We start from the raw sequence: 71779 nt of genomic DNA on the forward strand, positions 1-71779 counted from the left end.
AAGTAAATTCTCCCTCTTGATTTGTCCTAGACAGAGAAACATTAACAAATTCTTGGAACACACCATGTACAAGCATATTTAGAAATAAGTCCCAGTAAATTCAATGGGGCTGTCTCCAAAATAAGTGCATCGAGGACTTCTGCACCATGCAGCACAATTCTACACAGTTACTCAGAAGTAAAGCCCACTGAGTTCAGTGGAGGTAAATGCACACTGAACTGTAGCCCTTATATTCATCATTATACATATATAGCTGGTAGAGCTATACTTTGTATTGAAATAATATTTTTCTTCTTTTTCTCCACTGTATCCCCACACCTTAGACATTGAAGGCTTTGTCTGCACCAGTAACATAAAAATCCATTCTCTTTTCATTTGTCCTTATGTTTATATAGTTTTTGGACAGACACTTTCCCTCTCCTTAGAACACGATGCTCAGGTTTTTCTCCTCTCTAAGTTAACAGTGAATTTGCACTACTATACTCATATCAACAGAATAGGCATTATGTAGCATGATCAAAGTAAGAAAGAAATTCAGTAACTGATGATCTAAGACAAGGTGAAAAATGGTTAGCTTGGTCTCAATCTCGAACCTTCCTTGTTAAATAAATAATTAAGAATGTAACACCAGAACAAGTTCTGGTACACTGTTCTTTGATGTTTTTCAGAGTCCCAGCCTGGATAGGAGATGGACTTTGGCTTTGCTTGTCCTGGTGGATGATCCTTGCTGGAGTGATGGGGGATCTCATTAGGTCTTTCAGCTGTTTAACTATGGATCATACAATTATCTGAAGTCAAAGGCATTCAGGCAAGCAAGTCAATAGTTCCATTCCTTTTTGCCTCAAGGCATCCAGTGTGAGCAGAGGATGCTAGCTGAACCCCTTCAGAATTGTTGGGTGGAGGGTTGTTTTCCCTTCCATCAAATCATGCCCCCCTGGTTGGGTTAACACAGTAAGCTACCACTGGGTGGGCACATGCTGTGGCTTAAAACAAATCATCCCGGCTTGTTTAAGCCATGGTGATCATGTGAACCACATCAATGACTAGATTCTGACAAATGGACAGCCCACAACCAAGGGTTGAGTATAGACTGAGTGAGGGTTCTTGAAATGTGCATTATTGTGCAGTCTTGTTGTTGGGTTGTGATCTGGTAACCCACATTTCAGCAATCACCCACACTCAACCGTCTGTGTTATCTGAATCAATTCAATGATTCACTTGCACATGCTCTGGCTTCTTCAGTAACACAGGAATGTACTAACCCAACAGAGAATTTAAAATACACATGCATCAATCGTGGAAATTAGTTTGGCAGGGCATTTTGAAACTAAAAACGGGTGCAGCACCAAGTGTATGCAAAATGAATGAAACTGTGGGGAAATTCAAGGAGTGTCACAGGAAACGCTACCCTGCTGCTTTCAACCAAAGTTACCAAAAGTTAGTGCAGCACTGAAGAAGACCGATACTGCAATTACTCGGAAGTGAATCCCACGGTGTTCAGCGCAGCTCACGTCAAAGCTAAGAGCGCGTCGGACTGCAGTCTAAATTCTGTTGCATTTTGGTAGAGAGAATTCATGCGACCTCCACCACGTTTGGCGATCCTTTATTCGTGTAGAAAACTGCAGCTCCCAACGCGCCAACCCATCCTCCGGGTTAGGAAAAACTCTCTCCAGCCGTTGCCGAAGTGTCCCCGTATTAGCCAATCAGAACCCCGAAGGGCCGTGACCGCGAGCGCCCCCTGCGTTATACTCCGGCGCCTTCCTGCTCTCTGCGCTTGCGCGCCTTCTCCAGCTCTTGGCTCCGCCTACTCCTTTCGTGCCTCACTCGTGGCGGCTCGGCGGCTGGCTGGGCGGGCTGTTGCCATGGAGACCAGTCGCCGCCGCCGCCGCCGCCGGCGCAGAGCCCGTGCTCGGCAGAGTCCGGATCGCTGCCGGCCGTTCGGAGGTTGGGATGAGGCGGCCAGGAGAAGCAGAAAGACCCGGAGGGGGAGGGCCCGGACCCTCCAGAGTCGGCCGGCAGCGCAGCAGTGAGTATTTGGCAACGGAGGGCAGGAGGGCGCCTCAGTGCTGACGCGCGGAAGAGACGGCGGGGTGGAAGGAGAACCGCAACAGCCTGGCAGGCGCGCGAGAAGTGGCGGCGGCTCCTCCGGAGCCGGAGTCCACACTTTGCTCTGCACGGGGGCCGTTTACTCCGGAGTTAGCGGAGCGCCGTAGCTGACACTTTCATTGGGGTTGACTGTTCAGACGTCGGGCTGAATTTAGATTCAGTGGAATTCACTGCCAAGGGTGTTGTCCTGTTCACACGTAACTTTAACGTTAAACCTCAGTGAACCTCGTGGGCAGTTTCCAGGCATCATGCTGCTCGGGATCTGGCTGAAAGTGTTTCTGGCATGCTCTAGCCAGTCTCCTCAATTTCACTGCGAAGCATTAAAGCATATGCTTAGCATTCCGGATGTATTTAAGTATTTCACCTTTGTCCTGCCTTTCCTCCAAGTTGCTCTGGGTTGCCTTTATGCAAGATCCTTCTCCCATATATACTCTGCGAGGTAGGCAAGGCTGTGAGATAGGGACAGGTTCAGGGTCATCCAGTGGGTTTCATGACTAGAGTGGGTATTTGAATCTTGGTTTCCCAGGGTCAAGCCTGACATTTTAACCACTCTGCCACATTGGTTTATAAGTTCATATTGGGTGGATTGTGCCCTGTAATAAGTGGTTTAACATTCCCCAAAGTTAAGCTATATAGATAACCATCTCCATTCAAATGCTATGCTTAATTTTTACCTATATAAACAAGTATCTATGAGTGTATGCAAATGTATCAAAGAGCTGTGATGTAGATGTGTGAAGAAAGCCACATACTGCCCCCCCCCCGCCCCCAAAGTTATTCACTTCTGAACTGTGTGCATTATTGACATATCTCAGTTGCTAATTTAATCGTACAAAATTAGATATTTCTGTTGATCTGCTATGGTCAACTAACTAGAGATTTTAGATATTGACACTGGTGTGTATGTGGCATGGAACATTCTGAATGGACGTTCTGTGGTGGGAGGAATTTTCTTTCCTTCAGAAATTCATATAGTTTATCCAAAGACAACTTGTCAGATATAAATAAGTTTTTAAACAATCTAACACATGTTCTGAAATCTGAAATGCTGGCTTTTCCTAAGGCAATTGCACCTTATGGATGTGATCCTAAATATTATCTGAGCTCAATTTGATGTATCTAAATTCTGTGTCGATTTGCATAAGACAGGATTGTTACTATGAAGTAGTTTCCACTGAATGTTACTGAAATCAGTGGAGCATATTTTAAAGTAAATATTATTATGATCAGTGGAAAAATCTTGAACACACATTTTTTTCCCAGGAGTGCTGATCAACAATGTAGCAGTGTGAGAAAAGTGTATTTTCTTAACTTGCACAAATGTCAAAGAGAAAAAAAGCATAGCTGTATTATTTAGTCATGCAGGGAAAGCTGCAGTTTTCCCATGAATGAAAGGCTGTGAAATGTCTGTATTACTACCTTGGAAACCATTTATCACTCTTTAGCAACAGCAGCATTTTGTGCTCTAAAGTAAACAAGGAAAAAGCAGGTGTGATTTTCAAGATCCTGATTGTGCAGTCCATCTTTCCACACTCAAAAAACACATTCTGTTTCTGTTCCCATATGTTAATGGGTAGGGTTAATGGCATCATAATAGTGAATATTTTCAGTGTTTGTCATTGCAAATATTTAACTGGAAGAATACAGATTCTTTGGTATCCTGCATTTGAAAATGCACGTGTAGTTGTTAAGAACTTATGCTGATGACAAATCTCATCCAAGTTCTATCAATCTTAGCCTGCTGAGAAAGATGAGAAACATACAAAAACACTAAATGAATTGTGTAACCATTGTTTGGGCAAAGCCACTGGCAAAATTATTTGCAAAGTGAACATGTTTGGGCTTACAGTTGCTTAGTATTCATGATGTCTGTGTTTGATTTTTATCTATGAAAACTAAGATGTAACTGCTAAGTTAGAAAAGCATGTGATCAGTGTGACCTCTTTCTCAGTGAGAAAATATATAAATAGATAACTTATTTAAAAAGAAGTTGCATTAACCACCCACAAGATACAGCACAGGATCTCTCTCTCTCTCTCTCTCTCCCCCTCCCTTTGTGCATGTGTGCACACATACACACAGCTCCTATTAATAATGTTCATAGGAGAACTGATGGTTAGTACCTAGTTTTATGAGCAGATGTGCCCAGCAGTATATAAGATTAAGCATTAGCGTTCTGTCACCAGCAGTACCTTTTTGTGAATTGTTCCGAATCATGCCTCATTATACAAATATCAGTTTTCTCCTTGAGCTAGTTACTAGGACCCAACCCTAGCTTTGGTGCAGTTGTAACTCTGAGCATTTCTTCTCCCTCATTGACAGTGTTGTGCAATGGCCTGAACAAAAAGGAGATTGTGTGTCCTCACCCCCCACCCCCCCACCAGCACAGGAACTTAGAAGCTGTTGTCCTAGATTGGAATATAGAAGTATTATTGCAAGTGTGGTAAAGCTGGATGGCTTTACAGTACTTTTTCCTGCTGTTATTTAAACGGCCTCTCAGACAACCACCTGCAGGGTAAGACAGCTCTAGTGACATTCAGTGCATTAGTCTTCAAAAAATTCTGCAAAAGCTACCACAGGTTTGTTGGATTTATTTCTGTCTTGCACAATACCCTACAGGAAAAAGCTTTATAATAAACACCTCCTTTTCCTTGGTATATTGAGAACAGTCCTATAGTACATGATTTCTGCTTTTGTACAGAACATTGTCTTATGCTTAACTGTATATCAGAAGTCACATCTTGAAACACAGTGCCCATTGAGCAAACTGAATTGTCCATTTTACCTGCTCAATCACATCACACTGTATAAAGATAATGGAATCCCATTGTCTGGGTAAAATCTGCCTGCCTTCCTCCGAATTGTGCCATTTTGCCAATGTGTCTGGTATTTTCCTCTAAACTTACAATTAGTAACAGTCTTTACTTCTGATATCTTTTCATACTACTATTGCTAAATTAGATCATTAGGATCAAGCTGGCCTGCTATAATTGTAATATTGTACTTTCCAATTAGTGCAATTGAAAATAATGATATTAATTTGAATAAATATGTTTAGATTTACAAGCAGAAATGCTCTGTGCTTATCCTCTTGGTTCGGAATAATGTCATCAACAAGTAAATTCATTGCCATCTTGAAAGTCTGCATAGAAATCTTTCTATAGTTTTCTGGCTGTTAATGACTTTGCAGCCAAAATGAATACTCAGTTTTCACAGATTGCTTTTTAGAATGTGATTTCTTGAGTTCCAGCCTAACTCATGTTTAGTTTTTGCATGCCATTTTTGAAAATTTTCAGATAGATTCATTCATTTCGAATGGCTTTATGTTTAGTGGCTTGTGTTAGAAAATATAGATATCTATCTCTGGGAACATATATATATGTATATCAGAATTATTGCAAATTATTTTTCAAGAATGATGCTTTGTTATAGATATAAAATTACTGATCAAAAGATGATAAAGATGGTTTTAACAATAATTACCTTTTCACTGAAATTTCTCTTGAAAGAATGACAGTATATCAGTTAACTCTGTGTTGATTCACAGCTATTTATTCCTACAACTGACCAGATATTGTTAGGAACACTTTAATAATGGCAACCTGTCCTCTGTCTGTCCTCTCCTTTAATCCTTCCTTAATCCTGCTTGAGAAGATTATTGGCAGCATGTCCACAACAATAAGAAACAATCTGTTGTTTACAATACGATTTTTTCCCCTTCTCCTTCTTCAGAGGTGTACTCCCAAGAGAATGTGATGTCATTATTGCATCCCAGTACTACATATGTTTCAGGAAATGAGGCTGTATATACTCTGTGGACCCAAACCAGTTGCTGTTATGAATAAATAATACATTGTTGTTGATAAAATCTGAGGAGTGTATGTAATATACAGAAGAATTATTCCTTCTGCTCTTGACTACATTACCATGCCATTCTCAGATTATATTCCCTCTCCATACTTCTTCTGTAAGCTCTGTTACACCATTAAATAATACCAGTACAATGCAGCAAAACAGTCCACTTGCCCTTAAAGCCCTATGTATGCTACTAATAGTCTTTGTTCCATAGATTCTACTTTCTAATACTCTGTTACTCAGTTAATTCCATTTTGACACTCCTCTCCTCATTCTTTGTTGTTAGATGCCATCAAGTTGCTTCTGACTTATGGTGACCCTATGAATAGATGCCCTCCACAATGTAATGTCTTTAACAGCCCAGCTCAGCTCTTGTAAATGCAAAGCTATGAGTTCTTTATGGAATTGATCCATCTTATATTTGGTCTCCCCTTTCTTCTTCTGACTTTGATTTTCCCTAAAGCGATTGTTTTTTCAGTGAGTCTTGCCTTCACATGATTGACCAAAGTATGACCACTTTGGTTCTGTCTTTTTTTTTCTTACCAGGGAAAGTTCTGGTTGATTTGATCTAGGACCTACTTGTTCTTCTTTCAGCTGATCTGGAGTATTTGCAAAGCTCTAGCAGCATGTTTCAAACATGTCAGTTGTCTTCTTGTCAGTGTTCTCACTGTCCAGTTTTCACACCCATACATAAGGATTGGGAATGCAGTGTTTTGGATGATCTTGGCCTTGTTCTTCAGTTAAATGCCCTTACACTTGATGATCTTTTCTAATTTCTTCATTGCTGCCCTTCCAAATCAGTCTTCTAATTTCTTGGCTGCAGTCTCCCTTTGAATTGGTTATTGGGCAGGGTTTACAGTGGAATGGGCAAGAATGTGCTCTCCAGATGTTTTGGTCTACAGTTCCCATCATCCATCTCCATTGGCTAGGCTGGGAGTATTAGGACACAAGTTGCCCATCCGTGACTTGAGTTTAATTTCATTGGTCTCTACTGCATTAGCCGTTTACATGTATTATTTTTGTTATCTTTGAGAAATTGTTCATACTTTGCAAGAAAACTTTCTTGGTATTCCATTTAACCATCTGATATACAGCATGAATTTGCTTTGCTTTGTATACATATTGTTTATATAGAGAATGTATTTGTTTAATTTATTCCACTACCAAATTGCTGTTCTGTGGTAGTAATGTCCCTTTTCACAGCATATTTAAATAAGAATATTTGTTTTTCTTTTTCTTGTTGTTGTTAAGGTTGCTTGTAAGAATGGCAGCACTATTCCCTTTACTACTACACTATTTCTGGATAGCGTGGTTATAATACTCGAAAAGAAGACTGATGACTTGAGCAACTATTATGAGAGATTACTTACTTATATAACAACATTCCGGGAAAGAAACCATTTCCGCATTTCTAAGGATTTGGCTAACCCGCTTTTACAAAATGAATCGGTATACAACCATGAAGCAGCTTGGGGATGGAACATATGGCAGTGTGTTGATGGGAAAAAGCAATGAATCAGGGGAGCTTGTGGCCATCAAAAGGTATGTGCCTTTAAATTCTAATGCTTTTTAAATGCTTCACAGCCAGCACTTCTCATGATGACTGATGGATTTAATCCCAGGCAAACCTATATAGACATACAATTTTGGTTGACATTTGAAAAACTTTAAAATAAAACTAACCAAGTACCTATAGGATTGTAGGCTCAGTATGCTCTTTAATCAGTGGTAAGAATCTGGTGTAATTTAATTCCTGGCAACATGCTCTGTGGATTAGATCTGTCTCTTTCCCAGTTTGCCCTCCACTGCAACTCATAAAATATACAGTATATCACAGAAGTTAGTATGCCCCTCACATTTTGTAAATATTTTATTATATCTTTTCATGTGACAACCCTGAAGAAATGACACTTTGCTACAACTTGTATAACAGTGTAAATTTGCTGTCCCCTCAAAATAACTCAGCACACAGCCATTAATGTCTAAACCGCTGGCAACAAAAGTGAGTACACCCCTAAGTGAAACTGTCCAAATTGGCTCAAAGTGTCAATATTTTGTGTGGCCACCATTATTTTCCAGCACTGCCTTAACCCTCTTGGGCATGGAGTTCACCAGAGCTTCACAGGCTGCCACTGGCGTCCTCTTCCACTCCTCCATGATGACATCATGGAGCGGGTGGATGTTAGAGACCTTGCTCTCCTCCACCCTCCATTTCAGGGTGCCCCACAGATGCTCGATAGGGTTTAGGTCTGGAGACATGCTTGGCCAATCCATCACCTTTACCCTCAGCTTCTTTAGCAAGGCAGTGCTCGTCTTGGAGGTGAGTTTGGGGTCGTTATCATGTTGCAATACTGCCCTGCGGCCCAGTCTCCGAAGGGAGGGGATCATGCTCTGCTTCAGTATGTCACAGTACATGTTGGCATTCATGGTTCCCTCAATGAACTGTAGTTTCCCAGTGCCGGCAGCACTCATGCAGCCCCAGACCATGACACTCCCACCACCATGCTTGACTGTAGGCAAGACACACGCTTGACACCATCTGAACCAAATAAGTTTATCTTGGTCTCATCAGACCATAGGACATGGTTCCACTAATCCATGTCCTTAGTCTGCTTGTCTTCAGCAAACTGTTTGCAGGCTTTCTTGTGCAACATCTTTAGAAGAGGCTTCCTTTTGGGACGACAGCCCTGCAGACCAATTTGATGCAGTGTGCGGCGTATGGTCTGAGCACTGACAGGCTGACCCACCACCCCTTCAACTTCTGCAGCAATGCTGGCAGCACTCATACGTCTATTTCCCAAAGCCAACCTCTGGATATGACGCTGAACATGTGCACTCAACTTCTGTGGTCGACCATGGCGAGGCCTGTTCTGAGTGGAACCTGTCCTGTTAAACCGCTGTATGGTCTTGGCCACCGTGCTGCAGCTCAGTTTCAGGGTCTTGGCAATCTTCTTATAGCCTAGGCCATCTTTTTGTAGACCAACAATTCTTTTTTTCAGATCCTCAGAGAGTTCTTTGCCATGAGGTGCCATGTTGAACTTCCAGTGACCAGTATGAGAGAGTGAGAGCGATAATACCAAATTTAACACACCTGCTCCCCATTCACACCTGAAACCTTGTAACACTAACAAGTCACATGACACCGGGGAGGGGAAATGGCTAATAATGCCCAATTTGGACAGTTTCATTTAGGGGTGTACTCACTTTTGTTGCCAGCGGTTTAGACATTAATGGCTGTGTGTTGAGTTATTTTGAGGGGACAGCAAATTTACACTGTTATACAAGCTGTATACTCACTACTTTACATTGTAGCAAAGTGTCATTTCTTCAGGGTTGTCACATGAAAAGATAAAATATTTACAAAATGTGAGGCATGTACTCACTTCTGTGATATACTGTATGCTGCCTGAGGGAACAGGGCACCTTAACTTATGGTTGGGTTGATACATCTGGTTACTTTTTAATGTTTCAGCAAGTTAATTTAAGTATGGATTCCTTGTGCTTTTCATTTCAGAATGAAACGAAAATTCTATTCCTGGGATGAATGTATGAATCTGAGAGAAGTCAAGGTAATACTCATAGAATGTAAGTTTGGCAGGAGTGTTCAATCTGGTAGCTTCTGCTCAGTGTGAAGGCGCTATATCTGGCCCTCTTAAGGGGAACCACCTGTTGTTTTATCAGTATAGAAGCAAAAATAGGTCATGGAGAGAGTAAAGACTGTGGCTCCAAGACTTGCTAGCTGGTGACTCATGGGTTGGGGCTTCAGTGCCCTACATTATATTCCAAAAACAGTCCAAATGGTCCTTGAAGAAAATTAATTGCTGACCAGGGATTAAAGCTGTTTTTCAATAAGTTGGGGTGCAGTCCTTTGCATCTTTAAAAAGAAAGATGGCTGGGGAATGTTGGCAGCTCTAGCATGGTTTTCTTTCAAAACATGTACAGAAGTGTGTTCTTAGCTATCTTGTGCCAGATTAGATTCCCTACCCTGTTAATGGGTCTTTCTGTTGAACTCTGCAGATGGAAGTTAAGCTCTCCACTGTCTGCCACCTGTATTGATTGATCTTAATGTTTTCCTTTGTTATTTTAAAGAATCAGGGATTTCCATGATTTTGAAAACCTCAAGAATGAATTTCCGAAAAAAACATACCTGAACCAAAAGCGCTATAACAGCTATAGAAAAAAGAGTTGTTTGGAACTGATCACTTTAATATACAGAGCTATATAGACATCTTAAGTGGTTCTGCGAATGTTTTGGGTATAAACTCCCAACATTGTTTGCCCCTGACCATGCTGAAAGGGTCTTCTAGGAATTGGTCCCAAATTTTTGAAGATTTACTTTCTGCTCTCCCCAGCCTAGATTATGCAGGGCTGTTCATATGTTAAAGAAACAGGCAAGGGCCCATTTAGCTAGCACAGAGATTTTATGATTGTAACATTTGAGGTTAATTGGACTTTTGCATCATACAGTTTTAGCTGCCAGCATTTTACCTTTAATTTGTGTACTGAGTTATAAATATGAGATCTAAATGCTTCTAAGAGAGAATGCCCTGCCTTTACAATTATAAGAAAAAGAGAAATGTAGAAAGAAAGTGTCTGTACTTAGCATTGGTTTGCACAGGTGCACAGGTCTTGGGAGCTGGTTGCAGAATGCAAGTAGACACATGTTCAGTAAATACTTGTATTCCATCCTGTGTTTGGTAAAGTAATTCATGTTTATCTATTGCAGTCTCTGAAGAAACTTAATCATGCCAATGTGATAAAGCTGAAGGAAGTTATTCGAGAAAATGACCATCTTTATTTTGTGTTTGAATACATGAAGGAAAATCTTTATCAGCTAATGAAAGACAGGTATATCTACTTTTAAAGCTTAATGCAGCATTTTGTTTGCTATATTCTGAGATTTTTTGATACTTTGAGCTCTACTGTAACTCTCTAGAAGTCACAGGAAGGTGATTGATGTTTTAATGAAATAAATGTTAATTGGCATAGAGTTACAAAGAAACTGGCTTAATTTGTTCATCTGCTGGAGTGCTACTGAGAATTGGGTTATTCTTTGAAGTCAAGCTAACTTTTGTGGATAAGTTATTTATTTTGAGAAGCTTTTATATTATTCAGGTTTGATGTCTTTCTAAGTTGCCTTAGAAAGGTGACTTGCTGGTGTCAAAAATTGAAAACCTTGGCATGTATGGCTAGTGTGTCACCAAGATGGATGCCTAGATCTTCAGCTCTTCTACCCACCTTCCTTTCTAATCTTCTGAAGTACACTTTCACTCTCGGTACTCTTCATTAAAAACTTGGACTTCGTTGGCGAATGATTCACTTCCTGATTCACTTCTTATACTATATTTCCATCCTAAGCTGTATTCTTGCTTAGATTATCAGACCTTGGTGATTCATCTCATTTGATGCAGACATAGCACCCAGTTCCTTTAAACCAACAGAAGGCATTGCAAGCATGGATGACAGCTAAATAGATGAAAGGCTGAAATAATATTTCCAGCAAGTATGATCAGAGCTTCAAGAGAACTGGTTATTGCCCTGGAGCTCTAGACAATAACTGTCTGTGAAAGAGAATAGAATCCATAGCAAATGAAACAAAGGAGCTAAATTTGACTCAAAGTGAGAAAATGCTTAAATTCACTGCCCTCACTCAGGACTCCCACACCATGATGGAAGCTGTGGAGAACCATACTCATTGGTTAACTCTGCATGTTTGTGGTATAGAGGAACATGCAGAAAGGAGCTTCCAATTGGTAGTCTCTCATGGCAGCAGGACCCTGGGATCCTCAAACATCACAGAGGAAGCAGCTATTTACAGGGTGCTAGACATTAAAGCACTGGAGTCAGTCCAACTTTCTGATAAGGATGACAACTTCCATCCCCATGTTGCCACCTGAACAACCTTACTTGAAAAAGTATAAACAGAAAACCTGAAATGACTCTCAAGAAATGGAGTGACAGTTGTACATCACTTTCAAGATGGAGGCCAGACAGTATCCTCTCAGAAATTTTTTGTATTTAAATATTTGTATGTTGGTGCTCATCTTGATATATGATCTAGAGAAGCTTACTAAATCTGCTATTCAATACCACTGAAAAGTGGCGTTTCTGCTTACTTTCTGAATGTGCTATCATGAGGGTCCTGTGTGTGAAAGGGGACATTTCTTTTTAACTCTCAACTTAATCTCAGATTCTCATTCAGGATTAGTGGGAACAGTTAGTCCTGTTACAAGAATGTAATACAGATGTATGATTGTTCAGGTTCCACTATAGAAACAGATAGTAGCAAGCTGATGCAGGGGCAACCGGATGCTAACCTCCTTATTTTCAATAACTTAAAAGTCATATTTGTGAATGAATGTGAATGGATTGGGTTCTGTTATTAAATATCAAAAATTGAGAACTTTGATCACGTCATCTTAAATGTATAATTTATACATCAATTTGAAATGAAGTTTTCTACCTGTCTCTGGATGGACAAAGAAAACCTTCAAAAAAATTTACTTAGCCAGCAAGTGTCAGAAATCTTTAGGTTGGCAACACGCTTTGGTATCATTTATTTATTATTAACATTTATATGTGGTTTTATCTGTTAAAAAGCCACCAATAAGGCTTATGAATGTAAAATATAATAAGATTAAAAAGAAAAAAGGGATAAAACACTCTATTAAATGTCATGCTGCTTCTGCTATAAATCACAATTATGACAGCTGTAGTACAACTAATTAATTAGAATTAATTACTTCATTGGATCTCCTTTTTCCTTATTATGATATGGAATCTGTTATGCTACTGTTTCATTTTAAACTGTATTTCATATTATATGTTACCAAATTGGATGTAATTGTTAGTCCAGAAGCTGTCCAATGATTTAGCTGGTTATCAGAATCATAGGACCATCTCAGATGATGAGTATAGATGTGAGAATTCAGCTTCCTGTCCTACTCATCAGGCCTGCCTGCCTACCCATCCACCTTGAGGACTGCCTTGTGTGCCCTTGTATCTGGGTATATAAAATCCGGTACTGATGGGCCTAGACTGCACAATTTCTTCACTATATATTAATTGTTTTGTTCAGACTGATGCATATTGCATTTTAGGGATGTATGGCCTATTTAGGGAAGTCTGGTGTATCATTTTTTAAAAAATTTCATATTGTTGACAATTTTGGACATCCTCAGATTGAAAGGCGATGTATGCATTTACTAGGGAAAGAAATATTAAGACTTTTAAAAACTGGAAATTCCCTGCTTTATAGACACACAAAACTTAAATGTTATAAAAGATCTGCTAACATTGTTCTTTTGTTTCTTCACAGAAATAAGTTGTTCCCTGAATCTGTCATCAGAAACATTATGTATCAGATATTACAAGGGTTAGCTTTTATCCATAAGCATGGTAAGTTTCTTGCTACTCTACTTTCTATGAGTAAAGATGTAAATGTATAGCAATGAGATGAGAGGGAGAGTGGAAACTGAAGAAGTACTTTATGGGCTGTTAAAGTGTAGTTAGGATATATTACTTCTATTATATAGTGCCGAAAGACTAAACAGAGAATGAACCTTCTGATTGATGCTGCCACATACTACACTGATGCTACTTTCATACTACAATTGGAAAGAAAATGACATTCATATATTTGTAATTACATTGTAGCAGTTCTTGAGCTGGCAATCCTTTCTCTTCCCGAAAGTGTTTTGTTTAGAAAGATATTTATATTTTTTCAATGTAAGATTATTTTTTTTAAACCTGAGGCTGTTTCTCTGTTATGCATTTCACTCATTTTATAATAAATATATTCAGAGATCAATTATTCCTTTTTCTGGAGGTCTGATTGACCTATGCCGATCATAACAAAAGGTTAAGACCTTTTTATTTAATCAATATTTTAACAAGTTTTAATATTGAATTTTATTACCATATTTTAATTGCAGCCAGAATGGGTTGTTTATTTATTTATGTTATACTGTTATGTATTGAACTTTATTTGTGTAATCCGTCTTGAGGCTCTCGCAAAGGACGACATACAAATACCTTAAATAAATAAATACATAAATAACTCACACATTATGGGTAAATGAACCATGATTTGCTGCGCACGAGCAGGAGTGCATGCACTTCACTTCCACTCTGAATCAACTGGACCATAGGTTGAAAGCATGCACATGAACCTGGAATGCTGGTTTGGTTAGTCCACCAAACAGCAAGCCACAGGTTAACCACTCTGGGTTTGTTTGTTGTGCTTACAAATTGTGGGTTAATAATGTGTGTACTGAATCTCTCTCTTAAACATAAAGTGGCCATGTAATAATATTTTACATCATGTTTAGACAGGACTGTTTAAATAAGCTGCCTTCTAGCTACTTGAATTTCTAATTTGCTCCAAGACTGATTAAATTTTTAGCAAACCTGTCCCATTCCAAATTTTTAGACAAAATACATAATACACCTGGTATATTATTTTACTTTCTAGTTTATTCTATTTTTACATTTACATAGCATTTGATTCCCAAGAGCTCTGCAAGGTTTAGCATCATTTCAGAGTTGTCTGTTTCAGACTCAAAAAAGAGAACATGTGTAAACTTGTTAACAAAAGGTGCAGTATTCCTCAGCATGGGAAGCTTCCCTGCAGAGAATACCCTTGCTAGGTTGCACTTGCATGACCGAGTGCTGCTGTGGTAGGTCTTGTGGCTAAAGGCAGTTGGTCACTGCACTGTTCTCTGTGAACACAGTGCTGATCAAAGGGTTGTTGAGGTCAGCTTTGACACTGTCAAGTCTGGGCAGAATCCCTGCAAGTTATAGGCATACTTTTTAAAAATGCAGTTTTCGCTCTAGTATGTTAAATTACTGGGAAATGGAAAAAATAAATTAGGTCCATGCTTTGTCATGATTAGAATAGATCTATTGAAAAGAATGGGCAAGTTAGTCATGACTAAAATCCCATTGAGTTCAGTGGCGCTGCTCTAAGCATATTAAGTCCAGATACCACCTGTTATACAACCTTTCTTCCTAACAGTAATTTGGAAGATTCCTTTCATTCAACAGAACTGCAAGTTATCTCACACTTTATTTAGTATTTTGAAAAGGCAGCCAGACTGAGGATTTTTTTGTTAACTAACTAGTGGCACAACCATTTTTATGACAGCTGTTTTAATCTGATTCAGAAAGGACAATGCCCTTATTGCCCAATAATAAGGATTTTGAATATGTTTTTTACTGGTGGTAGCTGTTGATACAATGATCAGTTGATTTATTTCCTAGTCTGGTTTTGTATTCATAGGATTTTTCCATCGAGATATGAAACCAGAAAACCTTCTCTGTATGGGCCCAGACCTTGTTAAAATAGCTGATTTTGGTTTGGCCAGAGAACTAAGATCACAACCTCCATATACTGATTACGTTTCTACCAGATGGTAAGTATATTATTCAAAAGGAACTTTATCTCCATTTCATATCTCTGCAAAAATGTAGTTATTTATCTTCATATCATAGGTACCGTGCACCTGAGGTTTTATTGAGATCTTCTGTTTATAGTTCTCCTATTGACATATGGGCTGTTGGCAGTATAATGGCTGAACTCTATACACTAAGGCCACTTTTTCCAGGAACAAGTGAAGTTGATGAAATCTTCAAAATTTGCCAAGTATTAGGAACCCCAAAGAAGGTGAGCTATTTTGAAAACGTATACTATTGCCATTCTTAGGAATAAAATTAACAGCTATTGTTGGGTACTGTTTTGGTCCTGAATTGCCTGTAGATTTTGTTTAATTTCACTAAATGCTTTGGCAGCTACTTGATGGTTCCTGACTAGAATTTGTTCACATTTGAACAAATGAAAATTATTTGCCTTGAAAATTATTCATTTCCATGTGGTATGTCCTGTTTAAGTACTTATCCTCACCATTATTTTGAAAGCCATATAAATTAAATATGCTTTTAAAAAGGATTCTTGTGTGACTTTGCATAGACTGCTCTTACACAGTGAACTATGTTGATGTTTTTTGTATTGCTCTAAAGGGTATTTGTTCATGTCTTTTTAACAGAGTGATTGGCCAGAAGGATACCAACTTGCCAGCGCAATGAATTTTCGATTCCCTCAATGTGTCCCCCTAAACCTAAAGACTCTTATTCCAAATGCCAGCAATGAGGCAATTCAACTTATGACTGATATGCTGAACTGGGATCCAAAGAAACGACCTACAGCCAGTCAGGTATTTAAGCCTTGTAGGAATAACAATGTGGAAAGTTCACATCAAGCTCAGTGAGTTCAGAGTAATGCCAAAAAGCTGTTCAGCCATTACTTGAGACTCATTAAAGATTCAGCTGCAGATTCAGCTGTCATCCAGGTGGCAGTCTTCCAACACCAGATGGAAGGTTATTGTTTAGTCATACCTGCAAAATATATAAACTAATTTTGTAAGCCGCCCCGAGGCTTCGGCGAATGGGGCGGCATAAAAATGTTTTCATAAATACATAAATAAATAAATAATTTTGCAAAACTCTGCAGATAACCAAGTACATTGGCCAAAATATATGTAAAAGGAGAAGAAATCTCTGACACCCTGCCCCAAGGCTATGAAAGTTAGTTTTTAAAATGATTTGCAGCTGTTTCCAGATACAGCCAAGATGGAAATGGTGCTCTGTTGGGAGGCCTGAGGCTTTGGAGCAATGTGATCTATGTGTAGGTGGGTCTATGCATTGTCCTGCGCAGCCTGTTCTCTTTGGCCATGCTGCTTTTATTGATAATCTACTGGTGGTGGTGTTCAGGGCTGCTGTTAGCTAATTACACCTGATATATCCACTCCATTCTTTTACCAATAGTCTAAACTGTCCAACAGTTATCCTTGCCTTTATAATTTCAAAGGATGGATACAAAAAGGCGCCCTTAAAGACAGTTTGAAATTTGCTGTAAAATCACACGTTTCCAGTCCATAGATGTGGGCAAGCAAGAACATGTGAGCAGGTTTTCATCTGCTCTGGCAGCCAGTGGGCTTCAGGGGATTGTTCTTACTTTTAAAGCCATTCATGGCCCTGAATGATATAAAATAGTTGGCACAACTACTTTTATAAACCCACTTGGCTTCCAAATGTATCTTTGAGCGTCAGGCCCCAAATTCCTTCCTTTAGGGATATTGGATGGTCATCAACAATGAGCAGAACATTCTTGGTATATCCTCTAATTTTATAGACTAATATACCCCAAGATGCATGTTTATGTCCCACCTGAGTGACCAGAGAGAGGGGAAAAATTGGCTTCTGGATGATTTTTCACTGCTACAGTTTCTTTTAAAGTTTTATTTCTGTTTACTGTTTTTATACTATAATCTGCCTTTAGCCTTTATGGAAAAGCAGGAATAGAAAAATGTTTTAAATAAAGTATTGTTTGCATGTAATGCAGTTTTAAGTACACCAAAGCACTTCCTGTACATTACGTACCTGTGTAATCCTTTTATCACCCTGTAAGGTACACCATTATTACTGTCATTTTATTTTACAGAGGAGTCGAATACTGGGTTGCCAAGACTTAAGAGAGTTTGAATTATGTGGGATTTGAATTGGGAACTTCCTGGCTTCCATTCATTGTACTGCTTCAGCTCCACATTTTTACATGGATTTAAAGTTCTTTCTTGACTCAGGATTGCTGACCTGTTCAGTCCTGTGTGCACTACTTCCCATCCCACGAAACTTACTTTCCCCTTGCTGTGAGATTTTGCTAGATTCATTTCCAAATAGAGACCTTTTTGCCAGTTTTACACTAGAAGCAGTATAAACCTTTAGCTGCATTATTAACACCATTGGCTTTTTTCCAGGCATTGAAGTATCCTTACTTTCAAGTTGGTCAGGTTTTGGGACCACCTCCACAGTGTCTGGATCAGAAACAATTTCATTCCAAGTCAGCTCAGTCAACAGATCCAAAGCCATCTGTATCCAAACTAGAACCTGTATCAAAATTAGAACCTGTATCTAAGCCAGAATCTCAGTCTTCACCAGATACACCTGACAAGTTTCAGCTGCAGTGCCCATCCAAGAATAACCAGCACCCCCTCCAGCCAATTCATATGCCACAGAATGCAACTAACTGGCAACCACCAAAGCAGCAACAGCAGCCGCCACAATCCTTCCTTCCAGCCATCAATAAAAATTCAACACAAGTAAGTTGTCATCAAGAAACTGCTTACCTATGTTCATGTCAAAGTACAGGTGCTGCAAGTGTCTCAACTCAAGTCTGAAAGGTGGGGTGTGAATGTTGTAAATTAATAAATAAGCAACCCACTCTGGGATCCTGTTTTATATTTTCATTCATTCAAGAGGGCTTCCTCACTTGCAGATACAGAAGCATGTTCTTGTTAATTACAATTTTAATTTGGTATTTTATATTTTACAGATTCTTTTAAAATCCCATTATGTGCCCTTAACACTTCTTTTCTCTCTGAACCTGCATAGATCTCTCTCATATCTTTTTCTGTCCACCTCATTAGACTCTTTCTCTCTTGTTTTCTTTCTTCCCTCCTCCCCTCACTTCCACATTCTCTATAGCCTATATTCTATCTGCACACCACCCTCCCCTTGAAAGGGGGGCTGCTGCTTATAGGTATTTTTAAACCCTCAGTTCTCAGTCTCTCCTTTTTCTTCTTTGCTCCTGTTTCCTGTATACTACTTCCTTTTCTCCATTACTTGACAGCAGCTGTGTATGCAAAGCATTTCCCTGTCTAACAATTCATTCAGAATTTCTGATAAAAGTGTGCCATGAATTTCAGTTGGCTGACAAAGCTGCTGTCAACTCCCCCACCTGTTTTTTGAATCCAGGGAGAAGAGGAGCAGTGCAGACAGGCACCTATCCCTGCTTCCCACTGCTTTTGGGTTTATGTGGGCTGCAAAAATTCTCTCAAAGTTGAGGAGAAAGAATTCAGGAAAATGGCATTGAGAATTTTGTTAGGAATTGCAATTGGTTGATAGGCTGTAAGTTAGGTCTGACCTAAAGTAGTCAGGCTTGAAATGCTGGCAATACTAGTTGTTTGTATTGTTTGTATTCATTAGTTGTTTGTATTCATACATTTGTATTGTTGAAAATAAATGTGGGATGCCCATTGTTGTATGTCATTGATTAACTCATTTTTTATGATGTGAAAGTGAGTTTCATTTTTATATTTTTTGTCCTGTTTAAAAAATATTCCAGCCACTATCCACACAATTCTTTTGGGATAAGTTTAAATCTGTTGAATATCCATGACTTTCATTGTCGATCCTTGATTTGGTACCTGGGAATCCTAGCAAAAAGTAAAGAGTGAAAGCAAAGCTTAATTAATTTGAGCTTTTAAAAGAAGGGACATGAAAGAGTTGAGGTGTGTCACATAATTAACATAATTAGAGTGACCAAAGGGATGAGAAGATAAAGGCTATCCCTTATCATGGCCTTTATCATCTAGCTGTAACTCTTACTCTCCCTTTTCAATAGAATTGATGAAAGAAAGGTTGCAGTCCCTTTGACTTGAAATTGCTTCTTAACAAACTGCAGCAAGACCCTTTTGGGAAAACCAGTATGGGATTTGGCTTCAGTCACCTTTGTGCTTTATATTACCTTTCTAGATAACATAGGTTTGTCTTTTGTTAGAGGGCTTGATCTCTTTGTACAACTATTTTCTTTAATATTTTCTCAAAATTTTTATTGGACACAGGACTAGGGAAGAGAAAGCAAAGCAACTATATCCCGTCCTTCAACAGTAGAAGTGTTTTCAGCAATTCTACTGTCTTCTATTCTTTGAGGAAACTTTGGTCTTTTTTGATACTTTTCATGGGGTCAGGTCAGGGTATTTTATGCTATGCTTTTGCACTGAGAAACCCTGCAAGGCCCACAAATACTTCCAATCATAGTTTTCAATCTAGAGTGATAACGTATAAGTTGTTAAGTATGTCAGAAATAATATCAGTTTTTTTATATAATCAAAACAGAAGCAAATAATCGTAGGACCTTCAAATGGTGCTGTGGGACTGAAAAACTGTCGGCGTCGCTGGGGTCAAACTATATTAAAGACCATGGATAGTTGGGATGATTTAGATGATACAGAATTTGGAATTTCATATTCTAAGAAGCCCAGCATTACTGCATTAAGTGAAAAGAAAACAAATGACTCTCTTTTTAGGTAAGATACTATATATCTTTCCTCTTTCTTATCAATATATAACTTCCACATTTGGCAGGTATAAAGCTATGCCCATTGTTAGCTCTCAGCGTGTTTTATAGGTTTTCCCAGTTTACAGGGAAAATCTATTGTAGCTTTTAGTAATTTTAACATATGTGCAGTTAATATTGTAATCATATATTTAATGAGTATTTTCCTGTCTGAAAACACACTGTCTTCAGTGGATTGTCTCAGAGAAAAGTTTATATTCTTTGTTTTACTTAAAGCAGAGAAAACAATGTGGAATTCCTTTAAAGTACTTGTTCTTTTAATACAAAGTTCCCTGTTTGTATTTGGAAGGGGTTTTTTAAAAGCATCTTCCCCACACTCCTTCAATTTTCATGTTAATTGTTCATGCAAAAGTGAATTGCAATCTGAGTACATTAAATATTGATTATTTATTAATCTGACAAGAATTTAAATAATTAAATGTGTGTGTTATTCTGGTAGCTGAAAAGGCATAGCCCCGTCATTGAAACATTAAGTATGGTGACAAGTCACAGTGATGACCAGCACATGGCCAGGGTGGTCACCAGCTCTTCTGTGCTTAATCATTAGCATGTTGCTTTGTCATTAACTTCAGTGCTGGCAAGATAAGGAACATACGCTGTCCTGTACTGAGTTAAAATGTTGATCCACCTAGGCCAATATTTTTGACACTGACTGACAGTGACTCTCCAGGATTTCAGGCAGGAGGTTTTCCATCCCTGCCTGCAGATTGTACCTGGGACCTTCTGCATGACAAGAACAGTTAGAAGATTCTGCAATGCCTTTGGGAAGAAGCAGAAGAGTAGACTATTATTAAATTACATTATTATTACATTTGCTTGAGAACCACCCACCAGCATCATGCTCCCTCGGAAAGATTTTTCCCCAGCCTTCCCCAGCCTTGTGCCTTAGAGACACATGGGACTGCAACACCCAGGATTCCCAGTCAATGGCCCTGCTGGATGGGAATTCTGGGAGTTGTGGTCCAAATTCCTCTGAAGGCCACAAGGTCAGGGAAGGCTGTTCTACACTTTAAGCAGAAATTTGTGGCATTGGAGGTTCTGTCATCGATACAACACATACACAATGTGCCATGATTGTATCCATCTGCCCTGGATAGCGCAAAACAGATACTGCCTCTCATTTGGTACAAATGCCAAAGTAGTGTACAAAAGAATTAACTGCCCCCCACCCAATCCCCTCCTCCAACATACCCACATGCATGCTTACCAAGAATAATATTCTAAGTGTGGAACCAAAGATAATCCACAGCTGAAGGAACACCAAAATGTTCAATGCATGCCTAAAACATACCAGTGGAAACCCTGACACACTTTGGAGGGGAGATTATTCCACAGGGCAGGCACCACAGCAGTTTTCCATTGGCACCCAAATGGAAATCTGTAGGCCATGATATGAACAATAGAGTTTCTTCTGAAGATCATAATGGCCTGGGGGGCATGGAGGGATTCCTTTACGGAATGTGGACCTGGGCTTTGTATACTAAGAACACCTTACACCTGTCTTAGTACCAGACAGCAGCCAGTGTAGATTCTTTAGTGCACACATAAGATGCGCACAATAAGGTACCCTAGTCAGTATTTTATTTGCTACATTCTTTACTAGTTGTAGCTTCTGAACGAGCCTTAAGGATAACTCCACTTAGAGCACATTACAGTAATCCACTCTCAAGGTTACCAATGCGCAGATCAGCTGGGTAGGCTTTCCCTGTCCAGAAATAGAAACAATTGGTGCACTAGCCTAAGCTTCTGGTAGGTGCTCCTGGCCACAAAGGTCATTTGGGCCTCCAGTGACAATGATGAACCTGGAAGCACCTCCAAACTGAGAAGCTTTTCCTTCAGAGGGAATACAGCCCCACCCAGGGATGGTAATTTCCCTAATTCCCCAGCATGGGAACCTCTCTCTCACAGTGCTTCTGTCTTATCTGATTTACTTGAAGGTAAATGGGCATAGGGGTGAAATATCCTTTTTCTTACAACCCTTTAAAAAAAGTCACTTGAGTAATAAAGTGCACACTCACAGTTGTGAAGTATTATCTTATACTACAAATTAAGTGGTTACATTTATCCCCAAACAATAAAAGGTTTGCCTGTGTATACATTTCACATGTTATGCCAGGAAATAAAAGGCTCTTGAGACAATCAAGTGATCACATAGTGAGGCTTCTCCTGTGTTATATTCAAGAAATTCCTTGTATGGATGCTTCCTGGAGGGAAAAAACCCCTAAATGTAGAATGTGTGGGAGAAGGCTCAAGTGGAAACTCTACAATCTAGATTTCTGTGTATAGGTGGGGGTAGCAGGGAATAATTTGGTCATAAAATTTTCTACCTGCCATCTGAACTGGCATTGGCCAGGAACTATAGAGACCCTCCTAAATTAAAAAAAAAAAAAGCAGTACAGGCAACGGCAAGAAAACTCAAATACAGACTGGCCCTAATCATATACTTCATAAAGGTTACTTCCTGGATTAGTATGGAATTACTGACTGCTCAACCTTTTGAATAAGGGTGAGTTGGATGGAGAAATATGCCTATTTTTAAATTGGTACATAATGAATTGCTCCCACCCCCGTTCCCAGCATTTTCTGTTTTATCGACATGTGCTTTAACTTTAGATGCTGTATGTTATCTTAATTTCAGGCCTTCAGTGAATGATGGTAGAACATGTGATCAGTAAACTTTGTCTTTATTTATGTGCAGCATTTTACCCATTCAGACCAAAAAGTTCCCAGAGAGGATTACAAAGATTAATAATAAGACTGTCCCTGCCCTTGGACTTAGAATCTAAAAGAAATTATAGAAAAGAAAAAGGAATTGGGAGGGAGGAAGAAACTCAATCACCAGTTCTAAGATTTAAAGTTCTTACAGATGTTCTTTTTGGCTAGAAAGGGCTCTCTCCAGGTGATTCCAGGTATAGAGTTGGTCTCTCCCTTGCTATTATTCCGTTCTTCCTGGAAGGCAAGGGATGTTCTTCCAGTTGTTGTTTGTCCCCTAGTGCAGCATTTCTCAAACTGTGTTCTGCAGAATCCAAAAAGCCTCATAGGGGTTCTATGAAAAATCTCAAAAACCAAATTTAAAACAGATTTAAAATTTAAAATTAAGCCACTGAGGCCAACAATCTGATTGTCAGTTGGGGTCCAAGCAGCAAACAAGGAAATGCATGATGTCATTTGGCCCTAGGACTCTATTGCATAGTGTTGGGAATAATATAACTCATTTGGAATATTACCATACAATTGCTTTATATTCATTTTTTATATTTAAAATGTTTTCTCTTTATTTCCAAGCCTACTACGTTATGCAGAGCACTCAGGCAATAGAAGCAGATGGAAAAAGGAACGCTATGGGTTCACAATGATTAGTAAAAATCAGGGATAGAGTTAGGGTCCCACAGAAAAAAACATATCTTCAGAAAGGTTCTGTGACAAGAAAAGTTTGGAAACCATTTAGTGGATGGATGAAGCTAAAGTCTGCATTCCATGGAACTATCAACTAGATGTTTTATTTTTTTATTTTGTTTTATTTATTTATTTATTATTATCATTATATGTTTTATTTATTTATTTATTTATTTATTTATTTATTCAAGATATTTGTATGCCATCCTTTGCATGAACCTCAGGATGGCTTACACAAATAAAATACAAATACCTGACATAACATAAATGTTCCTTCTCTGTAAAGAGTGAAGGCATTTCCCAACAGCTTTGCTCCCTACCTCCCTCTCTGGCCAGTGTATGCGGTCTAATTGCTCTCCTGTTTGCAGTAACATTCATCCTAGGAGGCAGGGAGAGCTTCCTAATGGCCCTTGGCTTTTGGCAGGTAGATGAAAACTTGTTCTAGATCAAGAGTTAATTTGTGCTGCCATGCGTTACCTTCACTTGCAGTGTTCCTGAGTTGAAGTCCCCCAAGTGTGCCCAGTCAGGAGGCGAAAACAAAATTCTGAAGAGAAATGACTCTGGAATATCAACAACATCAGCAAAACAATACTACTTAAAACAGTCAAGATACTTACCTGGTAAAGGGGCACATCTTTAATGTTTTTGATTATTTTGGGCTTTTTTACTCATTTTGACAAAATGTTCACAGGTTGGAAGAATTTCCATGTTTTCTTCTCATTTACATAAATTGGAAGAATATATAAATAAAGTTGAAAATAGTTGTTGTCTTCGTACTAGTGAGTCTCTGGGCACTTAGCTTTTTATGGTGTGAAGTTGTGAAACTATGTGCCAGGCCATAGCTAGCATGGATGTCTTAGCTGAGAACAGTGCATCTTGTTCCTTATGCCTACTGTGAGTTTGGACTCATCTGTATTTCTCAGACAGTAATCCCATACTGCATAGTGCATTGTTTTTCAAGCTCAGAGGAATTGTGTGTTACATTTTTATCCTGCTTTTTCCTCCAAGGGGCCAGTGGAGGTGTACATGAGCCTCAGGGACTGAAAAAGTCTGGGGCTCAGGCCCACAGGAAAAAAAAATGCACACATTTGTATATGTTAATTTACATATATGGTAAAGAATTTGTTTGTCTTTGAAGGGCATGCCTATTTGTAAAGTTCACCATTCCTGTCTATTTTAGTTTGCTGATTCCCAAGATGTTGATGTTCAGTCTTGTCATCTCATGTTTGACCACATCCAGCTTACCTTGATTCATGGATCTTACATTCCAGGTTCCTATGCAGTATTGTTCTTCACAGCATCAGACTTTCCTTTCACCACCAGATACATCCGCAACTGAGTGTCCTTTCAGCTTTGACCTAGTCATTTCATTCTTTCTGGTGCTACTAGTACTAGCCCTCTGCTCTTCCCCAGTAGCACACTGGACACCTTCCAACCTGAGGGGCTCATCTTTCGGCATCATATCTTTTTGCCTTTTGGTACTGTCCATGGGGTTTTCATGGCAAGGATCCTGGAGTGGGTTGCTATTTCCTTCTCCACCTTTTGTCAGAGCTCTCTGCTATGACCTGACCATCTTAGGTGTCCCTGCACAGCATAGCCCATACCTTCATAGAGCTACACAACCCCTTCACCACGGCAAGGCAGTGATCCATGAAGGGGAGTTCAATGGTATGATGCATATTTTATATGCAGAGTGTCCACGGTTAAATCCCTAGCATCTCCAGTTAAAGCAATTTGGCTTGCAGGGTGAAAAACCTTGGGGAGCTGTTGTTGCCAGTCAGACCGGTTGTTCTGGCGTAGATTCACCAGTGGTTTCTGTATATCAGCCTCAAATCTATGCTCTTTGTGTCTAATGTTGAAAGACTTAAAATGGAATGTTTAATTCAGCTCGTAAGGTCATTATCAATATCTTATTCCATAGCCAAGTATACAGAACAATTCCCAAGCATAAGCTTTGTGTGAAGGATCATCAGTATTGGGGAACTGAATGTGTTTTGTCCTTGAGAGCTGAAGAGTAGAGCCCAGTGAGATATATTATATGCATGTGGGACTGCCAGCACTGTGTGGCTTTTCTTAGATTTTTTAGCACTACCTTCTAGCTGTACGAGTGCAAACAACAGTGCAGTTTTGTTGGGTGATAGCCACTGTAGAATAGAATAGTGCAGAAAGTTTGTTCATTGCGGTTAGTGGATTGTCTTCCAGGTATTATTTATTAAACGGTAAGGTTAAATTGCTCATATTGGTGATTTAAAGATAACAATTATTTACACATGGAAATGGGCTTTTAAAGGAACTGGTGGCTCTTTTTTGGAAGTGGCTCCACATATAGGTAGGCAGATGGTTTTTTGACACAGCTTTCATTGAAACCTGTTGGAAAATAAATTGAGGTGGGGTGTGACCTGAATTTGCAGTTATATGCTAACCTTTAAAATGATTATTTTTCTAAGGTGTAAACCCTAAGAATGTCTCCTCAGGAGCAGTCAGTAAGGAAGGATCACATCATGGTACCTGGAATAATTCCTTATTTTCAAAACCAATAGCACCAATTGGAGGCCTGTCTTTCAGTCGAGTCAATGCAGGTAATTAATATTTGTACTGTTAAATTCAGTGTGCTGCAGATCGTTCTTTGATAGAGTTTATAATATTAGTTTCCAGTATTATTTTTGGTTTTTTTCACTGTTTAATATGCAGCATCTTTTTAGTGGCCATGAGTTGAACATAGCTTTTCACTGTAACAAGCATGCAGCCAGAGATAGTGGCTGTAGTAGTAGGAAATGTCCATCCAAATTTGCAGTGTAAAAAGAGGCTGTGTAATCTGAATGCATGTTGTAATGCAGATACATGTCCAGACACTATTTTGCAGCTCTGTAGGCCACTTTGTAAGTTCAGGGAAGGAAAATGAGCCAGTGTATCCTATTTTCGTGCCATATATGCTAGGGCAGAGGTCCCCATCCCTGGGCCAAGGACCAGTACTGCTCTGTGGCCTGTTAGGAACCAGGCTGCACGGCAGGACTCTAACTTCAGATGATCCAGAGTTCAAACTTTAGAATCAAAATAAGATTGTTCTGCAGTTTGAACAATGCTTCTAAGTTAGAACTGTGAGCAAAGTGAAAAAATGCAGTTGCCGCAAAAATGTCATTGATTGTGCGCCAAAGTCAGAAAAAATATATTACACTAAAAGACACATTGCCTCGATTCATCTCACATCCATTCATCTTGTCAGGACATTGAGGCAGCCACAACAGAGCAGCTCAAGAACAATGGGGTAGGTGTATTTGAAGCGAGGGGAAACATTTTGAGGGGGATTAATGCCAATGTATCTTTTACTGTAATAATTTTTCTATTTAAACATTCACCATATTTTTGATCACACCTCATATATAATCTCAAACTTAATTTGTTTCAGGAAGCCATATTTGCTGTTTAAATTTATCGAAATGGGTATTTTTTAGGTTCTGGGAACAGATTAATTCAGTTTCCATTTTTTCTAATGGGGCAACTTGATTTGGACTTTGAACGATTCAGAGTTCAAGTGGTCTCCTGAAATGAATTAAGTTCAGAGTATGAGGCACCACAGTAATGCACTTGAATCATCCCGAAACCACCCCCCACCCCACATCTGTGGAAAAATTGTCTTCCACGAAACCAGTCCCTGGTACCAAAACGGTTGGGGACCACTGTGCTAGCATGGGAAAATAAAAACAAATCATGTTGGATGGTTTATAAACTCTGCCTCCACACATGCCAGGTTCAGACAACAGGACAAACCTCGTCCAGTGAGGGTATTATGTGAATCCTGCAGTTCCTTGCTGCCATATATGGGGCCAGAGCATAAGCCTATAGTGGTTTATTTTCCTTCCCTAGTTGTGTAGACCTGGTCTCTTTCTTCAAGCAAGTGCAGCAGGACATGCATTTTTCTTGCTGGATGCAATGAGTAAATTCCTTATTGATATGGTGTTTGCAACTATATTTCACATAAATGTTTTATCCTGCTTGGTTTTATCAAATTCCCAGTGATATACATTAAAAATCCATGTTATTGTGTCGAGGAGGTACATACTAAATCTAATATTGAAACATGGTTTCATAAACTTTTCATTCTTGATCTGGGTAAATTGCTGGTTTATTATATGTTTCTGTTGGTTTGAAATTATTAGAGAATGTATTATCAAAAGAAACCAGATGAAAACAATAGTTCCAGTTCTCATATATTGTAAATTTCAGACTAACAAAATTAAAAGAGAGGTGATCCAGCTTCTTTTTTATTTCCATTTGAACAAGACGGGTGGTTGTGTGTATTTTTCACCTATAGCTACAGTTACATGTCAGCTTATTCAAATCCTTTGCATAAATTATTAGTTAATCGGAAAACCAACTGAAGCAGACTATTTTATCTGGCAGAGTTCCAATGTTTTGGTTTATTGTGTGAAATTGAAGAGTAAGTCATTTCCGGGATATTCATTTCTTTAGATTTTTCTGTGTATGTCTTTGCATGTCAAATAGTTGATCTTGCAAGAACTTTGTGGGTTTGCTTAATTTTTCTGAGTTTGCATTGAACTGCTGCAAAAACAAAAATACATATGAAAATATTGGAAGTACCACATAAAACTAAATAAGCTTCAGAGGCAGGTAAAATACTTTCCTTAATTAGCTATCTTATTTAATCTATTTTAAATACTAACGAGATTTAAAGAGGCTTCTTTCCATGCAGATATGTATAGTATTCTAGGTGTTTTGTATTGTTTTGAGAGAGAAATGTACACTATATAATTGTTACAATTCTGAAGTATTTTCTTTCTAAGATTAATAAAGCTAATTCAGCCTAACTGTGCTCTGTTTCCTTCAAAGTTAATACTGACTTAATCGGTCTAAGCAAAGTCTTCATAATAAGGGATCATTGGTTCAGGCTTCTATTTTAAAGATAATCCCTCTTTTATTTTTGCATTTCTTCCATTCATTTCATATGTTCATTCTTTTCATCCTTTTCTTTCCTCCATCTGTTTTACTGCCTCCTCTGGAGAAGAAAACTTAATTAAACCTATTGAAAAATTGTCTTGCAAAGAAAGAGTGAATGAAAAATTAGAGGATGCAAAAGGTAACTCATAGCAATTATATTTGCCAGCACATAATCCTTTGTAAATTTAGGATTACTAATCTAATCCTATTTATATTGCTTTTTATCTTCAGCATTTTGTGTGATATATGTCATGGCATCTGTCTATCAGCTCTTACATTCACAGAGAGCTTCATACGGGGAATTTTCTACCTTCCTATATTACCAGAGGATTCTCCAAATATCCATGCTATTCTCATTTAAAGAAGAGGCTAATAGAATTGATGGGTTCCAAAGAGCTATTTGAACCAACACTGTTCAAATACAATATCATTCAACTCCAATGCTACTAACTGGGTTTGCATTTTATGTCATGTGAACCTGGACCAATTCCTGCATTTGCTTGTTAATGGACAATAAGCCAGTCCATGGGTTGTTTTTAGGGGTTGTTGTACCTGTGATAGATTATTGTGTTTTCTCAACTTTGGTCAAGAGCCCCTTGCTGGGTTGGAGGGATCAGCTAGCAAGACACTTGGCAAGAGTGAAAAAAACCCTTTCTGCTTTTGCCAAGTTTGCCTGGGCATCCACCAGTGTCAGCCACCCCAAGTCTTCAGCCTGTCCCGGCTTCTCTTCTCTTCTCTTCTCTTCTCTTCTCTTCTCTTCTCTTCTCTTCTCTTCGGCTGATTATCTTTTTTCCAGGTGATTGCAAAAACATCCTGGCACCTTGGAGGGCTGTCAAAGTCAATAAAACCTTTAACTGCACAATGTTTGCAAGTATGTTCTGTCATAGCTGCACTTGCACAATTGCAGAGGTAGTTGTCATTCATGTCTACAAATGTCCCTGTTGAGAAAACATGGGGTGCCTAGCCAGGAACCCCTTTAAAGGAAATGGGTGTTTTGTTGCCTATCTGTTAAAGCAAGGGCTCCTTTAAACAGTGGGGTGGGTTGTGCTTTTCTGTGTTTTTAAGCATCTAGAAGCTCAGGAACAACTGGAAAAGTATCAGGCCTAGGATACTCCAGTGCAAAAAACAACCAACCAACCAACCAACCAACCAAACAATTCTTGCTGCAGAGGGAATGTAAATTCTACCACTTCATTTTGTAAGCAAAGCTCACCTTTGCTTTCTCTTAACAGCTCACCTTTTGCTAGCTGTAAAAAGAAACCAAAGGGAAGACAAAATCCTATTTGGATCCTCTTTGGGTCCAGGTCCAGGGTTGGTACCCATTGCACTATGGCAGCAGGTACTTCCCAGGATGTTGACCCAGCTGAGGCTTCCAATTGCTGCAGCCACAGAAATGTGCACTATTGAGGTTGCACAAGCATGGCAACATTAAAAGAAAAATACTGTGTCATTGTGAACACATTAAAAAAATAAGTCCCACTAACAGCCCCTCCAATGTGCCACCTGAGCACAGTAAAGATATTCACATTCTTTTCACTTCCATAGGAGTCCTGTGTCCCTAAGCCCTGCAGAAGTGGAGGGCCAACTATACATGATACAGAATCAACTTATGGACAAATTTCTGTTTTCTCAGGAACATTTGTAACCTGAGGACTGAAGTGCCATGCACTTCATTCTGCTTCCTTGAAAGTTTCCTGTACTTTCAGAGTGAAGGTACCATCTGTCAACTGTGCATTCCTTCCATACAAATACTTGCTTCAAATTTGTGGATCCTGTTCCAATGTTCTTGAGGTTATATCAACTGCAGGGTATCTCTGGCACACCATGTTCCTTTTCAAACATCTGAATTATTTCATCCATCTCTGCTTCAGACAGTTAAGTAGGTCTTTCTTCCATGAAGACTGTTGCATAATTTAGGATGGGAAGGGCTGCACCTTTATTTTTGCCAGCAGCATTGCAGAAAGTGAACACACTACCAAGCTATTCACAGGCAGGAGTGTCATCCGAATATTGAAGACAACACCACCAATTTGGAATGGCAGTGCTTAAACAGGTAAGAATTTTCTTTTTTCTTCAATCCAGAGTGTTTCAATTTTGTTTAATCTTTTCAAGACTCGTCTTGCTCTTATTTTAGCCTCTCCTTTAGCTGCAATGAAAGGTTTGTTCCGTTTTGTATTTTTGTCTAGATGGACAACAGACAGAAGTGTCCACTGTTCTTCAATGGAATATTCTTCCTTATTCCTCAGAAAGTTTCAGCTACTTCCTTTGATCTCTCTGCTTTGCCTTCTGCAATAAGGATCCAAAAGAGCCCACTGTGGTTTGAGATGAGCACTGTGGACTGAAAGACTTGAGGTTTTAAGAATGTAAACCTGCTTGAGATTGCTGTTCTATTATGTTTAATATGTGCCTCATTAAAGGTGTATTTTACTTTTGGGTTGTTCTTGATGTAACTTACAATAAAGGATCTGGGGAAGTCAAATCAGCTATTTAGAGTCATCAGAGCGAAGGTTGCTGTGGCTTGCTAATTAGATTACTGCTTTTTTTATTATCTTTCTTTTTAAGCATATATCATAGTAAGGTTGCAAAATCTGTTTCCTGGCCTGCTTGAGGTCTCCTTGACACACTGACTGATGATAAGAACAGTCTGTCCCTGTTTTCCATAGCGTCCAACTGTAAAAACAATCTAAGTCACATCTTTAAAAGTAATTTAAGGTAGTGACCACATCTTTGAAATCCCTGCATTATTTTGTGTTAGGTAAAAGAGTCCTTCCTTTTGTCATCCTGACTCTGGTTTTCTAGTATTTTATTATCTTATTATTTCAATTTATATGCTGCTACCATAGCCCATGATTGAGCTCCCTGTGCAGTTTACAACAATTATAACATGAGAAAATCTTTGTGAGCACTGGCTGTACATTATACATCATTTAAAAGCAAACCCCTATCAAGTCAGGTCTTTCTAAACAAAAGTTCCGAGCTCCTTAGTTTTTCTTGTAGGGAAGGTACTTCAACCCCCTAATCATTTTGATTGCCCTTTTCTGCTCATTTCTGTGATACTCCTTTTAAAACTGCACACAATATTAGTCCAAGTGCGACTGCATGATAGATTTGTTTAGGGGAAATATTAAATTTCATTGTTTGGCATTTTTTTCTTCCAGTTCTTTTTTGAATGAACCTTAGCATAGAATTTGCTTTAAAAAAAAACAAGAAAATGGCATCCATAGAATCATGGTCAACTCTGAGTTTTTTGCTCTGTTGTACATTCTTGCTTTTTCTTTTTTGACGTTCCTGTTTGGGTCATAGACTGTGATCCCAGATGCAGGGAGCTAGACAGGGAAGGATGACCTCAGACTTCTTAAAGTTAGCAATCATTGCCTGGTTACTTATTAGCAGCTCAGCACCCATCACTGTATGACAGAAGGTAGCAATTTTGTGCTAACATGTATTATTTTGCACTTATGTTGACTCTCATTTGCCAATTTATTGCCTGTTCATTTAAGCAGTGAAGTGGTTAAGAGTGTGGGAGTGAAACTCATGTAATTTGGGTTCTGGTCCCCCTTCAGCTATCGGAGTAGTCTCAGATTCTCAGCCCAACCTACCTTACAGGGTTATTGTTGTGGAGTTAAGATTGAGAGGCAGAGGAGAATTATATAAGCTGCCTTGAGTTCCTTGAAGGGAAAAAGGCAGAATATTAATATAACGAATAAATAAAAGTTAAATAGGAGCTCCTTACACTCCTTGAGTTTGCTCTTTCGATGGCACAAGCTTGACCACTTCACCACCTATTCTGCTTCACTTTGACACCTACTATCTGCTTCCTGTTATTCTGGAACTACTAATACATAATGACTAATTCTGTCCTTTTCCACTTTGACTGCAAAGTTTACTCAGGAGCTTTTAATAAGAGGATCATTCCAGAACTGCACTGGTAAATCAGTTTCTCTGGCAGAGATTCATTAGTCCAAACCAGAGAGGATTTGGACACGTGCAGTGGGGTTTACCAGATTGTAAAAAATCGCATATGTACAGGAAGCTTTTTCAGTACATCTCTGAGCAGGACTATGGTGTTTGGGTAAGCAAGCACTGTTGGATGGAGGATGCTTCTGTTACACTCCTTAGGAATGCTCCGAGGTTGCCATAGGAATGGAATCCCTTAAAACAGAACTATAGTTGACATGGTTCCAATTGTGACTGATTTTATAGAGATGGCACTGCCTGAAGCACTGAGAGGAGCAAAGCTTCTACAGGGAGAGGAATTTCCTCCTGTTGGAATATTGTTTCTTGCCTTGGAGCTTCAGTTAGCGCCTTTTCCTATCGATACAGAGTGAATTGGATTTTTCGTTTTTCTACTGGTTAGACACTGAAGGCACATAAAAAGAACAAACAGACATGCTTGAAAAGCTAATGGATGGGGTAAACACCTCGATGTATTTTAGTTTTTTGTGCACAAGGAACTCTTCACTTTTGGTTTTTGTATTTGTATTTTGTATACTTAAGAGCATTCCATCACAGTACTGTATTGTTTGCCTGCATTTTATGTAATACTCTGGTCTATTTCTTCTGAGTTGCTACTTCTGTCTATACCAGCTAAGCCTGTGCATGGAGGTTCAAAAAAATCATAAGCACAAAAAATTCCTTGAACCATCCCTATCTATGAAGAAGAAATAGATAACTGATGGTATTTTCTGGACAATAAATAAATTGCCGAATGCCTTTGTAGTACTGTTCTTAAATTCTCATTCAAATGTATGTAAGAAAGTATTGATTGTATGAATCCCCCCGATTTTTTCTTTTAAAAATTAACTCTGTTCCTGCCAACAGGAAATGCTGGCTTTGCTGGTGCTGCTTACAATGCCCCTGGAGGATATATCCCTTCCTTTCACAAAAAGGAGGTTGGTTCAGCTGGTCAAAGGATCCAGCTAGCACCTCTTGGCCCCTCAGCCACAGGTAACTTTGAATACAGTTTGATGTATAGTGTAATGAGAAGGACTTGTATATTTTTTTAAATCTCTTGAAAGGATTGGGCCGGGTATTCAACTAGTGCAAACAGACGGGCTTACTAAGAATGCAATGCATTGTATTTTAAATTTATATTCAATTGGAGTTAAGTTCCTCTTAAAGAAATAACACTGCATTTTTTTTAACGCTCCCATGACAAAATTGGTTTCCAGTATAATTTTCTTCAATCTTTGTATAAAAACCTCATTTCAGCTTTGACATTTAGTTTTGACTCTCATTAGCAGTTACTTAGAATACATATCCAGCTATGTGAGAGCTGGCAAAATATATTCCTAAGGTTTACGGTAATTATTTGGCAATATTATATAACGAACACAACTAGTTTTGTAAATAAATGTCAAAAATACAGCTATGCACAGCATTAACTTTTGCTTTCTGTTAAATATATGATAGATTTCTTCAGTATAATAGATGGAAGATTGACTGTATTGGAATGTGTTTGACTAATCATTTATTACTTCTGAGAAAAGCAGCATGTGCCAGAGAACTGTTGTTAGTGCATTTTAAAGAATACAACCAGTAATTAGATAGAGATATTCAGGAATTAACTTAATCAAATGCCCACTAGCGTGTGTGTAAATGATAGCAGTATATCCAGGCCTGAGTCCAAACTGAAAACATAGACCAAATGAGACTGGAGCTTTACTCTACATTGCCCATTCTTTCAACCAGCCTCTGTAACTGGGCCTTTTAAAAGCAGCTTGATATGCAGAGATTAGCAGATTAAGCTTTTCATGTTGTGGAAATAAACGTCACAATTTGTGAGTTGCTGTTGATCAAGCTACAACCAGTATAGGTAGATTGAAAATTTCTTACTTCACCCTTCAAGAATATACTGAAAATATTTGAGAGAATTCCTCCTATTGGCCTGTGGCAATGAACACTAACTGAATGCCAAACATGCATTGTACGTTAATGCTTTTCAGAGTTACGTGCATGTACATGGGCTTTTTAAAGAATCAACAAGGGCTTTAGTTAAAATGGAGCATTCTGGCAATACTTACGTGGAACCCGCATGCTTTGGAAGGTGATGGTACTCTTAGAAACTTTGTGTTTTACTGACTCGCTATTACAGGTGGTTCGTTGTCTCCACCTGGATATAAGGGATGTGGAAGTGGCTTTTTAGAGAGAGAGAGCGGACCCAGGGTGAGGGCAGAGCAGTCTTGAGGTAGGAGACCTAGGAGCAGCCATATGTGTGAAAAAGACCTGATTTCCTTATTCTGCACTGTCCTTGATTGTAGCAATAAGGAAAATGTAATTACTGGGAACCACAAATAGCATGGGTGGAATTATAAAAGGTCTTTTGGTAGCAGCAAGTGGTAGTAAGTAGATACCTCAGTACTGTTTTTTTGAATGAGTATTGCTTGCGTTCTGTACTCTGAATATTCTTGAAGAGAACTCCCTTTAAATTCATGGTTTGATGTTGGGAGTTTGTAATAAATCTGAATTATTGTGGCCACACTTAAGAGAGCCATACCATGGTGGACCATGCAAACAAGTCCTCGGTCATGATGGTGGTTGTTCTCTCAAGTCTACGGCCACTCTCTAGGTGGATATTAGTAGCCATTTTATGACACCTTCTACCATATATCTGCATCTGATGCCAACTTGTGTCCTGACCATGCTTCTGCCTGCCATTGCCACTACTGCTTTGTATGAGTAATGACAGATTAGCGGCTCCAGAGATATTCCTTACCACTTTGCACTTAACAGTATTAATAGTCAAGCTGTTGGAGGGTGAAAGAGTTAATCCTAGGATAGATTGGTTGGCTGTCTTACAATCATGTAGGATAGTGAGTTGTCTGCATAGGTATTTAGTTGTGTGGCTTTGGTCCAAACAAAAAAGATCTTCCATTGTTAATGCATGATAAAATTGATTAAAACTAGAATATAATCTTATTCTATATGTAGGTAGTTTTAATCAGTCTCCTGTATGGCAAAAGTGGGGTTGTATCTGCCATTTTAGATCTATTTAGCATAGGGCCAATGCATCAAAATGAAAGGGACTTAAATTAGACAGCCTTCCCTATCCTGGTAATGCCCAGATGTTTTGGAGTACAACTGCTAGCATTAAAACAACTTACATTAATTTTGTAATTTTGTTCTCTCTTCAGAATATGCAGAATATGCTTGGAAAACAAAGGCTGCCCGTTCTCAATTACCAGGACCTACGTACAACCCAGCCACAAAAGGCATAAACATTTTAACTCGCCCGCCACCACCAGTACAACCAGTGCATGGAAGAACCGACTGGATGGCCAAATACGGAGGGCATCGCTAGAAGTACTTTTGCATACTTGCTTGCTGTTACTGTTTATATACTTCCCTTCATTTTGGGACACTTTAAAACACATTTCTACTAATAGAATATCAATTCTGGAAAGAACTGAGAGCCTGTATTTTATTATCTCTAGGAATATATATATATAATAATAAATTTGTTTTACTTAGAAAGTATCCTTTAAACTAGTGTCTCTAAGGGTTAGGTTTTTTGTTTTGTTTATGTTATATGTTACAAAGTATTCTATAAGGGAACTTGCCAAAGCTGATGAGCATTTGACCTCTTGTTAGATGGGTGGTAACTTTTATTGGATCCCTTTGATGCTTTAATTTTTTTTAATGTCAGAATAGAAATAAGCTGCAATTTCCTGTGGCTAACTTGCCTATGGCGAGCAACAGGTTAAAAGGTGAAGTGAAAAGTGACTTTCAAGCAGATGATGCTTCCAGAATCTTTTTTTAAAGTCAGAATTGAGCAATAAAAGACAAAACATTTGGTAAGAGAGTTATTCGCTGTTGTCATGCCCCATTAGCATCAAAGGGTCCAGAAGTGAACTACACTTAAGCTGCAGCCGTATGTGTGATTAGATGAGGAAAAGTCCTGCAGCTCCCCAGGTATGCTGGTTAGGGAAATATAGGATTGTACCTTTACTCATCTTGGTTTCCGGTTGATGTTTGTCCTCTGATTCTAGACAGTGAATCCATAGGCGGTTAATGAACTCACCAAGCATTTACAAACATAATGCACCCCTATAGGCCAGTTCTGTGGTACCTTTTGTATGCATGGGATTCCTGCCTCCATGATTCGTGTGAGAGTACATGAGAGGTGTTAAACAGATAGACTACTTCATATGGACCTATCACAGCTTGTTTTGGATTTGATGTAGAACCCAGAAGTGGACAAGGAAGAGATTCATCTGCAAAACACTTCAGTTCGAATCCAGAGACCCTCAAGTACTGCAGTGGGCCACATGTGTACATCTGCAGCTAGTTGTACTTGACATTGCAATGAAAGAAGGCTTTAATTGCACAAGAAGTATGTGAACAAAAGCATTGACAGCCTAACATGTGGAATAAACCACTGGATCGGGGTGAATTTTTTTACTTACAGGTGTGATTGTATGACTGGAAATATAATATGTAAATAGCATTCAGACTGGTGCGCTCCTGCCTGGAAGGCCAGGTAGCATAACTGCTGGGCCAGGAAATATATAATTCTACATATACTTTTAATGAATGTAGTCATCTAATCTCCAAATTTTGTAGGCTACAGCTTTTATGCTGTCCTGCCTAAGAATTTCATGCTATAACCTCCCTTCCTTTCAGTGCTGTTGTGATACTCCCAGTGCTGTGTGGCAAAAAAAAAAAAAAAAAATTGTAGAACGTCTAAGCCACTGTGAGTGTGTGTGAGTGTGTGTTTTAATTCCTCATTACTTTTCTTGAATTGGACAATTTAATAAGTCACACTTAATTGTAGTGCCTTTTCTTAGTAACCAAAGTTGAAAAACTATAGGATTCCCTACCAGTTCCTGAAAGAATAGCTTAAACATGCTAACCACTACCAGTTCTTATTCTGAAAGTGTCATCTTTGTAGTATAAATCAGTGCCATTAATTGGCCTTGGATATACAACAATCCACTTTCCTGTTTCAGATGCCATAAATTACACAGTGACCCAAAACCTATGTGCTATTGCAAGATATTTCTGATTTTAGTACATTTGTTAGTACATTAGACAATGGAGCTCCTTGCAAAATCTGTCAAAGCTATACTCACTTAAGGTATGTTTCTTCAATTCTAATTGTTGCAATATTTGACTTGGAAACCTGGCAATCTGCAGTTTAAAAAGTAGCATATATTCTATACATTCTTCTACAATTGTAAAATGTTTAAACGAGTTATTTGCAGGCTAACAAGTATTTTTATGTATTTTTTTTAATATACAGTTTTGTAGTGTAGAATATTTGTTAGTTGATTTAAGGCTTGAATTAGGGTTTAAGTTAATACAGTTGAATAAGTTTTCTCAATCTCAGAAGGAATTTTATAGCAGATTTTATACTGCTATCAAGCTGCTCTTACATGGGCAATATTATATCTCTGTGCAGTGTTGCAGAAATATCAGACTGTGTTTCAGTCTTCCAAAACTTAAACAGTTGACTGTGTCCCTCAAATTCTGTCTTGAAGGTATTCACTTACAGATTTCATGTTACTTAAAGCACAAGAAATTTGCCTTTGTGACTGGACTGGTTTTCATTTGAAAATAGTTTCTTTTATAATAAAGTTAACCTCTCAGGAATGCAAGACTATAGTAAAAGTCTTCCTTTTAAAAAGCAGTGTAATATTAACAGTGCAGGACTCACTTAGACTGTTGTATTGGGTTGGAGCCACCCAATGCTAAGGACTTGAGGCTGTAATATCTAATTTAGCTTAGCTTGTATGTTTACTTCATTCTTCCTTATTTTCCCCACCCCTCTAGTTAGTGATGAAGAATGGAAAGGGGAGTTGCACATTCTAATCACTTTCAGCCATGAAATAAACTGATGTTATGGGGAAGACAATGGGTGCAGTGAGATTAACATAAGATAATTGTTTTGGCAGTCCTGTCTTCTTTGGACTGTGTTGCTCCATGTTCAAAACTGTGCTTGCACTATTTTTCATAAATAAAAGTGTACATGACTTCAAATTCTGAGATTATTTTGGTTCTGGCAGGCAATTATAAAACAGTATTGCTACACTTACGATAACTTGTTTTCTGGGTTTGTACTTAGAGTAGCTTGGATATAAGAACAAATTCTCTGTTGCTTCTTCAGTAAGGATTGTTTATGCAGTGAAGTCATTTAAGGCCTGTTCCAATGTTTTCCTGTATCAGTTTTTTATGGCATTTTTATGGCAGTTCTGAAAAATCAATTTTTCTGTTTGCCCTAGCAATCCAAGCCATTGATTACTTTGCAACATTCTCATATCATAAGGAGGGTACCTTGTTTGGTACAGGAGAACAGTGCTTGCTTTTGTCTTAATGAAAGGAATAAGACCTGGGTATAGCAAGTATGCGGCATTGCACAAGGACTGTGCACAGTCTAGCCAAAGTTAAGGGCTTTTTGAGACTTGATTTAAAAAGGAATGTTGTCTGCTTGAATATTAGCATCAATGTGACTCACAACTGCTTAGCACTGGATGGACTGTAAAGGAAAAGGTGTGATGCTGTCCAGGGGGAAGGAAAGCCTTGCCTGGCCAAAGGTCTACAGGTGTCCTTTTGCCCTTGGGTAGTTGTACAGTGTAGAAATGCTAACTTCTGAAAGGTAGTTTTTAAACTAATTTAGTTTTTAAAAATAATTCTCAGAATGGTATGAAAATGGATGGGTGATGTTACTGAATACAAATTAATGAATTGATACTACTTGTTGAATCATATGGCAAGTTTCAGGGTGATGGGAGGAAAGCAAGCAAATTGCTCCTTTTGAATGCTGAAAAATGTGATTTCCTCACAATACAAATGTGATGTAGAGAAAGTTAGCTGTTATACATTCTATAAGAAATTGAGTAAGAACTATACCTATTGGTGTTGATTTTACAGCTTCTCAGAAAAATCAATCACTAAGAGGGACCTGCTGGATAGAAATGCTTTCAGAAAGAGTGTGGATGCCCAATCCAATTTTATGTGTGTAATTAGTACTTCCAATTACATGGCTATCTAGCCACTCCAGTGAGACTCACATGAGTACCATGAAGATGTATGTGAAATACCTTGATCCTTTCTATAAGTAACTAAGTCTATCGCCAACCCCATTTCAAATAATGTATAATAATACATTACTTACCTGGAAGGAAATGGGGATGACTTTGCATACTACAGCTCTGTGTACCTCACTGCACCCCCAGCACTCTCCAGTCACATATTTGAGGACTGGTAGTTATTACAGAGACTCCTTCAGCTATAAAAATACTTTGGAACCCAAACATTTTAAAATTAGTAAGTATTTATTCCAATGGCTTTTGACAAGAATCCCTTTTGACCTAGTATTAAAAGGGATAAAGTACTGATTTTAGGCTGTTTTCTGTAGCATGTTACCCTGATTGTGACCACTTAAGAACAGATACACATTTCCATTAAGGCATTCCTGTATACAGCAAGTAACATTCTTTTTTTTAAACACAGTTGCAGAACTAGGGATGGGGAGACAAGGTACGAGTTAAGCAAGCATGTTTCATGATAGGATATTGCTTAACATCATCATTTTCCTTATTCATGATCTTAAAGTGCTCAAAATTATTTTGTATTTATTTAATTTGTATGCTGCCCCTTTAGCTATAGGCTCTCTGGGTGGCTTAGGAACATGCTTAAAACAATGCATGATTAAAGCTATTAGTATAAATTTATACATGTTTAACAAGCAAAGCACACATTCTGTAGTTATTGTCTCTATACAAATTTGCAAAAGAAGCCAAGAAAGAGAACAACCTGGTGAAACTGAAACATACTGGTTTGGTAGTTACAAATAACCTTGCAGATCCTGCACTTAAAAACCATACACAAGAATTTCAGTTGTCTTCATTGCTTGTTTCAAGTGGGTGTTCCGAAAGCTGTCTCATTGAGCATCTTAATCTGCTATTTGTCTGTTTCACAATTATGGCTGAAGGGGTTTCTCCATCATCTGTAGCCCAAGTTTGCCCACCATTAGCAGACTGTTTAAATAAAATATAAATCAATATCTCAGTAAATGTCATTAATAAGTTAAACCATCACTGTCACAATACAGATTGTATAATTAAAACATACCAACATTTCATATGTGCTTAATCCAAATGATAATTCAAAACTTGAGTTGAAAAACAAGAGTAGAAATTGTACCTGGCACCAGCAATTAACCCAGCAGGCATGAATTTCCTTGAGTTATAAAATCTCATTCCCATCACAGCAGTCAAGGTTCCAGATGCAACTACAGAGGAAAATCACAGTGATATGTAGAGAGATCTATTCCACATTACTACTGGCAGAAGTTTCATGTATTTATATCCTGCCTTTGTTTGATGGAGCTCAAAATTATATAGTTTCTAAGGTTGCAATTCTATGTATGCTTTGCTGGTGGGAGTTGTAGAACATTTTCCTGGTTAAATATGAAAAGGATTGTGCCATAAGTAGCCAGTGGATAGACTCAGTCCTGCTACATCAGACCTGCAATTTTTAGAGCCAAGGATACAGACTTCTTTGGAAAGATGATGAAGAGTTTCATTTCTATACTGCTCAATAGCTGAAGCTCTCTGGGTGGTTTACAGTTGTACATAAAACAATATAATAAAATGCCATACAATCTTATCAAAAGAAACATAAAAAATTAAAAACAGCTAAAAACATCTGAAATGGGTAATCCTCTCAAGCCCCAAGATAATCAAGTATAAGTACAAAATCTTTGACATAAAAGGTCTTCTTAACTGGTATCAAAAAGTACAAGGTTGGCACCAGGCAGGCACAGTGGGTCCTCCAGAAATTGCGTCATGGATAGCAGTTTAATATATAGAACAGCTTATTGGCAATGGAAAAGGAAATACTGGATTTGGAAAACACCTGGGTAGAACTTGAATGGTAGATTTGGGCCAATAAAGGAGCGCAGTTAAGAGAGACTGTGTGAAATCCTAGCGAAAGTTTGCTAATAAATACAACATGAGTCTTTCCCTTGCTCCTCCCTGTATCCCTCTGTGATGTCCCGAAATCTACTCCAAAGGGTTTCTCAGTCCTCAGGAGCAGACTTTGAATACGTTTGGGGCAGGGGGTATGCAGTAAGAGGCAATCACCCCCTTCTGGAAATGTTTCATTTGTATTTGCAGCTGAGGTAATGGCTGACTATAAGCTTATGAACTGTGCAGATGGGGTGGTGAGGGAAGCATTAATTTTCTGTATCTTCCTCAAAGCTGAATAAATGGTGTACATGCACACGCACGCGTGCATTTTTTAGCTTTGAGGGGAATACGCAAACCAATGCATGCATGTTCTTTATGTAATTTATTTATTTACTGTATTTAAACCATTTCTATGCCGCCCCATTCGCAAAATGTGAGGCAAATACTTACACAGGGAAAGCCAAATGTCCTTTGGATCCTGAGACTGCTTGTATGCACCCAGGCCTGCTAAACCACCAAACAGGAGACCAGCAGCTAGGGAAGGAACACTACCTAGAGGAAATGAATGCTCATTAGAAGGTGAATCTGTAAGCCCAGTTAGCAGCAACATTTCTATCTACTCACCTTTATACACTGTTTTAAAGCTTGCTACAATAGGAATTCAAATATACTGTGACATACTATTCTGCTTCTATTGTAGATATCCTAAGGCATGTTCACAATAAATTAAAAGGGGCTTGGATCATTAAAAAAAAGGGCCACTTCTCGACAACAATCCAAATCCAGTCTTGTCCCTCCAAGGCCTGCTGAAAGAGAAAGATTATGATCATTTGTCTGCAAGGAGAAATGATGAGTTTCTCTGGGGAGAGTTTTCCATCACTGAAGCTACAAGCTAGCATTTCTCTTGGGAGAAAGGAGAAATGGGAAGGGTCAGGGAAAATTCTGTAAAAGGAACAGTCAGAGCTACATGTGATGGAGCAGCTAGAGACAATATCTACTAAGGGTACAATCCTATGCATGTTTAGTCAGAAAATAGTCCTCGAAGCACCTCTTGACATGATCCAGGCTGCTTTTGTTTCTCTGTAGCAGCAGCAGGGAGCCAGCCTTCATTAGACTCTATCCATGCGGAATCTCCTCCTCCTCAGGCCTTGAGAGGCCTTTCTGTCTAACCACAAATATGTGCTTGTCTCCCCTGAATTTTCCGCAGGTCTTTTTGTGCATAAGTGGATATCTCAAGGTGCAATACATCATCACTAGAAACTTTTGCCTAAATATCCTACCCATTAGCATTTGATCAGGGAAGTCTGGCATTCCAGGAACTGGTGTATTATGATACACTAAATGTGCCAAATGTGGATTACTTTGAGCATCTTCTGTCTTCTTGCTAAGCTGTTTGTTCTCTCTCTCAACCATTCTCTTGGACTGTGGCTATCCTGGGCCACTGAAACTGAGTAGTCATGAGCACTGCATTGCCATTCTTGACTCACAAAGGCCATATTGACCACTCACGTTTTAGAATTCCATTTTGAGCAAAGACCGTTTTATGCTTAACATCCACAATTCTTGCAGTTGTCAGACTTGGTACCTCTGGATATTTTGCAAAACAGCCACAAGAAGAAAGAAGGAAGGACTCTATTAAAAATACCTACTCCCAATTTCTTCCACGGTAATTCAGGAATTTCATCTGGTTCAAGCATGACTGAATCTCCATATGCCACAAGAGTTACAGCACTTTTAGTTAATCCTTTCTTACTGGATAATTTACAAAATACGTGAAGTGATAAGGAGCCTCTACTCCTGTAATTTAAATGTTACAAGTCCTTCTAATATTATGCAGTTACATCCAGGCATTTGGCTTACAGCTAAACCAGCAATCTCATGAGATAATTCCCCCATAAACAAACTTTGAATCAAGCTTATGAATATGATGTCCTTGTTCTTTGTTAAAACAAGATTTACTGCCTGTTACTGCTACAGAAGAACATAAACAGCCTTGCTCTTGTCAAGCGATGACTCCAGATGGTTACAAGTATCGGCAGACAATTGAGCAAACCAATCAACTGCATGATCTTCTGAGTACCTCTGCAGTTGATACAAAGGATGCTAGAGAAGTCCTTGATTTTACTTCAGTCTGTGGCATACTTCGCGTCACGTTTACCACTAGCCTTTCCAAATGAGGGCACTTTTAGTCCCCACTTGGCTATGCACCTCCCTGGGTGACTTGGGGACAGTCAGTGTAACCTACCTTACATGGTGGTTGTTGGGTGGATAAAACGGAGCTATGTAAGCCCCTTTTAGCTCCTCATGTGAGGGAAAGCAGAGGGATTTAAATGCAATGTAGTAACAAAAGCAGCATTTAAACTGTGACTTTTCAGATCCAAGGACTTTACTAGAATTGTCTCACAGTGCTTGCCATCCCACAGTGGTCACCAAGATATTCCTGGGAAACTCACAAGCAGGGTGAACACCACAAACTTCCAGCAACTCGGATGCAAACTGCATCCCTTACTGTAAGTAATATAAAGCCCTTCTCCCTCATAGCCATTGGTAGCCTTACCTTCCATGGATTTAACGTCCTATAAAGCCATCCAAGTTCCCTAGTTTAACTATGAGCAGTGCGCTGAATAGCCTGGGAACTCCTGTGTCAGTGGGGCTTCTCCTTAACTGTGGCTTTTCTTTTGAGCGATATAGATCCTATCCATGGTGATCCATATCCGAAATAGCCTCTCAGGATCTCAGTAGCATCAGGGCTCCTCCTGTTGGCCAAATGCCAGAATAACAGCCCTGCTAGTTACAGGATTGGTTCCAGGCTCTCATGCAGCTGCCAGGACCTTCCGGAGTGCCACCTGGGAATCCTGGCAGAAGAGCTATTTAAAAAGTGGCTCTTCCCTCCAGAAGCTTCTTCAGCACCACTGGCCTCCCGTGTGCTGAAGCTCTCTGTGACATCTGGATCCTGACCTCTGGCTTCTTTTGACCATGCTTTGCTTGCTCCTGGTTTGAGCTTGGCTTGCTCTGGATAACAACTTGGATTTGCCTGGGGAGTGGGCCGAAGGGCCACTTTTTAAATAGCTCTTCTCCCAGGTGGTGCCCATGAAGGCCCTGGCACCTGCATCAGTCTGGGATCAGTCCCACAACTCCCAGGGCTGTTATTCTGGTGTGCTCCCAACAGGAGCCCTGAAGATGTCCAGATCCTGCCATGGACTCACCATCATAGAGACCACAGAGGGCTCCTAGAAAGTTCCACCAGCATTTTCTGGCAGTATACTCGTCTTAGTATGCATTTGCATTATGCTGCAGAAGACTCCAGTCCTGCTACCTAGCATTCCAGCATACTTTTTATTATTGCCAGACATTCATTCATTCATTCATTCATTCATTTAGGGGACTTCTATGCCGCCCCATTCGCCAAAGCCTCGGGGTGGCTCACAACCATAAATAAATAGAATCCAATAAAACATTATAAATTAACAATATAAATTAAAAAAGATACATACTTAAAGCAAAGTATGGGAAGGAGTTGAAATAAAATGAGAGGAACGCTACCTCAAGCAGGTGTCCTCTAGTTTTTGGGTCTACAAGCCTCATACTCCATGTCCTGTGCAGTTGTAGCTCAAAACATCCAGAGCGCATCCGGGTACGGATGGAATGGCGACAGAGCTCTCAGATGGGTTCCAGATTGGACTGACGGGTTCCAGAGTTGATTCTGTTTGCTTGCTCCCCTGACATCCTTTGTTTAATGTGGACTATGAATGATGAAGAAAGGAACCTACTTTTTGACACAATGAAACCAACACAGCTCAGCTGTCCTCTGAATCTCTCATGTCAGGTTCAGCTGAGATTTCGGCATGTGTGCCTGGCCTAATGGACGTGGACTTCCCTGCAGCTCCGGCTCCCTGAAAACTGGGAAGTTCAGAGACCCTGTTGAATATTTGCTGAGGGTGGGGAATCTTTGAAAAACATAAGATGTTTTTCATGAATCCAGCCCTCCGTCCCAGCAAAGGCTACTAAGCACAAACAGATGTGTGTGTCATTATGCTTAAGGAATAGAGAAAATAAAAGAAGGGCATGAGACTTTCATAATACTATACCTGCTTTTGCATAGCCAACGATTCCACCTGAAGCAACCAGTGCTGCATAACCATAGTCAAGCCAATCTGCACTCATGCTGGAATGCAAATATCAACATACAACATTATGCCAGTATCAGATCCAGGATAATTTTTTAACATTCAAGGTTTGGGGTTTTTTTTTTTTTTTCCATATTAGCAATCAGTTATCAAGGATCTCAAGGAAACCAAAAAATCAGGTCTCCAGTGCTTGAGTAATTCAGCTGCAATTATTTAAAAGAGTATTCCCAATTATTTTAATTGCGTCCAGAAGAGACTCTCACTTCAACAAATAGAAAATTATAACTGTATTTCAAAACTAAGCATACTTTTTGCTAAAGTATTGGGGATGCAATCAAAGAAAGACACTCCACTGTCTGATAGGGGCCATCAAAATCAATTGCACCTCATGATGTTTCCAAATGTGCTTTTACTCAAGCCTAGCTTCATTGTTGCTTTGCCCATCTGTAGTCCTGCTCACACACACATATTCCACTGCTCAGTGACATGAAGCTTTCGTCATCACTCAATGCTGCTTCACTGAAAAAAATCTACATCACCCCAAGCACAATGAAACCAGTCCATACATTCTGTGGCAAAGCTGAAATAATCAGGTGAGGTATACTTTGCATGCAAAATAGATTCTATTTTTACATCAGGGTAAGGAACTTGGGGCCTTCCAAATGTTGCTAAACTACAATTGCCATTATACCTGAGAAATAGCCATGTTGATGACAGCTGAATCCCAAAACAGCTGGAGGATCACCCCTTCCTTTCTAGTTTAATCTGCAGCTGAATGGAGAAATGAAGCAATTGCATCTTCTTCCTGCCTGGTTTTTCTCTAGGCCAGGACTGAATAACAAGCATCCCCCCAGTGGCAATTTTTGTGCACTTCCCTACTTTTTCCTGTTGTTGCTCCCACAGGGCAGTAACAAAAATCACGGCAATTTTTCAAACAAACAAAGTGCACAGGGAGTGTGCACCTTTTGCATGCAGAATAGCATTCTTGAAAGGCTACCAGCTGGGTGCTTCTACACAGAAACACAAGGTGGGCACTCCCTGCAAAATGTCATGATTTTTACTGCCACAACACAGTGGCAGATGCAGTGGGACACAGGAACAGCCCCCGGTAGGTTTCAGGGAGCAATCCCCCCCCCATCCTGCTTTGTTTCTCACCTGTTGTGAAAGCAGGACCGCAGGGCACAGGAAAGCCAGAAGGCCTAGGTGAGCCACCTCTCTCAATGCAGCAGCCCCCTGAATCATAAAAGAGGTGGTCTTCAGCTCATCAAATGGCAACTCTTGTGAGAACAGGTCCACTCTTGCACAATGTATGTAGCTTGTGTGCTTAGATGTGACAGGAAAGGGAAACTTTACACCTGTATCTTGGGCAAGAAGAAAGACTCCTAAGAGTGCCACATGTCAAGAGTGGGCTTTCCTTTTTCTGGCCTGCCTGGCTTTAGTCTTGCCAGGTCTCCTATGAAGATGTCACTCTTCTGAAGTGTCACCATGGTCTCCTGAAACATTTACAGTGCACAAAGAGAGCAGCAGCTGAGCATAACTAATCTGTAAAGTGATCCTGAGAAAGTGCTCTTGCTGGGGAACTCAGGAAGTACCCTGCTGAGTGAGCCTCAAAGTTCACACTCCCAGACCAGGTTTTTCCAGGTTTTTCCTTGCAAAAACCTCAGCGATCAACAGACTGGGCAGCCTTCCCCAGCCTTGTGCTTCCAGACACATTTCAACTGCAACATCCAGAATTCCCAGTCAATGGCCTTGCTTGGGCGGGAATTCTGGAAGTTGTAGTGTAAATACCTCTGAAGGCCACCAGGTTGGGGAAGCCCACAGTGGAGGTCCACTGGAAAGTACTTTTAATACATTGTGACAGATGAACGTCTAACAGGTGCAGAGCTTCCCTTCGATGATCTAGGGAAACACTGTTCCTGCTGAATGAATGAATGAATGAATGAATGAATGAATGAATATATATTCATTCATTCATTCATACATTCATTTAGGGGACTTGTATGCCGCCCCATTCGCCAAAGCCTCGGGGTGGCTCACAACCATAAATAAACAGAATCCAATAAAACAATATAAATTAAGTCGCCCTGGCCGAAGAATAAAATAAATAATATTAACAATTAAAATAACGTTTGAATAAAAAGGTCTTCACCTGGCGCCGAAAAACAAATAACGACGGCGCCAGGTGGACCTCTCTGGGGAGCGCATTCCATAGATTGGGTGCCACCGCAGAGAAAGCCCTCCTCCGAGTACTCACCCTCCTAATTTCCTTCATGGAGGGTTCCCGGAGAAGGGCCTCTCCCGCAGATCTCAAGGGGCGGACGGGCATATATGGACGTAAGCGCTCGTTCAGGTAACCAGGACCCAAGCCGTTAAGGGCTTTATAGGTCATCACTAACACCTTGAATTGGGCCTGGACTTCAATGGGAAGCCAGTGAAGCTGACAGAGGACTGGAGTCATTTGAACATAATGTCCAGTCCCTGTCAGCAGCCTGGCAGCTCTATTTTGAACCAATTGAAGTATCCGGACCGTCTTCAAGAGCAGCCCCACGTAGAGCGCGTTACAGAAGTCAAGTCGGGAAGTCACCAACGCATGTGTCACTGTCGCCAGAAAGTCGTTCTCCAGGTAGGGGCGCAGCTGATGGATCAGCCGAAGCTGAAAGAAAGCGCTCCTCACCACCGCTGTCACCTGAGCTTCCAGTGAAAGCTCTGGGTCGAGGAGCACTCCCAAGCTGCGGACCTTGTCCCTAAGAGGGAGTGCAACCCCATTCAGGACTAGGTTCAATTCACCTTCCCCGAAGTCCGATCCGCCAACCAACAGGACCTCGGTCTTGTCTGGATTGAGCTTCAGTTTATTGGCCCTCATCCAGCCCATTACCTCGGCCAGCCACTGGTTCAGCACAGCCACTGTCTCACCTGGATTGGTGGAGAACGAGAGGTAGAGCTGGGTATCATCAGCATACTGATGACTCTGCAGCCCAAACCTCCTGATGACCTCTCCCAGCGGTTTCATGTAGACGTTAAACAGCAAAGGGGGCAAAATGGAGCCCTGCGGTACTCCATGGCATAGCTGCCATGGAGCAGAGCGATAGTCCCCCAGCACCACCTTCTGGAATCAGCCATTGAGACAGGAGCGGAACCACTGCAAAGCAGTGCCTCCGACCCCCAATTCTGCTAGCCTATCCAGAAGGATACCATGGTCAATGGTATCGAAAGCCGCTGAGAGGTCCAGAAGAACCAACAGGGACACACTCCCCCCGTCCTTCTCCCTGCACAGGTCATCGTACAGGGCGACCAAGGCAGATTCAGTACCGTCCCCGGGTCTGAAGCCGGACTGAAATGGGTCCAGATAATTAGTTTCATCCAAGAGAGCTTGGAGTTGTCCCGCCACCACCTGCTCCAACACCTTGCCCAGAAACAGGATGTTGGCCACTGGTCTATAATTAGTGGCCATCTCTGGATCCAGTGACACTTTCTTCAGGACCGGTCAGACTACTGCCTCCGTTAAAGGGGCAGGCACCCAACCCTCCCTCAGAGAAGCGTTAACCACTTCCAAGATCCAGGTCCCAATCCCGTGCTTGGCCTTGTTTATTAACAAGGGTCCAATAGGCAAGTGGTGGGACGTACTCCAAGCACCTTGTCCACATCATCAGGCCGCAATAACTGACATTCATCCATTAATGAAATTCATCCTTCCTCAGGCTCGAGAACAGGGTGGGCAACTGCGGTCCGCACCTCCCATCGGTCCTTGCCAGTTCAACCAAAGGGGAGGAACGACAGGAGTTGCATCCACACGTGGCTCACCTCTGACCTGGAAGAATATTGCAACCTCAGGGCAACAGCGTTCAGGAAGGAACAGACCCCTCCCAGCCCCCCCAAGACCAGAGCGCTCCACCCTCTTCTGAGCGCTGCCAGCCACCCGAAGCGGACCGCGTCCGCCCCTTAGTTTGCTCCAGCCGAAAGATAAACGCACGAGGCGGGATGCCGCTAGATTACAGCGGGAAGCCGAACAGCGGCGAGGTCGAGCGACGCGTTTCCTTTGCAAGGGCGGGGGGCGCGAGCCGCACGGACTCACCTTCCGCCAAGGTCACCCCGAGGCCCTGGAACGCTCCCCGGAGCGGCGCGCGGCGCGGCGGCCTGGACGACTCGCGAGGCGCCCGAGGTTTCCCGGGCTGTGCGAGAAGGCCGAGCGGCGCCTTGCCCGGAGTTCCTCCGCCCTGCTCTCGGGCTGCAGGGTTTCAACGCACGTGTTTGGCCGCGGATCTGCTGGAGCTTCAAAGAGCGTTAAAGTTCGTGCTGTTACAACGGAATTGTATCGTGTATTGTTTTATCAGTGATGAGACTTGCTAATCATTCCTTTCTTATGCCATATTGATCTCTGTGGTTCTGTTCCAAGCATAAGGAAATCCAGATTTGTTTCACTGGGAAAGTCGTTTTGGGATTTGTGTGGGCTTGTGTCTGGTTTCGGCTCTTAACCATGTCCTGCGTATTTTATGGCGAAGATTGAAATTATATTGCCCAGATTTATTTATTTATTAAAAGCTTTTGCATGCCGTCCTATTATACAAGAAATCAGGACGGCTTACAGTTTTTAAAAGGACAATTAAAACAACCATTTCAATCATGAAACAGAACAAAACAATAAACCAAACAGAGCGACTAAACTAAAAAACTATTAGAGTTTAAAATACTGTTTAAATAAAAAGGTTTTGGCCTGGCGCCGAAAAGAGTATAAACTTGAAGATTTCTCCAGCATTGCCCCAAGTATGATAGCAGTCAGCATGGCTTGTTTGTGAAAGGAAGGTTTTTTTAAGGAAGACTGCCAAATCAAAATATCTGACCTACAGAGCCATTTCAGCTGTCTGAATTCAGTGGGGTCATCAAAATACTACAGAACATGTGCAGAGTGCATGGTGCTCAGAACCAGTTGTAAGGGTTCTCTGACTGGAAGCAAAGTGGTTCCCCATCAGCCTTCTTTGGAAAAAGTTGTAGGCACAATTGTGGGGATGGGGAGTGAAAATGATCAAAGCTCTAATGAAGTACAACAGAATATTCATACATCATGTGAATCCCACATGGTCCCTGTAGCAAAATGTCACTTTGAAATGATCCTTTATTTTCAGCTTACAAATATGCAGGAAGAAACTCTTGTCTGATGTCAGAGAGAACCATTTGTTGTTCTTTAGCATTAATCCACATTCAAGAAATTGAAAGGTTGGGTTGATTAGAATACAAAAAAAAAATTTCTAAATAAAATAGTAAAAGAAAGTAGTAATCTTGCCCAGCTAGAATGAAAACATGTAACAGAACTTAGGATTATTTTCACAGTATGTTAGACTTACAGTCTTGTAGAGAAATGCATATGCAATCCTGTGTTTTGCGTTTGGGTTAGGGCATAACTTAGTGCTAAGTTCAATGTCAGACACTGCACAAGTTACTTTTTCTTCCAACCTCAGTTCTCCCAGCTGAAAATGGAGATAGAAATACACATTATATGATGTTGTGGGGGGATGAACAAAACGTATCTTTCTTCACTTCCAATTCTTGATTCATCTTGTATTTATTGCAGAAAATCAAACCAAGATAAAGTTACATTCAGTTTCATTTCATGTTGATGTTACCTGATACTTTCTATCATTCCATTTCAGTTCCTTTTCAGATACAAGTAGCGCAAACCACACATACCTTTCTGAGCCAGGTTAAGTCCTCCTCTTCCTGTATTTAGCAGCATTTGGATTTTTTTTTTTTTTTTGTGTGTGTGTGGATTGTTTAAAATGGATTAGATAGATAATGTTTATTATTTGGAAGGAGTGTCTCCTTCCTTATGTGCCTGCCCGCCCCTTAAGATGCCCTTCTCTGGGTGCCCTCCCTGAAGGAGATTAGGGGGGTGACTATCTGGAGAAGGGCCTTCTCTACAGTGGCACCCCAATTGTGGAATTTGCTCCCCAGAGAGGTTTGCCTGGTGCTGTCACTTTATTCTTTTCAGCTCTAGGCCAAAAACTTTTTATTTACCCAATGTTTTAAGACCTGACTATTTTAATTGGGGTTTTATTATTAGTTGAATTTTAAGATGCTGTGTTTTAATTTTTTACATTTTGTATTGTTAAACTGAGACTTCACCCAGACTTCAGTAATGGGATGGTCTAGAAAAGTTTTAAATAAAAAATAGATTATATGTTTATGTGTAATGGATTTTATACTATGCATAATGAAGTTTTAATGATTTTTAATCTTTGCATATTATCCAGAGAGCTTCAGTGCAGAAAAGCAATGAATGAATGAAGGTATCCTGTACGTGTCTGCTCAGAAAAAGTATGCCCCATTAAATTGAATGGGACATACTCCCACTAAGTGAGCAAAGGATTGCAGCCTAACTTTTAACCATGGCTTGGTTGCTGCCTCAGGCTATAAACCTATATACATTTGCTTGGGAGTAAATCCCACTGAACTCAAGGGGGCTTCCTTCTGAGCAGGCATGCATGAGGGTGCACCCTTTCAGAAGTGACCCCAATCTGGTAGATAAGTAGTGAGAAACTTGTAGCCATCCAGATGTTGCTGGACACCTGTTCATGCCACCACACGTGGTCAATGGTCAGGAGCTCTGGCAAGGCATCCGTTGCGTACAAATGGTATCTATCTTGCTGGTTCTAGGAAGTTGTTTGTTCTCAGTATCTCCTATTCAGAGTTACACTGCCTGTGAATATCAAGGTTCCAAACAACTCCCAATAAAAATGCAAGGAGAAAATACAAAAGCAGGAGTGCAGCTGAATATTAAGAAAACAAAAATCATGCCCACAGAAGAATGCTGAACTTTACTGTTAATAATGAAGAACTCCAAATTGTGAAAAAAATCGTAGACTTTGGCTCAGTCATCAATTCAAAGCGAGACTGCAGAATGAGGCCTGGAAGGGCAGCAGTGAAGGCAAGATAGTACAAAAGGGTTGGTGGCAGGATGGGGAGGGGAGGGGTTGGTGCAGGAGCCTCTTTGCTTGGGGAGCTGCCCCCTGTCAGTGGTTGGGCAGGTGTGTAGCTTTCTCCCTAGTTTATTAATCTACCCTGGCGGTGTGGACTGCAAGCGATGTGCTGCTTAGAGAAGTCTTCCTCTAGTGGTCGAAGATGCTACTGCATCCTTTGACTGTATGAACATCTTTAAGGGTGGCGCCAATGCTCTTACGTCCCTGAACTTGAAGGGTTATGAGCCACCTGTGTCGATTGAGAGAAGCAGCAGAGGTGATAATGGCCTCCCTCTGCTCCTCTGTTCCATTCGCTTTAGATGGTTGTTTCTCCTCAGCTATCAAAAGCATAAGAAGAGCCTGTTGTACCTGAGGTGTTACAGATGAGACCAGAAACCGGATGGTAAAAATAAAGAGGAGTTTATTACCTGCAGGATTTCTTGCAGGGACCAACATTCATGGTTAGAATGCGGCCCTGGACAGAGTTGGAATGAGGTTTTTATAGCTTCACAGTGAGTTTTCGGTAAATGGGAAACAATACAATCAGTTTTTGGCAGAAATCAGAACAATGGCGACAATGGGGAGTTACAGAATCACATAGCAGCAATTAAGCAAGAAGCAGAAGCAGATATACAGAAGCAGATTTTAGCAGTAAGTTTTATCTTTTAATTTACACCTTCTAAGCAATCTTTGCCCATTACGTCTTTGGTAAGCTTTTTCCATTTTCTGAGGGAATTCTCTGAGGCAGTTACTAGACATTTGAATGGGCTAGAGCTTAGGAGAGCTAAGCCTATCATGCATACCCTGAGACAGCTGATTATTCTAGTGTTTGGCCGTGTCATGCCTATCTGGAGCCTAGAGGAGTCATGCCTATCCTGAATGCCCTGAGAAAGCTGATAGGTATCTCTATTATGTCAGGATCCTGGGGAGTCAGGTACAACAGAGCCCAGCTGGATCAGAGCCAGGGTCCATCCAGTCCAGCTCTCTGCACATACCATGGCCAACCAGCTGCCCACAGAAAACCTACAGGCAAGACATGAGTGCAACTGCACAGAGGAAGGGAGACAATTTGAGAGACCTCAGTCCCTGCTACTTCCTCTCAGCAGGGCCAGGTTCCCAGCCTGGGAGAGGAAGTCAGCCTGGTTTGTTCCACACTGGCTGGGAAGGGGACAGAGCTGCAGTTCTCAGCTCCAAGACTAGAGTGGTGTCTCTGAGCTTGGAGCTGGGTATCTGCAGATGCCAAGTCTAGGTTTCATGGTGCTATGGAAATACCAGATTTCTTTATTATAAATTTGGTAAATATTGACTAGGATAAGGCAATGCAAAAGTCCAATGAATGCACATGCTCAGAGTAAAACACAGCTGCTCTGCAGCAAAAGCAAGCAATTGGGTTCCTTCTCGCAGGGCAGTGGGGGTGGCCTAGGGAATGGGATGGAGACGGGGGTTGTTGTTTGCTTGGCTGCCTGATTCTCCTGCTCCTTTCCCCAGGGTAGTTGGGGAAAGGAGACTGGTATCAAAAAAGCAGAAATAGTCTTGCCAGTTTTTCAGCTAGTCTGTTTTCTGTGTTGGACCATCTCCGCATTTGAGGTGGCCCTGTACAAGATCCCCTCTGGTGGATCTCCTCCTCCTCTTGTAACCAGCAGCCATTTAAAATTACCCAGGGTGCCCTGGAGTGAAGCTACATCAGAGGGATTGTGGGAAAATTAAAATACTTGCTGGAGCCAGCTGCCCAGTGCTGCTTATAGTGCAGGGTTGGGGGGCACAGAGTCCTTTTGCAGTGCAATCCCATCAATGCCAACTTAGAGGTAAGTACTTTTGAGTACAAGGAGACCTACTCCCTGGAAAGCGTGCATAAGATTGTAGCCTTAGAGGGAAGCTCAAAATAGGTGTTTGTGAGCTGCCAGGGCCATAGCAGGCTGGTTGCAGACACCCGATACCGGCCTTGTACAACTTAGTGCTCAGCCAGCTAACCCCTGTTGAATTGGTATTGATAAGATAGGATTCAAGTTTGGCCACTGGCAACTTTCACATGCTATTGGCAAGCACACCCAGGTACACCCAGTATCACAAAATGCTAGGGTGGGGAGACTCACATTCCGACAAAGGATTGGAGGTGCAACGGATTGGAAGCAGCGCTGCAGATGTATGAAGGTCTGGTGCCACCAGAAAAGGCATGGCACCAGCTACACATTCTGCACCCCGCCTTAACCCTGTACTCCTCCGGTTTCAGATACACTGCACAATAAAGGATAAGAATTTAGAACGGTAGTTTTGAGGTTATGAGAACAATCATTAGGTGTTTGCTTTCCTTTCAAGTGCTCAGTGTTCTTTTCAGAAGGAACACTGGAAAGGACAGATATTAAATATGTCACAAATCAGACAGAAGAACTATAACCCCCTTTCTGCCCAGATGGTTACCAATAAAGAGCACTGACAGGTGCCAGTTACAGAACAATGTTTTTTACTCTTGCATTTGTTACTTTGAAACTAAGGAACTACAGTACCTTCTAAGGAGTTCCATGTAACCTTTTTTTTTAACTTTCTGGTGCCGTTTACAGTCATTTATTATCTCCTGCATCTTTATTCAAAGCATTGTTCATATAGCTATGTTAATAGAAAGTTAAAGATAACATCCATTGTTCCAGCAACAAGATCTTGTACCTAGTATGCCATTTGCAAAGGAAAAGGAATAATCCAATGTGCACACACTTGTTTGGAAAAGGAATTGGGTTTCAGGTCTTGTGTTTACACAGACACATACTGATCTATGAGTTCACGTGACAAAACAAGTTGCAGTGAGTTTTTGTGTAAGGGGGTCTGTTGTGTTGCTCGAAGCCTTTTTTGGTATTTCTGCATGAGTCTGTTCTACAGTTTTCATGGTTTGCCGTGGCTTCTCCGGTCGTCCAAACCTGGCACTGTGGTTTCCAAGGTCCTGGTATGGAGCTCCCACAGAGTTCCCTGGAAAGGAACTGCTGCAGCCTCTACTTTCCCACTTGGCTTGGAGGTGGGTCTCGCGGGCGAAAGAGAGAAATGAGAGGCGGGATCCTCTCCACCAGTGGCGAAGAAATGCCTGTTGCTACAGCAGAGAAAAAGCAGCACACAGCCATGGGCCAGTGTAACCAAATCTAGGCCTGGGTCTCTGGATGTTTTAAAATGCTGCAGGATGTAAAGCTGTTTTGAGCATCACCGGGATGTTACATTGGATCAGTTAATGAGACTGCGGAGTGGTGTCCCTGAACAACACCCAGCCTTTAACTGGCAAACCCCGAAGTGGCATATCCCTTCCTGGGACCCAAAGGACTTGCCTCCCCCAAAGTCAGGCTTCAGGGTGGTCCAGCCAGTCAGTGTCTCTCAGTCTAATGCACTGCCCAGGGTTATGGTGAGGAAGGGGGCCACATGTAATTTGGACCCAGGGGACATGAGCAATTATAGAGCAGTTGCTAATATCCCCTTCCTGGGCAAGATGTTCAAGTGGGTGGTGGCGGACCAACTCCAGACATGCTTGGATGAAATGGACCATCTTGATCCATTTCAATTGGGATTCAGCTTGGATTCAGAACAGAAACTGCCTTGGTTGCTCTGTGCCTATGCCAGGAGAGAGACGGGGAGTGCGTCCCTTGTGGTTCTCCTGGACCTCTCAGTGGCTTTCAATACCATTGACCATGGTGTCCTTCTGGACAGGCTAGTTGAGTTGGGAGGAGGGGGCACAGCTTTGCAGTGGTTCTGCTCCTACCTGACTGGCCATATCCAGAAGGTGGTGCTGGGGGACTACTGCTCTGCACCGTGGCATCTATGCCATGGAGTTCTGCAGGCCTCTATTTCATCCCATGCCTTTTAGCATCACCACTGGGTGAGGTCATCAGAAGGTGAGGGCTGAGTTGCCATCTGTATGCTGATGATACTCAGCTTTACCTTTCTTCTTCATCAGACACAGGCGTGGCACTGGATGTGCTGCAGTGGGGCCTGCCTCCATAATGGATTGGATGAGAACTGATAAACTGAAACTTAATCCAGATAAGAGGAAGATACTGTTGGTGGAGAGTCCATCTGTTCAGATGGGTGACATCTGGATGACCCCAGGTGACCCCAGCCCGTCCTGGATGGGGTGGTACTCCCCCTAAAGGACAGGGTTCACAGCTAGGGGGTGCTTCTAGACCCTGAATTATCCCTGGAATTCCTTAAGCTGATATACCAGCTGCGGTCATGTCTGGACTGACAGGACCTGGCAAGTTATCCACACACTGTTAACCTCTTCTCTGGATTATTGCAGTGTGCTCTACTTGGGGATTCCCTTGAAGATGGTCTTGTTGTTGTTGTTAGTCACGAAGTTGTGTCCGACCCATCGCGATCCCATGGACAACACTCCTCCAGGCCTTCCTGTCCTCCACCATCTCCCGGAGTCCACCTAAGCTCACACCAACTGCCTCAGTGACTCCATCTAGCCACTTCATCCTCTGCTGTCCCCTTCTTCTTTTGCCATGTATTGTTCCCAGCATTAGGCTCTTCTCCAGGGAGTCCTTCCTTCTCATTAGGTGGCCAAAGTATTTGAGTTTCACCTTCAAAGTATTTGAGTTTCATCTTCTGGCCTTCTAAAGAGCAGTCAGGGTTGATCTCCTCTAGGACTGACCAGTTTGATTGCCTTGCGGTCCAAGGGACTCGCAGGAGTCTCCTCCAGCACCACAATTCAAAGGCCTCAATCCTTTTGTGCTCAGCCTTCCTTTTTTTTTAAATATATTTTATTAACATTTTAAACTAACATTAAAAAACATCAAACATGCCAAACATTGGATATACTGGGTCAACCTCCTACTGCATATATTTTAACATTCTAAAGCCAAATTTCAAATCAATTTCTAATAGTTTAAAAAACATCTCTAAATTTACGCCAGGTCCCGTTTCTCCAGCCAATTATAGAAAGAGTCCCAAGTTCGATAGAAATCAGTATCCTCTTTCTCCTTCAACGATAAAGTCAATCTATCCATTTCTGCACAGTCCAAGATCTTTCTTACAATCAATCCGTCAGTGGGCAGCTCCTCACTTTTCCAATATTGAGCAAATGCAATCCTTGCCGCTATGATTAGATGCAGTATCAGATACATTTCCTGTCTGTTAATGTCGTGCTCAGCCTTCCTTATGGTCCAGCTTTCACAGCCATACATTGCAACTGGGAAAACCATAGCCTTGACTATACGCACTTTTGTTGGCAGGGTGATGTCTCTGCTTTTTAGTATGCTGTCTAGATTTGCCATAGCTTTTCTCCCCGGAGCAAGCGTCTTTTAAGTTCTTGGCTGCAGTCCCCGTCTGCGGTGATCTTGGAGCCCAGGAAAATAAAATCTGCCACTACCTCCATTTCTTCCCCATCTATTTGCCAGAAATGATAGGACTGGATGCCATGATCTTAGTTTTCTTAATGTTGAGTTTCAAGCTAACTTGTGCGCTCTCCTCCTTCACCCGCATCAAGAGACTCTTTAGTTCCTCTTCACTTTCTGCCATGAGAGTGGTATCATCTGCATATCTGAGGTTGTTGATATTTCTCCCAGCAATCTTAATTCCAACTGGTGATTCATCTAGCTCCACCTTCCTCATGATGTGGTCTGCATATAAGTTAAATAAACAGGGCAACAGTATACAGCCTTGCCAAACTCCTTTCTCGACTTTGAACCAATCAGTGGTTCCATGTCCAGTTCTCACTGTTGCTTCTTGACCTGCATATAGGTTTCTCAAGAGGCAAATAAGATGGTCTGGGACTCCCATCTCTTTAAGAACTTGCCACAGTTTGTTATGATTCACACAATCAAAGACTTTAGCATAGTCAATGAAGCAGAAGTAGATGTTTTTCTGGAACTCCCTAGCTTTCTCCATGATCCAGTGTATGTTGGCAATTTGATCTCTAGTTCCTCTGCCTCTTCAAAATCCTGCCTGTACTTCTGGTAGTTCTCGGTCCACATACTGCTGGAGCCTAGCTTGTAGGATTTTGAGCATCACTTTGCTAGCATGTGAAATGAGTGCAATGGTGCGGTAGTTTGAACATTCTTTGGCATTGCCCTTCTTTGGGATTGGAATGTAAACTGACCTTTTCCAATCCTGTGGCCACTGTTGAGTTTTCCAAATTTGCTGGCATATTGAGTGTAGCACTTTTGCTGCATTGTCTTTTAGGATTTTGAGTAGCTCAGCTGGAATACTGTCACCTCCACTAGCTTTGTTGTTGCTCAGACTTCCTAAGGCCCATTTGACTTCACATTCCAGGATGTCTGGCTCAAGGTCAGTGACCACCCCATCATGGTTATCAGGGACGTTAAGCTCTTTCTTGTATAGTTTTTCTGTGTAATCTTGCCACCTCTTCTTAATCTCTTCTGCCTCTGTTAGGTCCCTGCCATTTTGGTCCTTTATCATGCCCATCTTTGCACGAAACATTCCCTTCATATCTCTTGTTTTCTTCTATTTCTTTGCACTGTTCATTTAAGAAGGCTTTCTTATCTCTTCTAGCTGTTCTCCGGAATTCTGCATTCAATTGGGTGTATCTTTCTCTTTCTCCCTTGCCTTTCGCTTCCCTTCTTTCCTCAGCTATTTGTAAAGCTTCCTCAGACAGCCATTTTGCTTTCTTGCATTACTTTTTCTTTGGGATGGTTTTAGTTGCTACCTCAATGTTGCGAACCTCTGTTCATAGTTCTTCAGGCACTCTGTCTATCAGATCTAATTCCTTAAATCCATTTGTCACCTCTACTGTATATTCATCAGGGATATGATTTAGGTCATACCTGAGTGACCTAATGCTTTTCCTTACTTTCTTCAACTTAAGCCTAAATTTTGTAATGAGAAGCTCATGATCTGAGCCACAGTCAGCTCCTGGTCTAGTTTTTACTGACTATACAGAGCTTCTCCATCTTTGACTGCAGAGCACATAGTCAATCTGATTTCTGTGTTAACCGTCTGGTGATGTCCATGTGTAGAGCCATCTCTTGGGTTGTTGGAAAAGAGTGTTTGCTATGACCAGCGTGTTCTCTTGACAAAATGCTACCAGCCTGTGCCCTGCTTCATTTCGTACTCCAAGGCCAAACCTGCCTGTTATTCTGGTTATCTTTTGGCTTCCTACTTTAGCATTCCAATCCCCCATGATGATAAGGACATCATTTTTTGGGTGTTAATTCTAGAAGGTGTTTTAGGCCTTCATAGAAGCGGTCAACTTCAGCCTCTTCAGCACCAGTGGTTGGGGCATAGACTTGGACTATTGTGATGTTGAATGGTTTGCCTTGGATTCGAACTGAGATCATTCTGTCCTTTTGGAGATTGTATCCCAGTACTGCTTTTCCTACTCTTTTATTGACTATGAAGGCTACTCCATTTCTTCTGAGGGATTCTTGCCCACAGTAGTATACCTGATGGTCATCTGAATTAAATTCCCCCATTCCTGTCCATTTTTGTTTACAGATTCCTAAGATGTCAATGTTCAATCTTGTCATCTCTTGTTTGACCACATCCAGCTTGCCTTGATTCATGGATCTTACATTCCAGTTTCCTATGGAGTATAGATCCTTACAGCATCGGACTTTCCTTTCACCACCAGATACATCTGCAACTGAGTGTCCTTTCGGCTTTGACCCAGTCGCTTCATTCTTTCTGGCGCTACTAGTACTAGCCCTCCACTCTTCCCCAGTAGCATATTGGACACCTTCCGACCTGAGGGCTCATCTTCCAGCATCATATCTTTTTGCCTTTTGGTACTGTCCATGGGGTTTTCATGGCAAAGATACTGGAGCGGGTTGCCATGTCCTTCTCCAGTGGACCACGTTTTGTCAGAGCTCTCTGCTATGACCTGTCCATCTTGGGTGACCCTGCATGGCATAGCTCATAGCTTCATTGAGCTATGCAAGCCCCTTCGCCACGACAAGGCAGTGATCCATGAAGATGGCCTGGAAAATTTAATTGATCCAGAATAGGGCAACCAGCTTATTAATGAGAACTGGTAGATACAATCATATACAGCCAGTCCTCTACCATCTTCACTGGCTCCCAGTTGAGTCCAGGCCCAATTCAAGTTAACGCTGGTGTTTAAAGCCCTAAACAGCTTGGAGCCAAGGTATCTAAAGGAGCACCTCTTCCTGGCACCTTAGATCTACAACTGAGGGGCTCCTCCCCAGGAAATAAGGAGGGTGGTAACACGAAGAAGGGGCTTTTCTGCAGTGGCACCCCGACTCTGGAACAAACTCCCCAGACAGGTCCACCTGACACTTTCTTTTAGGTGCCAGGCAAAAACCTTTTTGACCATATTTTGTTAAGTTGTTTTAAGTACCATTTTAACTGTGGGCATGTTATTACTGTTGTGCATCTTAAGATGTATGTATGTATTTATTTATTACATTGCAACAAAGCCTCAGGGTGACTCACAACATCCATAAACATAAAAATACAATCAATAATTTAAAAACTGGTACCATCTTGGCTGTATATTAAAATCTATAAATACAATAATAATAAATTAACAGTTAAAATAACTTTTAAATAAAAAGGTCTTCACCTGGCGCCGAAAAGCAAATAAGGACGGCGCCAGGCGGACCTCTCTGGGGAGCGCATTCCATAGATGGGGCGCCACCGTAGAAAAGGCCCTCCTCCGGGTACTCACCCTCCTAATATCCTTCACAGAGGGTTCCCAGAGAAGGGCATCCACTGCCAATCGTAGGGGGTGGGCGGGCATATATGGACACAGACGTTCCTTTAGATAACCAGGTCCCAAGCCGTTAAGGGCTTTATAGGTCATAACCAAAACCTTGAATTGGGCCTGGACTTCAATAGGGAGCCAGTGAAGCTGAGGAGAACTGGGGTTATATGAGAACAACGCCCAGTCCCCATAAGCAGCCTGGCAGCTCTATTTTGCACCAATTGAAGTATCCGGACCGTCTTCAAGGGTAGCCCCACATAGAGCGCATTACAGAAATCTAGTCAGGAAGTTACCAACACATGGGTCACTGTCACCAGGCAATCGTTCTCCAGATAGGGACGCAGCTGATGGATCAGCCGGAGCTGAAGGCGCTCCTCGCCACCACCATCACCTGAGCTTCTAACGACATCTCAGGGTCGAGGAGCACTCCCAAGCTGCGAACCCTGTCCCTCAGAGGGAGTGCAACCCCATTTAGGACAAGGCCCAAGTCCCCCACCCCGAAGCCCGAACCACCCACCAACAGGACCTCCATCTTGTTTGGATTGAGCTTCAGTTTATTGGCTCTCATCCAGCCCATTACCTCGGCCAGGCACCGGTTCAGTACAGCCACTGGCTCCCCTGGATTGGTGAAGAACGAGAGGTAGAGCTGGGTATCATCAGCGTACTGATGACTCCGCAGCCCACACCTCCTGATGACCTCTCCCAGTGGTTTCATGTAGATGTAAAATAACAAGGGGGCAAAATGGACCCCTGTGAAACTCCATGGCATAACTGCCATGGCACAGAGCCATAGTCCCCCAGCACCACCTTCTGGAATCGGCCATTGAGATAGGAGTGGAACCACTGCAAAGCGGTGCCTCCAACTCCCAACCCCGCCAGCCTATCCAGAAGGATACCATGGTTGATGGTATCAAAAGCTGCTGAGAGGCCCAGGAGAACCACCAGAGATGCACTCCCCCTGTCTCTCTCCCTGCACAGGGCGACCAAGGCAGATTCAGTACCGTACCCGGGTCAGAAGCCAGACTGAAATGGGTCCAGATAATTTTAATGCTTTTTTTATTCTAACTGTTGTTTTATATTGTATGTTAATCTGTATTTTATTCTATTTTGTATACTATTTTGTATTTTGTTGCTGTAATCCACTCAGAGAGCCATATGGCTAATGGGGCGGGTTAGAAATTTATTAAACACACACACTGTCCCAAAGGAAGAGAGAAATCAGTAAGACCACCAGGTTTGTTGGAGTGCAACTCCCATCATTCTCAGTCATCAGGGTTCTGACATTCCCTCTTATGTGCAGATATTAAGGTTCAGGTGTCCTGCCCCCTTTTGCAATGGCCCAACCTATTTACTAAGTTTTCTTAGGGACTAGAAACTTGTTTTGTTAGGCCTTTTAATTTTGGCCCACCAGTCTCTGTATAATTTTGGAGATTTTATTTTCATTCAGGTCTTTAATATATTTCTCATGTTAATTGCTTCTATGTGCATACTGAAGTTGGTACAGGGTATGTGACTGTAGGCTGTATTTTTAAATAATGATTAAAATATTTTTTAAATAATAAAAATGGTTATTTTTAAGTCTTAGTTCAGAGTCAGTATTTCCTGGCAGCCACACACTCACCATTTTGTAAGAAGCAGCATGCTTACTGATATACATGTAGCCAATATCTTGTCTCTTGATGCATTCTTAAAACAACACTACCAGATTTTCAGTGCCAATCTGTGCAACAAGATTCCCAAGTGATGGGGGAAAAGCAGCGACTTGACCTTTGGATTTGGACACTCTTTCTGATCAGGAGAGAAGAGCCAGTGATGTTGCTCATTGCAAACAGATAAATGTTATCACTTGCTCCTCATTGCAACCTTGTTGGTGTTAGAAGCAACGTTGTATGCCTTGCTGAAAAGCTGGAAATCTTTACGTAAAGCAGTAGTAAAGGAATTTTCTTAAAGCCTGTTTGGTGAGTGTTCTTTTTATTTGATTAATTTAACAACAAACGATTGCATTTATGAATTGAAAAAATAAAATTAAATGTGTCTGATTGTGAGAAGACTTAATTTCAGTTATTTTGATAATAGAAAAACAGACCATAACTGAGATACTGGCAACATTTTTACCAGCAAAAGGCTAACTGGAGATGTATCTTGAATTGGAGGGTTGCTGTAAGTGTGGCTATTTTATTAAAACACCATTTAGGCCCCATATTCTATACACCATCTTCATGCTCACAGTGAATACCAAATGAAAAGCTGGTGGAAATTTTGCATTGGCAAAATATTTCTCCGTAAAATTCCAGCCTCAACGACAATAAAACATATCGTCTCACAACTGTAAAGTTTGGAGAGAGAAAAAAATTCTGAGTTTTATTTATTTATTTATTTAGACCAGGACTTCAAGCATACACTGGTGACACCATTTCAGTTTTCTCTCCAAACTGTATGAAATGGACATTTGGTCTCTGAGTTCCTACTGAACCCAGAGCAGTGGGTTCCCCCTTAACCAAACAGGTAACATGCAAGAATCCAGCCTTTCCCAGTCGGGTCTCCTCCAGATGTGCAGGGTTACAATTCCCCATCAAGGGCCATGGCACCTGGGGATGAATGGGACAACACACACATCCAACTAATCTGGAGGGCACTGGGCGAGGGAAAGCTGGCCCTATCAGTGTCAAAACTGGTGCAACATTTTAACTCAAAAATGGATCCCTCCTCCAACAATTGACTTGTTCCTGTGCATTTCGCTTTCCTTCATCATTTCTGGAGTTATTATGCAGCCAAACTAAACATGGCCAAATGTAAACAGACAACTGTGCAATAATTCTTCTAAGTTTTCTATTTTGCTGTCCCACATACCTACCCTGGCACTCGTCCACTAACTTGTCACACACATGAGATTCCCACTGTTAAAGATGGGAGACAATTTTCCAGTAGTTTATGGGTCCTTTTCTCCTTCCATTGTAGATCAAGGGAAGAATCCTGCCAGTCCTTGAATCATATTTCTGAAGGCTTGAGTGATGTGATAGGACTCTGGAGTTTGACGATGAAGTCCCATCAAACGATCTTCCAAAGAGACGTATCATTTTTATTCTTCTCACCTATATGGTCACTTGGCAAGGCCTGACCCTAGCAAAGTTCAAACTCTAACTCACCAGCTAGCAATCGGAAATCATGGTCCCCAAGTTAATCAGAATGGTTCTCAAAGTATTAACAAATAATATACTTGAGCACTTGGGGAGGATAGATAATGCAGTTCCAGTATGGGATGCACATTTTTAAAATGTTAAGAAAATTTAACATTGCCCTGAAATCTTATTTCAGCCATAGTGCAAAAGTTATTCAAGATATTAGGAAAAATACCCGTATTGAACATCTTTAAAGAAGCATAACTTCAAGGCAACATGGTTCTTCCAGAAAGCTGGCTCTGCATTATCATTTCTGTCCATCATTTAGGTATTTTACTGAAAGTACCAGTTTGGTTCCACTGGCACCTCACTCTGGTTCAATGCCCTTTCCCGAAGTGTCAGTTCCAGGCACTCCATGGTAGGTGGGTATGTTCCGAGCTCAAATTTGTTAGCAAATAGGCTTTTGGAGTTTAGTAGCCACTTCAGGTCACCAGTTCCATAGATACAGATGTCCCTAACATAATGACCTGAGGAATAAAATAGCAAGATCATTTTATAGGCAAAATACATACATACATACATACATACATACATACATACATACATGTACCAAGACATTTGCAGCCCAGTCCTAACACCAAAAGAAGTCATTCCTATTTCAGTGAGACTTGCTCCCAAGTGAATGTATAGGACAACCTAGCTTTTTCCAGATGTGTTGGCTTGCAACTTAAGTAGTTCATTTGGCCATGCCAGTTGGGAATCATTGCTGTTCAGAACATCTGGAGAGCACCTGGCTGGGGAACACAGGAATAGAGGATGGCACCCTTTTGTAGACTTTTCCCCATTATGTTTCATTGTTTTTTCTTTTAAAAGGCAAGTCCATCAAACTGACAAATTCTCCAGGTGACATGATGACATAAACTGAAATACAGGTGCTTGTATACTATAATTTCCAGGTATTTAGCTAGAACTCAGCTAAAAATGTTAGAGGGGCATTCCTACTAGTCTCAATCCACCACCAATGGAAGCATTTTCCCCCTCCCAGTAAATAGGAAGATCTTTGAGGCAGAAGTGATCGCTATGCGATGTGGCAAAGCTCACAATCCCACTTTAAAAGCCAAGGAGATGGGTTTTCTTGCATGCGAAGAAACAAGGAGCCAAGGACAAAAAACTATTCCTGCTCGAACATGCAAAGCAGGAACTGTTTAGTGTCCACTTCACATTTTAAACTAGAAAGTTGATCACTGAGACTCGGGTGATCCCATTCCGGAGTGTGGCCTGCCAGGAACGGAAGTGGGGCAAGGACCATGGTCTGGACCTGAGGACCATTGAAGCTCTAAGAAAGTGAAGAGAGGGCCACCATGAGACATTCCATGGGAAAAGGTCTTTCAGTGCTAGAAAATAAGCCATCATTTTACCATGGCATCCACCGTGGTTCTTTTCATCAGAGCTCCACTTCACAGCTCTCAGATCACCTTCCCATGAAGCGTTTGGCATGGAACCAGGGACACCTGTGGTTTGAAGGGAGAACAAACGAGAAAGACGGGTCTGGTAAGGACACAGGGCCTATCCTTCAATCAAAGAGATTAGCCTTGCTGGCATTCTTGAATTTCACCTAAGCTAGCTCAAGGCTTTTTTAAGCTCTTAAAAAATAATAAAAGGCACAGCTTTGCAGTTTGTGTAGAAGTTTTCTCCCCAAAAGATGTACTTTGTACATCAAAAGCTGCACCAAGCATTTCTTTACTGCAAAGCAAGGCCATTTTGTTGACCCATGAACTTGTCTGTTGCTCCAAGCCTGAGCATCCTTACAGTGCAAGAGAATGAACACAGGTGATAGATAATAAGGCAAGGTTTACTTTTAGTGCCTCCAGTTCTCAGCCTGGAATCACACAAAGGAAAAGCACCCCCTCCCCCGCTCCAGTGCTGAGCAGTGGGTGTTACCATGACCACCCCCTTTAGTATGTTGGGCAAGCACCACGAGGACTGGCAGCCCATTTTGGTGGCCCTGGTGTTGCTGAGGGGGCCCTGCTGCTTCTGCTCCACCTTCCTGCCAAAGCCCTCGTTTGCTAGCCAAGGCTCCTTGCTCACCAGCCAAGACCTGCTCCACGCCAACCTGCTCGCTTCCCTGCTCACCAGCCAACACCCTCAGCCGCCCAATGGCCTACCAGCCAAACCATCCATCCACCTGCCGGTCACCAGCACCCGAGGAAGGTTCTTGTTCACCTTTCCCAGACAGGGTAGTATAGTAGTGTGTGTGTGTGTGTGGGGGGGGGGTTAATTTGGTGCATTTTCCACCAGGCTTTTCTGGGTTTGAGGTGCAGGGGATTGCAGATACGTTTAAACATCAGTAGCCTTCCGTTACATGCCTTTCCTTTCCATGGGGAGCAGTGGCTATGCCCAACTCTAGACATGCTTCCAGTGGGAAGACCTTGGTTTGCTGCGCTTCATAGAGGCCAGAACAGTATCAATGTGCCCAGCACTAAGGTGGCAGCATGAGGAAAAGAGTCTTCATTTCTTAGCTACATTATAAGCTGGATTCATAGATTCATAGAAAAGTAGGGTTGGAAGGGGCCAGAGCATCATTGGGTCCAACCCCCTGCTGGTTCAGGATACTGATTCACACCATCCCACTCAGGTGACTGTCCAGTTTCACCTTGAATGTCTCTAGTGTTTCTAGCCCACCACCTCCCTTGGCAACTGGTTCCACTGTCAAATGGCTCTGACAGTGAGGAAGTTTTTCCTGGTGTGTCTGGTGTGCTGTTCATTGTTCTGTGTCCTGCACTCAGGAAAGAGGGAGAAGAGCTCTTTTCCTTCCTCTTTGTGACAGCCCTTGTCAAATGTTTAACAGCAAGTGCTCCAAAGCACCGTACAAGAAAATAAATACAATAACGTGCCACATAAAAAGGAATAAAAAACAGGTGGTGGTGGTGCTGATACTCCAAAGAGGCTTAATTGGTTTTAAAAGCCCAGGAAAAAAGCAGGCCTTTGCCTGGGAAGAATATGCCACCATTGAGGAAGTCCTATCCATGATCGCTTCAGCAGTGATCCCAAAAGAGTAATTCAGACAGTTATCTCAGGGTGCTTGGACTGCCTTCTCCCATACATGCACTGTGGCCCTAGGCTGTGAAAGGTTGAATTGGGATGCATGAAAAGCCCACTTCGTCCACCACAAGGAACTAAGACAGGAGCCCAACAGTGCATGAAGTCAACTGAGCAGGTCGACACGCATTCCATCACTTAAGGTACAGGTTGCAAGACAAAAGCCACAGGTGATGGAAGAACAGGTAGGGGAATTACGAAACCAGTCTGACCTTACGATGCCACATAGTATGATGTAGTTTCAAATGGACAGAAAGGGATATGGCATCTTAATATCAACCTGGTTCCTTGTATTCCCCTTCTTGTACCCTTTACTACCCAAATGAAAAGAGTTCGGGGAGTTCTCCCCAGAGGAAGATGGCCTGAATTTTGCCCTCAGCTGATCTGTTCCCATGGTTAGGATGCAGGTTCAACAGCACTTTGTTCAGGCAAATGCAGGCATGCCTGGAGAAGAGCTGGTTGGTACTAGCATTTCAAAAATAAACTGTAATTTTTTCTATCGAACTGCTAGCCTGACTATAATTTTTTCTACTGTACTACTACAGCTAGTAGCACAGTAGTGCCACAACAGCAAACTGCATGCTGCTTTCTCCTAAGCGTTTTATTCTGTTTCCTTCCTCTGGGGGAAGCACATGGACTGCATTTGCCCGGAACGGAGTGTCAGTTGTGAACTGCAATATTGCCATCACTGCCAAACCACAGACACAAAGCAGCTGTAAAGAATAGAAAATGGCACAGAAGTTGATCCTGAACTGTGCCTGGGTAAATACTCCTACTTGGTTTCTGATGTCCGCTGATAAAACACAACATCTTAGTAAAGCATTCAGCAAGGCCCCTGGGAAATAATCTTTGCCAGCAGCTTTAAAGCCAATCTTAACTGGCCACGGTTTGGTGCATGCATCATTATTCATTACGCTAAAGAGAACAGAAAGAGCCACTTGAGGTAGGAGGACCCGTATAGTGCTGCTAATGTTCAAGCAAAAGGAATCAAACATTCCCACCGATTTACTGGTCCATCGCTTTGGTTGGTGAGATGTTGGACCAGCTTTTGTCCCGGGCAAAATGGAACCAGATTCTCCAGCACTGCCATTTTAATTCGTCTCAGTGGGAAATGGAGATGGTGGCGTTGGTGAGTCCATTTGAAAGGCTCCAGTTGGTGCTTCTGTGAGTGGTGCAGCCTGGCCACCTGCCACCATGGGCAGCCCGGCCATGACACCAACAGCGGCGTTGGCTGGGCCAAATAAACAACAGGGGCCTGGCATTGCCCAAGGCGGCTGTGTGTGAATGCTGGGCTGGGCTTAGCATGGAATGCTCCTTGGTTGAACTGGAGAGAATTAGGAGTGGCCAGTTCACTGTCAATCAGTAGAATGTATCTTTGTATCTTAGCTGTACTGTTTGGCAAGCAGTTAAACAGAGTTCACAGGTGGACATTTTTACCATCTCTGAATGCCCCCTGGAGCCACCTATGTACCCAAAAAGCCAAAAGAAGGTTTCTGGACAATGGGATAGCGCTGAGGGGAAGAGGAAGCTTTGCTCCTGTGAACTTCTTTACGTGCTCTTGTGTTCACATCCTACTTGTGAATTTGCTATAGGCAGCTAGTTGGCCAGTATAGGAACAGAAAGCTGGATTGGTTCAACTTGGATGCTTTTATGTTCTTCAGTTTATCTTAGAATCTAAGTTACAGGAAATCAACACACCTTGCAGTAATCCATTCCTTTAAGTTTTATGAGGACATGAGACTCCAAGGCTAAATTTATATTTCAGTGTTAACTGAGCATGGAGATCCTGAAACACAGAATCCTTTTTTTTATTGCTACATTGTGGGAACAGAGAGTGCATTCATGTTTTCAGTGGATGCATGTTTGGCTCTTCCTTTATTCCACTTTCCTTTAGGCTATACAGAAAAAAATTCTAGAAGTGAGGTATAATCAATCCTGTATTCAAGTTTTGATGAGAAAGAAGGTGTGTTTGCAACTTCCAAATTGGTCAAAACAGCAGTGAAACTCCAACAGCTGTACCTTCAACTGTGAAAGTCATTGCAGTACTGTATATTTTGGTTGAGGTTTTGTGTGGTTTTCTTCTGCATCAAGAAAAGGAAATGTGTGGGCTTCCAGATGTTGGTGGACTGCAACATCTAGACTTAAATAAACTCCCTGTAGCTCACAACACCAGCCATGCAGGCTAGAGCTGAGGGGAACATCTAACATCCAACAACATCTAGAGGGTTGCACTCTGCTTAAGTTTTTTAGCATGTCATATGTGTATTCTTTGATAATCTTTCTTTTCTGAAGTTGTGGTCATACAATAATATTTTAAATAGAGAATTATATTATATTATAATTACTCCTCTTTTGTTGTAAAGCAATACTATATTAGCTTTGCAGATTTGCAGTGACAAAAATAGTAATGAAAACCTACAATGTGCTTTATATCAGTAAGTGTGACTAATGCAAAGAATGTTGCAAATCTTTCTAAAACAGCAATTGCACAACAGTTGAGCAGAATAGTAACATAAAGGAAGGGGAATCTGTAGGGGTGGGTGTAGAGAAAGTTTCAATGGAAACTCACAGGAATGCGTTTCCTATTACTATCTGACTGTTACCATCTGAATGAGCTGGAAGGTTTTGCAATACCTCTTCAGGCAGCTGAGACAATCAGACTGAAAGGTACCATTCCATTTAATTTACAGAATAAAAAAACATGCAAAAAGCTGTTGCCAACAGTCCCAAACATAAAATAAACAAGCAGGATTTCAAAAGAAGAATAAGCACCACCATCATCCTCTTGCAGAAACCTTTCCCTACTTTCACAGCCAGAAATAGGACCTCAAAAGGAGTTTTTATGAGGGAAAAAGTGGGGTCAGCTTAGCAACAAAGCCCTTTAACAAAGCAAAATGAAACAAGGGCTGTCACTAAAATCCTTACTGTGTTCCATTTGGTTATCAGAGGTGGTTTCCCCCACATAGATAAGAGTAGCCCTACAGCGAATGAATCATGATGAATGCCAGTTACCTTCATGTGGGCTTGCCTAGGGCACTGGACTGGATGAGGCAGAAGGGGAGGAAAGCAGACCAGTCTTTCCGGCCAGCCTGGCTCTCACAGCATCCCAGGAGGCAGCATCTTTTGTTGGGCAAAGGGTGTCATTTGCAAGAGAGGAGACACTCCTTTGCCCCGCCCGCCACAGTAGGTGCCTATTTCAGTACTCCTATCTCTGGGGGTGCCCTCCAGACAGGCTGAGGCCAGGAAAAGACGCCCAGGAAGAAAAGAGCTGCACTATTGGGTATGACACATGGGATGCGAAATATCTTCGCACACTTTAGCACAGGCTTGAAATACCCATTATGGTCAGAAATAAGACTACACATTCCCTCCCCAGTTGTTCATACGCATTGTAGTGTTCAGTGATCTTGGAAGAGTGTTTTGGTGTAGCACAGGTCTAACATCAGGGTTTAAAAGTTTATTTCCAATGATGCTTCTATGCTGCTTTATACACCTTATAAAATATTTACTATACTATACTATACTATACTATACTATAACCTGCTGTATATTTCAGGACAACAGATGAAAATCAAACTGACATAATAAACATTTGGAAAGGCTTGCAAAATAAAATTGTGATAGGAGGAACTGAAACTCTCAAATGCCAAGAAGAAGAGAAGTTTCTGGCGTGCAAAAGGCAACAGTGTAGATTAGATGAGCTTCTGTGGGAAGAGCATTTAATAAACAGAGTACCACATCCCTAAAAGTCCTTCTCTCTTGCAGCCAGCCACTCACCTAACTTCAGCTGAGGAGGGGCCTCTGAAGTTTCCAAAGATATCTACATGGGAGAAGTTTTTTTAGATATTCCATCCTCAAGCTATTTAGCACTTTGGAGGTCAAGACTAACATGTTGACTTGAACCAGAAAGTAAACTGAAGCCACTGCAGAGGGTAATGCACTAGTATCGCATGACTGCATCCAATCAATCATAGTTAGTGGCTTAGCAACTCTATTTTGGCTTAACTGAAGTTTGCACATGGTTTTCAAAAATAGCACCCAACATGACAGAATGTTGTATTCCAGCTAGAGGGTTACCAGAGCATGGCTAACTGATAAAAGCATTCCAAGGTCACCTCTGCCCCTAATGGCAATGACAGATCCAAAAGCTACTTCAGCAGAACAGGTGGAGCACCACTCGACTGGACAGACGGACTATGTACTAGCAATACTTGTCTCTTGCCCAGAATGAACTTTAGCCTACTGGCTTCATCCCATCCATTACCCTTCTCAAGCACCAGTTCAGGATATCCACTCCTGGACTGCATGACAAAGGAGTGATAGAAAGGATGCAATCTCCATACGGATGATACCTCAGCTTCTCCCAGAAGTTTCCTGCAGAGTTTAAGTGATATGGGGGAGAGAATTGTAGCT

The 71779-nt window shown here is 41.2% G+C and overlaps 3 protein-coding genes across 8 annotated transcripts in view; 1 reads left to right on the plus strand and 2 right to left on the minus strand.

Moving 5' to 3' along the window:
* The first annotated feature begins 7402 nt into the window (after nt 1–7402).
* On the plus strand, nt 7403–36161 carry MAK (male germ cell associated kinase). The gene is made up of 14 exons (XM_044455627.1): nt 7403–7503; nt 9476–9530; nt 10688–10809; nt 13280–13359; nt 15242–15374; nt 15454–15625; nt 16005–16172; nt 17772–18113; nt 19912–20102; nt 24038–24168; nt 25996–26127; nt 28569–28643; nt 33326–33451; nt 35638–36161. Exons 1-14 carry the CDS (start codon nt 7403–7405, stop codon nt 35802–35804), a joined length of 1995 nt encoding a protein of 664 aa, XP_044311562.1. The 3' UTR covers nt 35805–36161.
* Nucleotides 36162–39758: 3597 nt separating this feature from the next.
* LOC123036405 (transmembrane protein 14C-like) lies at nt 39759–49677 on the minus strand. Of its 6 annotated transcripts, none has more exons than XM_044455631.1 (6): nt 49615–49677; nt 46698–46775; nt 45504–45580; nt 41866–41967; nt 40649–40736; nt 39759–40482 (listed from the first exon to the last, which is right to left on the minus strand). In XM_044455631.1, the coding sequence occupies exons 3-6, from the start codon at nt 45577–45579 to the stop codon at nt 40425–40427; spliced, it is 324 nt and encodes a 107-aa protein (XP_044311566.1). In that variant the 5' UTR covers nt 45580; nt 46698–46775; nt 49615–49677; the 3' UTR covers nt 39759–40424. The 6 variants fall into 6 exon arrangements, with proteins under 6 accessions (XP_044311566.1, XP_044311564.1, XP_044311565.1 ...); XM_044455629.1 differs by having other exon boundaries at nt 46698–46903; nt 49615–49674; XM_044455630.1 differs by having other exon boundaries at nt 46698–46897; nt 49615–49636.
* A 13322-nt stretch (nt 49678–62999) lies between these two features.
* Nucleotides 63000–71779, minus strand: part of LOC123036189 (N-acetyllactosaminide beta-1,6-N-acetylglucosaminyl-transferase-like) — an 18230-nt gene continuing 9450 nt past the window's right edge. Inside the window, exons 2-3 of the mRNA XM_044455210.1 lie at nt 65686–65778; nt 63000–64794 (exon numbers count right to left, since the gene is read on the minus strand). Coding sequence (XP_044311145.1) covers nt 64601–64794; nt 65686–65778 — 287 coding nt within the window. The 3' untranslated portion in view covers nt 63000–64600. The remainder of the gene's footprint in view (nt 64795–65685; nt 65779–71779) is intronic.

The sequence above is a fragment of the Varanus komodoensis genome, unplaced genomic scaffold, assembly GCF_004798865.1.
Source record: "Varanus komodoensis strain SLA01 unplaced genomic scaffold, ASM479886v1 scaffold8, whole genome shotgun sequence".
In the NCBI taxonomy this organism is placed as follows: Eukaryota; Metazoa; Chordata; class Lepidosauria; order Squamata; family Varanidae; genus Varanus; species Varanus komodoensis.

Excerpts from the sequence above, each read along its gene's own strand:
- MAK (XM_044455627.1), top strand. The coding sequence starts at position 7,403 with ATGAATCGGTATACAACCATGAAGCAGCTTGGGGATGGAACATATGGC. Across the intron at positions 16,173-17,771 it reads AACGACCTACAGCCAGTCAG|GCATTGAAGTATCCTTACTT; the intron begins GTATTTAAGCCT and ends GCTTTTTTCCAG. Across the intron at positions 28,644-33,325 it reads AAAATTAGAGGATGCAAAAG|GAAATGCTGGCTTTGCTGGT; the intron begins GTAACTCATAGC and ends TCCTGCCAACAG.
- LOC123036405 (XM_044455631.1), bottom strand. The coding sequence starts at position 45,579 with ATGAGTGCAGATTGGCTTGACTATGGTTATGCAGCACTGGTTGCTTCA. Across the intron at positions 41,968-45,503 it reads CGTTGGCTATGCAAAAGCAG|GTAGTGTTCCTTCCCTAGCT; the intron begins GTATAGTATTAT and ends CATTTCCTCTAG. Across the intron at positions 40,483-40,648 it reads GGGTTAATTGCTGGTGCCAG|TCTGCTAATGGTGGGCAAAC; the intron begins GTACAATTTCTA and ends TTATTTAAACAG.